General features: G+C 33.3%; 11 protein-coding genes and 2 long non-coding RNA genes across 19 annotated transcripts in view; 4 read left to right on the top strand and 9 right to left on the bottom strand.

Moving 5' to 3' along the window:
- LOC117127331 overlaps positions 1–456 on the bottom strand; it is an 8807-nt gene extending 8351 nt beyond the window's left edge. The window contains exon 1 of the long non-coding RNA XR_004450279.1: positions 446–456. This is a non-coding gene — a long non-coding RNA (uncharacterized LOC117127331). The remainder of the gene's footprint in view (positions 1–445) is intronic.
- A 1438-nt stretch (positions 457–1894) lies between these two features.
- LOC103834078 (CBL-interacting serine/threonine-protein kinase 12) lies at positions 1895–3951 on the top strand. The gene has a single exon (XM_009110132.3). It carries the CDS (start codon positions 2270–2272, stop codon positions 3734–3736), a length of 1467 nt encoding a protein of 488 aa, XP_009108380.1. The 5' UTR covers positions 1895–2269; the 3' UTR covers positions 3737–3951.
- Positions 3952–3978: 27 nt separating this feature from the next.
- LOC108869394 lies at positions 3979–8891 on the bottom strand. 3 transcript variants are annotated; one of them, XM_033277383.1, is made up of 4 exons: positions 8680–8891; positions 8457–8594; positions 8288–8376; positions 6285–6950 (listed from the first exon to the last, which is right to left on the bottom strand). In XM_033277383.1, exons 1-3 carry the CDS (start codon positions 8872–8874, stop codon positions 8296–8298), a joined length of 414 nt encoding a protein of 137 aa, XP_033133274.1. In that variant the 5' UTR covers positions 8875–8891; the 3' UTR covers positions 6285–6950; positions 8288–8295. The 3 variants fall into 3 exon arrangements, with proteins under 3 accessions (XP_033133272.1, XP_033133274.1, XP_018509241.1); XM_033277381.1 differs by having other exon boundaries at positions 3979–6950; positions 8457–8752; XM_018653725.2 differs by having other exon boundaries at positions 6285–8376.
- Positions 6285–15699, bottom strand: LOC103834076 (protein DOG1-like 3). Its single transcript, XM_033277391.1, has one exon. The coding sequence runs from the start codon at positions 13932–13934 to the stop codon at positions 13071–13073; it is 864 nt and encodes a 287-aa protein (XP_033133282.1). The 5' UTR covers positions 13935–15699; the 3' UTR covers positions 6285–13070.
- LOC103834321 (glutathione S-transferase T3-like) lies at positions 7074–7862 on the bottom strand. The gene has a single exon (XM_033278063.1). The coding sequence runs from the start codon at positions 7860–7862 to the stop codon at positions 7074–7076; it is 789 nt and encodes a 262-aa protein (XP_033133954.1).
- Positions 15700–17382: 1683 nt separating the features above from the next.
- LOC117127510 lies at positions 17383–17787 on the top strand. The gene is made up of 2 exons (XM_033278062.1): positions 17383–17545; positions 17600–17787. The coding sequence occupies exons 1-2, from the start codon at positions 17383–17385 to the stop codon at positions 17785–17787; spliced, it is 351 nt and encodes a 116-aa protein (XP_033133953.1).
- A 2208-nt stretch (positions 17788–19995) lies between these two features.
- Positions 19996–22889, bottom strand: LOC103834077 (receptor-like protein 31). Its single transcript, XM_033277399.1, has 2 exons — positions 21082–22889; positions 19996–20833 (listed from the first exon to the last, which is right to left on the bottom strand). The coding sequence occupies exons 1-2, from the start codon at positions 22832–22834 to the stop codon at positions 20223–20225; spliced, it is 2364 nt and encodes a 787-aa protein (XP_033133290.1). The 5' UTR covers positions 22835–22889; the 3' UTR covers positions 19996–20222.
- Positions 22890–25510: 2621 nt separating this feature from the next.
- LOC103834075 lies at positions 25511–35185 on the top strand. 2 transcript variants are annotated; one of them, XR_004450274.1, is made up of 3 exons: positions 25511–25589; positions 25678–26933; positions 27026–35185. It is a non-coding gene; the product is annotated as an uncharacterized LOC103834075 (long non-coding RNA). The 2 variants fall into 2 exon arrangements; XR_004450275.1 differs by lacking the exon at positions 25511–25589 and having other exon boundaries at positions 25719–25799; positions 26100–26933.
- An 814-nt stretch (positions 35186–35999) lies between these two features.
- On the bottom strand, positions 36000–43712 carry LOC103834072 (receptor-like protein 30). Its single transcript, XM_009110129.3, has 2 exons — positions 43594–43712; positions 36000–39662 (listed from the first exon to the last, which is right to left on the bottom strand). The coding sequence occupies exon 2, from the start codon at positions 38526–38528 to the stop codon at positions 36168–36170; it is 2361 nt and encodes a 786-aa protein (XP_009108377.1). The 5' UTR covers positions 38529–39662; positions 43594–43712; the 3' UTR covers positions 36000–36167.
- On the bottom strand, positions 42975–60008 carry LOC117125638 (protein LIGHT-DEPENDENT SHORT HYPOCOTYLS 9-like). Of its 2 annotated transcripts, none has more exons than XM_009110127.3 (2): positions 50688–60008; positions 42975–43726 (listed from the first exon to the last, which is right to left on the bottom strand). In XM_009110127.3, exon 1 carries the CDS (start codon positions 51298–51300, stop codon positions 50719–50721), a length of 582 nt encoding a protein of 193 aa, XP_009108375.1. In that variant the 5' UTR covers positions 51301–60008; the 3' UTR covers positions 42975–43726; positions 50688–50718. The 2 variants fall into 2 exon arrangements, 1 of the variants encoding a protein (XP_009108375.1); XR_004450260.1 differs by lacking the exon at positions 42975–43726 and adding an exon at positions 44563–45618 and having other exon boundaries at positions 49185–60008.
- Positions 60009–60251: 243 nt separating this feature from the next.
- On the bottom strand, positions 60252–61457 carry LOC103834071 (pollen-specific protein-like At4g18596). Its single transcript, XM_009110126.3, has 2 exons — positions 61200–61457; positions 60252–60737 (listed from the first exon to the last, which is right to left on the bottom strand). Exons 1-2 carry the CDS (start codon positions 61366–61368, stop codon positions 60391–60393), a joined length of 516 nt encoding a protein of 171 aa, XP_009108374.1. The 5' UTR covers positions 61369–61457; the 3' UTR covers positions 60252–60390.
- Positions 61458–61704: 247 nt separating this feature from the next.
- LOC103834070 lies at positions 61705–64291 on the top strand. Of its 3 annotated transcripts, none has more exons than XM_033277393.1 (5): positions 61705–62888; positions 63248–63324; positions 63422–63520; positions 63600–63683; positions 63772–64291. In XM_033277393.1, the coding sequence occupies exons 2-5, from the start codon at positions 63252–63254 to the stop codon at positions 63972–63974; spliced, it is 459 nt and encodes a 152-aa protein (XP_033133284.1). In that variant the 5' UTR covers positions 61705–62888; positions 63248–63251; the 3' UTR covers positions 63975–64291. The 3 variants fall into 3 exon arrangements, with proteins under 3 accessions (XP_033133284.1, XP_009108372.1, XP_033133283.1); XM_009110124.3 differs by having other exon boundaries at positions 61705–63324; positions 63772–63860; positions 63946–64291; XM_033277392.1 differs by having other exon boundaries at positions 61705–63324.
- LOC103834069 (protein CHUP1, chloroplastic) lies at positions 64234–67753 on the bottom strand. Its single transcript, XM_009110122.3, has 5 exons — positions 66206–67753; positions 65806–66119; positions 65611–65722; positions 64546–64683; positions 64234–64454 (listed from the first exon to the last, which is right to left on the bottom strand). The coding sequence occupies exons 1-5, from the start codon at positions 67394–67396 to the stop codon at positions 64323–64325; spliced, it is 1887 nt and encodes a 628-aa protein (XP_009108370.2). The 5' UTR covers positions 67397–67753; the 3' UTR covers positions 64234–64322.
- Between the last annotated feature and the right edge of the window lie 2465 nt (positions 67754–70218).

Genomic DNA, 70218 nt, shown 5'->3' with positions numbered 1-70218 from the left:
ATAACATGAAGATATTTTCGTTTTCAAATTGACTATTTTTTAAAAAATTTACTATTTAAAAAAAATAATAAACATATTAAGTTTATAATAATAATATTTTCTATTGAAATAAAAAAGTTAGTATTTCATAATATTATTAAATAACTAAATATTAACACACATATTTGTCAATAAAAAGTAAAATTTATCTTTTGTTTAGTTTCATAAAAATGAAAAATAAAATTTTACATAAAATATTAAATTACTAAAATAAAATGAAGATCATATGAATAAAATAAATTATGTATATATTATAAAATATATTTTTATAATTTACATGTAATAATACTACTATATTTTAATTGATCGGTTTATTCGTTTTGATCGGTTTATATACCAAACCATATTCAATACCGCGGTTTCTTAAAAATAACATATATTCGGTATATTCAGTATTACCAAATACAAACCATTTTCTCTATTCCGATTTAATTATGTTTTAAATAGTTCTATTTTTTACCGGATTAAACACCCTTAATTAGAAGTTTATATTTTGTAATTAGCTAAAATTAATTAAACAATACCATATTTTTATACATTATTTAGAGAAAAATGTAGGATAATCTGCGCGTAGCGCAGACACGGATCTAGTATATTTTAAAAAAGGTAAACTAAAATCAAAATTAGTGCTTTTGAACGAAAGACGCTTATAAATAGATGAATACCTATCAGCGAAAGTATAAGCTAAGACAATGAAATTTTGTTTGTTGGTTAAAAATTAATACTTTGGTAACAATGACAATGGTACATAGTTGTGTACTTGTAGCAAACAAGTGACAATGACTCATGTTTTTTTATTGAGTACTTGTAGCAAACAAGTGGGTATCAATTGGTGTAGAAGAAGCATGACACATAACATACGCGTAGTTCGTATAAAAACTATAATAATTGTAGTAGCTAACAACAGCAAAAATAACTAAGCAAAGAATTAAGGTAAAAATTTTTTAAAATACGAGTTAGTAAATACTCCCGTGATTATTAACATTGACATCGTTTTACGGTTTTCCTTCACAAGAACGATGCTCTCCAAGAAATTGCTCATGGCTTCTCTTAAAAACAACACATTCATCGAGTTTAATAGTTATCTTTTCTTGTTTTGGAATGACGATCTATTTCACCCTCAGAAGTACAATATCATATATCACTTTGTACATGCAGACTTTCAACCCTGTTCGATTTCCAAACAGATTGAATATTCGAATCTTATTTCCCTTCATATCAAAAAGTTTACTTTTCCCCAAATAATTGAAGTTATATACCAAAACACACATAGACTTGCTTCACAATCGGTTAATGTTTGTTATTAAACCATAACCCATTGTTTCTCAAACGAAAATTGTGATAAACCAAAATTATCTATTAAAGATCCGAAAAGACCCGATATATATCTCATTATAACCCAAATGTTAGTAGTTTAACCCGAGTACAAAATCTCAAATGCTTTCATTGGGTTAAATCAATAACATTTTGGGTTATAATCGGGTTTAAATCGAATTCTAATCTTATCTTAAATGGATATTTTCGGTTTGATCACGATTTATGTTGGGCAACAACATGTTATAGTTAAATTATAAACAATAAACCGATTTTAAACCAAGTTGATGTGTTTTTCAGTGTATAACTTCAATTATATGTGGAAATAAAGCACATTTTTTTTGATCTGGGGGAGAAATAAGATCCTAACTTTCAATCTGTGTGGAAATAAAGCGGAGTCGAAAGTCTATGTATATGTAGATCGTCAACCTTTTTTTAGAATCAAAGTTAACTATTTATCTTTAAACATAATAATTTAAAATGGCAAGTTGAGATTTTCAACTTGTTTTTTTTTTCTCTGAACAGAAACAAATGATATCGTCAGAGAATGATTGGTAATTTATAGTAACGCCTCAAAAATTTAGACAATACAATACTTAAAAATCATTACCATAGTGTATAATCATTAGGACACTCATAAGTGATAGTAAAGCATATACACACCTTCTAGTCTTCTATATATAACGATAGAAACAGAGTAAATGCTATTTCGAGTAAATCTCTAAAAACAGAGGAGAGAGAGAGAGAGAGACCATCTTCGTCTTCTTCAACAACAACATCTCGAAATTCACAAACCATAGAGAACAAACGAGAATCAACAGGTGAGAAAACTCGAAATCAAAGCGAGTCCAACTCGCCCAGATTCTCGATTTCTCCACCTTTCCATCAAAAAAGGTCCAAACTTTCTCCCTCCCCAATGTCGGATCTCAAAAGAGAAACATCCCTCCCGAAGGAGAGAACCAGCCCACCACAAGCCCTAATCCTCGGCCGCTACGAAATGGGAAAGCTTCTCGGCCACGGAACCTTCGCCAAGGTCTACCTCGCGCGCAACGTCAAAACAAACGAGAGCGTGGCCATCAAAGTCATCGACAAGGAGAAAGTCCTCAAAGGCGGCTTGATCGCGCACATCAAACGCGAGATCTCCATCCTCCGCCGCGTCCGCCACCCCAACATCGTCCAGCTCTTCGAGGTCATGGCCACGAAAGCCAAGATCTACTTCGTCATGGAGTACGTCAGAGGAGGCGAGCTCTTCAACAAAGTCGCCAAAGGACGTCTCAAGGAAGACGCCGCTCGCAGATACTTCCAGCAGCTGATCTCCGCCGTCACGTTCTGCCACGCGCGCGGCGTCTACCACCGCGACCTCAAACCGGAGAATCTGCTCTTAGACGAGAAGGGTAACCTTAAAGTCTCTGACTTTGGGCTCAGCGCGGTCTCTGATCAGATTCGGCAAGACGGGCTTTTCCACACGTTCTGTGGGACCCCTGCTTACGTGGCGCCCGAGGTTTTAGCGAGGAGAGGGTACGATGCTGCTAAGGTTGATATCTGGTCTTGTGGTGTTGTGTTGTTTGTTTTGATGGCGGGTTACCTCCCGTTTCATGATAGGAACGTTATGGCTATGTATAAGAAGATTTACAGAGGGGAGTTCAGATGTCCGAGATGGTTCTCGCCGGAGCTCACGAGGTTGATGTCTCGTCTTCTCGAGACCGATCCGGAGAAACGGTTTACTTTCGCTGAGGTTATGGAGAACTCTTGGTTCAAGAAAGGGTTTAAGCATGTTAAGTTCTATGTGGAGGATGATAAGCTTTGCAATGTTGATGACGATGACGATGAGTTGGAGACTGCTTCCGTGGAGTCAGGTCGGTCTTCTGCTGTGTCTGAATCCGAGATTGAGTGTTTGGAGCCTAGAAGGAAGGTTGTGGGGTTGCCTAGACCCGCGAGTTTGAATGCTTTCGATATTATATCGTTTTCGCAAGGTTTTGACTTGTCAGGGTTGTTTGATGATGATGGGGAAGGCTCTAGGTTTGTTTCAGGAGCTCCGGTTTCGAAGATTATATCGAAGTTGGAAGAGATTGCTAAAGTTGTGAGCTTTACCGTGAGGAAGAAGGATTGTAGGGTGAGTCTTGAAGGTTCGAGACAAGGAGTGAAAGGTCCTTTGACTATTGCAGCTGAGATATTTGAGTTGACACCGTCGTTGGTTGTTGTGGAGGTGAAGAAGAAAGGAGGAGATAGAGCAGAGTATGAAGAGTTTTGCAACAACGAGTTGAAACCCATGTTGCAGAATCTGAGAGCTGATGAGGTTGAAGAGCCTGTGGCGGTTTCAGTGGTTGATGATGAAACCGTGAATTCTCCACCGGTGTGTTTCTTGCCTTCTGATACTGAATAGATGATAAAAGGCCTTATGGGAGTTTTGGGTTTTGTTATCTGGTGGAGAGATTGTTAGAGAAATGGGATATGGTGTTATGTTTGTACTAACCTTTTTAGTAGTTTTGTTTCTTGTGTGTGTGGGAGAGTTGTAAACAGTTTCGCCATCGGATCTTTAATTGTATAAAACAATGAAATCAAATAAAGAAACTTGCATAACGCTTTATCAAACCTTTATAAGTTTGTCTTTATCCTTGCTTTATGTTGTTTTATCTGTTTGGGAATTAGCCTCTTGGTTCCCATATCATGGCTTGTAAGATGTTGCTATTAGTCTTGTAATTGTTTGAACTTTTTAATGAAGAACTTGGTGCACAAAAAAAGAAGAAGAAACTTGCTCTCTTCTGGTTGAGGATACTCTTTATGTTATCTGATAATGGGTTTCTCTGTAATCATTTCTTCTGCTTTTGGTTTGTGGTTTGCTTGCTTAAAATGGGAATGAGCCAAAGAAGAGAAGAATGTTCTTGTTCTTTTCTTTTTGGTTTATTCCTTGATGATTTTAATGGCAGAACGTTCAGATAAAGAAACTTTGCGTTAAGAATATATACTATTTGTGGGTAAAGAAATTGACAGAAAACATGTGAAGAAAGTTGGTTTTGTGTTGAAAGCAATTTGTATTGGCTTGGTTATTTCCAGAGAAATAATATATCTATATGATTTGAATTGACAATCAACAGATAATTGACAGGAAAGGGTGTTTTTTCCTTGATGTGGCCAAGCTTATTCAATTGTACATGTGAATGTAAAGCATATTTTGTCTGTGAAGTTGATTTGAATGAGGTTGATTGATAATATGATTAGCTTGCAACTTCGTTTGGATATTTTGTTTGAATATGCTTAATGATGCAAAAAAGAAAGAAAAATGCAATACTATCAACCTTGTTGCGTCCCAATAACAGAACGAAGAAAAAGAGTGAGGAACATAAGAGCATGAGCATTGGTGAACCCCCCATTGGGGTTCACCCAATTTTTTTAATATTTTTTGGTGGGGCCATAAATAGTTATGAACCTGTATTTGTTGTTTTTTGCATTAGTGAACCCGAAGAAGGAGTTCATAGGAATAAAATAATAATATAAATTAAAAAAAAAAGAAAATTTCAAATTATTGAGAATACATAAATAAAATATTAAAATATATTATAAATATTTTAAAACTTTTTATTCAATACATAAGAGTAGATTACATAAATTGAGAAATAGAAGAACATAAAAACATTATTAATCTTCATTACCAAACTTTTGCCATATATTTTTCATTAAATCAGCTTTCAAACGATCATGCTTCTCTTTATCTCGAACTTCTCTGCGAATGCCTAACATATCACCGACATGAATACTTTCTCTCCGTTGCACCCTCGAACTTCTGCTTGACTCTCCTGACTCGAACTCAGATGTATCAATTTGAGCGTATCCGTGTCGTTCGTTCTCTACTATCATATTGTGCAATATGACACAAGTTCTCATAATCTTTCCTATCTTTTCCTTGTCCCATAGTAGAGCTGGGTTTTTAACAATTGCAAACCTCGATTGCAATACTCCAAAAGCCCGTTCGACATCTTTTCTGGTGGATTCTTGACGTTCAGCAAATAGCTCAGCTTTAGGACCTTGAGGAAGTGGGATGGATTGGATAAATGTTGCCCATTTCGGATAAATTCCGTCCGTAAGGTAGTAGGCCATACGATAAGTGTGGTTGTTGACCTTGAACTTAACTTTAGGTGCTCGACCTTGTAAGATGTCATCAAAAACTGGTGACCGATCAAGAACATTGATATCGTTGAGGGTACCTGGTAATCCGAAAAATGCGTGCCATATCCAAAGATCCTGTGATGCCACGGCTTCTAAGACAATTGTCGGCTTTCCTGAACCACGTGTGTACTGACCTTTCCAAGCTGTTGGGCAGTTTTTCCACTCCCAATGCATACAATCGATGCTGCCTATCATCCCTGGAAACCCGCGTACCTCTCCGACATCGAGTAATCGTTGAAGATCTTCAGGTGTAGGGCTTCGTAGATACTCATCTCCAAACAAATAAATTATTGCATTAGTGAAATTTTCTAAACATAAACGTGATGTATTGTCACCAAGTCGGAGATATTCGTCATATGTATCTCCCGATTGACCATATGCCAGCATACGTATAGCAGCCGTACACTTTTGAAGTGCAGATAGCCCGTTCCTTCCGCAAGCATTTCGTCTTTGCTGAAAGTATGGAACTTCATTAGTTATACGTTCGACAATGCGAAGGAACAATGGCTTGTTCATTCGAAAACGCCTCCTAAACATTTCCGGTGGGTATGTAGGATTTTCCGTGAAATAATCGTTCCATAGTTGATTGTGTCCTTGTTCCCGATGTCTTTCGATATAAGCTCTTCTCGTCGGCTTGTTGGGATGAGCATGAATCACTGAGTCGATGAAATTATCAACTACTTGGTCAACCATTTCTTCTAAAGCTTCATCAACTTCATCACTTGATGAGGAAGACATTGGTGTTTTTTTTCCTAACATGACAAAAGTTTTTTTTAGTATTACTCTATCATCTTTTATGTGAATAATCTTACACTTTAGTCTATAAAAGTTGTCATAACATTAGTCTATAAAAGTTGTCATAACATTAAATTTTGTTTTATACATTACTCTATCATTATTACTCTATAATCTATTTTATACATTACTCTATCATTATTACTCTATAATCTTTTCTTTTCATAATCTTATAATTTTTTCATTACTAAGTTGTATATTATACCTTGTTGTGGATCTTTGCGTGTGTCTCCGTTTGTGAATCACCTTGCAGCGAAATGGGAATCACTTGAATGTGTCGGCTTCCTTCAGAACTGGTACTAAATGGGAATCACTTGAATGATCTCGACTTTTTAGCATTTACAAGAGAATGAACTTGCTAGAGAGTAATAAGTGAGAGAAGTGTTATTTCATATAATGATACAATGCAAACATATATAGAGAGTTTGAAACCATATTACATAATCCGTGAATCAAGTTGTGACTGACACAATACATACTAAGACAATCCGTGAATGAAATAAGTGTAGCAAGAAACAAAACACTACACTTTTCCGTGTCCAACTACCCCCAACATTAAAAAAAAAAACTAGGCTTCAACTTTACCGACTGATCAACTCCAACACCTTCACTCCAACCCGTGACCTGCACTCTCTGACCTGCAAAAGAAAATAAAACCCAATCAATAATTCATGTTAAGCATCGAATAAAGTTAAGCTAAGCAACGTAAACATTCCATCCGATCACGCTAAGCAAAGCAACAATACAAGGCACTAACCAACTCAAAGCATTTCACCAATTAGTTTATACTTAAGGGATTTTTCTTGATCAGAAAGAGTCTCCTCATTTTTGCCAATGAGACGATCAAGGATCTTTTGTTTAGAAATGTTATTTTTCAGAGCTAGCATGGTTTCTATTTGATCATAAGCTGCTTCATTCCCGTGTTTCTTGCGCTTGGCTGCTTTGCTCGCCTTTACACCAGGAGGCCTCACCTCTTCATCGTCACCCACCACCTCCGGACATGCTTCCTTCCTCTTCTCCTTTCCACCAACTTTCGACAACGCGTGTGACCTCCATTTCTGATCAAATCTCAGCTCCCTCCAGCAATGTTCAAGTGCGAACTTGACATTAAAGTCATTGAAGAAGATGTCATGTGCAGCTTTCATGACATCATTCTCATTTTGCCCGCTTGTCTGCTCCTTCAAAGCGGCTTCATGGCAACCAACGAACTTGCACACCTGCTCATTCACCCTTCCCCACCTCTGCTTACATTGACTCCATTCTCTAGGAACGGCGCCAATGAGCTGAGGGCTTGAGTTAAAATACTCCTCTATTCTCTTCCAAAACGCCCCTGCCTTCTGCTCATTAGCGACTATGGGATCCTTGCTCGTGTTCAACCAAGCGCTAATGAGCACAAGGTCTTCTTTGACAACCCACTTTCTTCTTTCTACAGGTTTAACTAACCCGGGTGAGTTACCAACTGCCTCCGCAGAGTCCACGTCGTGTGGGGGACTGCTCTGCGAAGCTAAAAGGTTAACAAACCCGGGAGAGTTGTAGGAGAAAGGATCCATTATCTTTTGGGTTTGGTTTGTTGTTTAAATGTTTGTGTGTTTTTAGTTGTGGATTTGCTATGTTTTATAAACTAGTTTTTGCTTTCATTTGAGATAATTAACTAAACCAGAAGAATTAAACAAACTCTACCTACCACAAGTACTTCACAAACGGCAGTGAATACACATCAACTCACTGGAAAATATTAACTACACCTAAGTACAATCTATTGAGAGTTCACAGCAACCAACAACCAACAAAAAATTAATTAAAGATTTTTAAAAGTTGTAGTTAGAGTTCTAGTTGGAGTTGTAGTTATTGTTGTAGTTATCTTTTAAGCTTTCATCACTTTTAGTTAACTTATTAAATAGTTAAACTGGTTATACCAATCAACAATTTGTAACAGCCATTTTCGAACTACATCTAAAGTGGGGTTCAGTCTTACCTTCGGTTTCATTCGAAGCAGACCTTCTCCAACGTAGCAACCTGCACGGTGAGGTCATCTACCTGCTCAGAGAGCATTTTAACCTGATCCTGGACATGTAAACATCAAACAAAAAGTGTTAGTCACGCAAAACATACCACACAAGTATTGAAAATGTGTTGTCACTAACCTCCAGTCTGTCGATCAGTTTACAGAGATTCGACGACCCCAACATCACTTCTTCAGCCTCCACCACCCGCTTAGTCAACCTTTCGATCTCCTCCTGCACACCTATCACCCAAGGCTGACGATAGTGGAATCCATCAGCCTTGGTTACACCATAAACAAATATCAGACACTCTACAATTTGCAAACCCATAAACGATAATCAAAGCGTTTAAAATCAAACTTACCTCGTAGTTCTTGCATGTGAAGAACCGCTTCCCCGGAAGAGTGTCGTAGTCGTCCTTCCGGCGAACCTCATCGATGATTCTCCCACCACATGGACACCTTTTGGGAATTCCGTACTCTGAATCGCTGACGAACCCTAGCATGTTTATGTGATCCTGTTGCCTCTTTGAATGTCTTCTCTCCTCTGCCGGATCCATCTGTGACAGAAATCAAATTATTAACACATAATTAAGGAAGAATATGAGTAACTGAACCCTCAATCGAACTCCCATAACCATTAAAAACCCTAAAAAATAAAATCCCCAAATCGATTTATAATCACCCCATCGCAAATCCCTATCGCACATAAAATCTACGCTACCACACCGTCAATCTACTCAATACTGACCTAAGAGTGTGGAGAAGAGAAAACGTAATCGATTTGATGGAGAAATAACGACGGAATCGCGACGGCGTGGACTATCGCCTCGGAGAGAAAAAACCCTAGCTTTTTTCACTGATGAGAGAAATGAACTGGTTCACGCGTATCCCCTCCTTTCTTCCTCATCGACGCGGAAAGGAGAAGCCACTCACCGCCCGACGCGTGGCTTGAACTCGCCTCTTACGGGTTCAAGCGTAAGGCCCGGTTCGTCGATTAAAACCCTTTTTTCATTTTTTTTTAAATCAATCGGGCCTAAGAACTCGAGCCCACGACCCCCTCATGATTCCTTGATGAGCATGGTCTAAAACTGTAACTTGTGTCGTTCAAAAAAAAAAAGACTGTAACTTGTTTGGGTGGGCCTCACGTGTGGGGGTTTGGAAAGAAACAAGGTTGATAGTATTGCATTTTTAAATCTTCGTTGTCTTTTTTGTTCACGGAAACGAAAGACTATTGCAAAGGGAAAATCTGGTGACCTAATAAGTATTTTCTCTGTTTAAAAAGCACACATATTTAAAAATCTAAATTTTTGATTATTAATATATTATTTTTTATAACTAATTATTCTTCATAATTTGTAACAAATAGAACTTCAATAAACACAATTATATTTTTAAATTTTTTTAATTTACAAATATATATTAAAAATGTGAAAAAATTCTTTATCTAAAGTATAAATCTTTTCAAAACAAAAAGAGTATATCATAACATATCACATGCCCCCAGGCTAACATGCCTCCTTTAAAACCCATCGGAAAATATTCTGTTTATGTAAAGATAACTTTTAAATTGCAAATTTTTTTGTTAATTCTTTACCGCAATTTTTATAAGTCCAATTGTTTTTTGAAAATTACTGGTTAGCTTGTACCGGATGATAATAAAACATAATAATATATCTTAATATATTTAGATGCAACTACTGCACTTCACAAGTTTTTTTAGATGCATCGCAAATATATGACACTAATAAGTGCAATACATAAATTAAACTAATATAACAAAAAATAATATAATATATAACTTTAATATTATAACAAAAAATAATATATTTATGCAAAATATAATTAATATAGGATATATAATTATTATTTTATATAATTTTCTAAGAACTTTCTTCTATTATTTTGATGAATTTTGTTAATTTTAAAATTAATTTGATATAAATTTAATATATATATATATATTAAGGATATGCAATAGCAAAACCAGTAACACACATAGAACCTCGTAAATGTCAGTTTTTTGCTTAAATGAAATTTAAATGGACAATTTTACAGAAAAAGTAAAATGTACAATATGATAAGAAATGTAGAAGATATCATACATTTTATCTACTGAAAAATCAAACCGCGTGATAGTGGATCTGAAGCATCAGTCCAGGCTATCCATCTGATTTTTACTTTGTAATTCGAGCTTGTATGGTAGCTTGGCTGAAGCTAATTTTGGACAAGTTTGATAAATGCAATGAAGAAGAAGACCTATCTAGATGATGAGAATGATTGTCATGCTTTCGCTAAAGGTATTAGAAGTCCGTCTGCTATTGTGGGAACGGGAACACCTAATCTATTTATTTGAAACAAGACCAGTTTGGTATAGGTATAGCTAATGTGGCATTTGTGATTGTCATTGCTAGCTTTTGGTGTGGAAATTCTCTGTCGTTTTGTCATTCTTCTATAGTGTAACATGTTATAAATCAGATCAATAAAATAAAGTGTTAAAAAGAAAAATCAAACCGCGTTACCGTATTAGTCCTTTTGCACTCTCGCTAACCACGTGTTGGGAACAAGTTTTGCAGTTTTTTTTTTTTTTTTTTTTTTTTTAAATTAAAATTAAAATAACGACCCGAAAACGGGAATAATAGTTTTGATTACAAGACCGGCTCGAACAAAATTACCCAAACCCGAAATTTCCTATCTAGTTTCGCTCAACCCATGTCCCCGGCGCGTTCCACTAAATAGAATCCTACATCGCTGAGCATCGATCACTGTTCTCAACCTTCAACAAGGACCGTGAGGAGGAGAGATTCGCCTCGTTTCCTCGGTTGCCGGGGTCTCCTCACGTTGCTTCCGGTGTAGCTAGTTTTCGATGAACTTACTAGTCTTGCAATCTACACTATCAATGAAGCGCAAACGAAAATAGCGGATACGAGACGACTAGAGCTTACCAGAAGATCAATCGCCGAAAAATTCCGCTACAACGCCAAGACCGCATACAACAAAGACAACCACACGATCACCCTTGCATAGTATGGTAAGCAGAAAGACGGGTACGGGAAAGCAACCTCTTCTGAATCAGGGAAAGCTCCAAACCTGCAAGTAGATAGCAAACAGCACTACCAAGAATTCAAGTGAACCCACGGTACTGGGATGTGCTGTAAAGCCGCGAGGAGTCACTGAAGAGAAGGTGGAAACAGTTGACAAACTAGAACCACCAAAGCCCCATCTCACGCCGACTTCGAGAACCGAAGTACAAGTATCAAGCTGCTGATAAAAGGCTGAGCCGGTGACTACGGAACAGCTGAACAAAGAACCAAGAGCTGATAAACACACCGAGAGGACAAGTCGACTCAACCTCGCCGGTGAACCTGAGCTGAAGACGCAGAAAGGAACAAAAGGAAGAGAGGATGCGACAATGCCTCGGTGAAGCCATAGACGACTCCAGCCGACACCGCATCGCTGCATCACTCCACGCACCACCACTGCTAACACCAACACACGCCGGCGTCGACAGCTAAGCACGGCCCCGAGCTAGATTAAGCCTCCAAAGCTTCCAAGGCGAGGACTGAAAGGCTTCGACGCTTCACGACGCCAGGAAGAAACGAAAACCCACAAACCACCGCCGCTTGAGTTACAAACCGGACAGGAGCAGCCACACGACTGCAGACCGGATCTGAAGCCCAAACCGCCCACTCGCCACCACTCGCTACAAACCCTACAAACGGCAAAAGGGGGCCGATTGCAAAATCCTAAAAAGCCGACTCCGCCACCAGAACCCACACCACTCACCGCCTCCGGGCTCCACGACCGAGCAGAACTGCGCCAGAACCGGAGCTCCTTGCGCACGGAGACGAGACCAACGAGACTCCCGACACACAACCGCGAAGAAAACGAAGAGGGAGACAAGACCATGGCGAAGCAAAAGACAAACGAAGAAGGCGGGAGAAGAGAGGCGCCTCCGGCGTTGGCACGCACTCGGACGCGCGGCCGGACGCCGGAGCTTCACTTATAATCGATCGGACTCGAGAGAGAGTTTAGGTAGGAGAGAGAAACTGGTCAAAAGTTTTGCAGTTGCCACGGTATCTTTCTTACTTCATTGCGGAATTGTACATGTCATCTTTTGAACCTTCGAGCCCTCTGATTTGTTTGATTCATAAATATCTCTTCTCCATCTTTTTGCCCCATTTGTATATATATCTAATGTTGATTCTGCTTTTTCTTGTTTACTTTGGATACATAATCTAGAAGAAAAGGAATATTCAAATGTTATTTAAAGATTCAACAACAGCCAGTCATACAAGAAACACGACAGTCAGTCACATAACTTTCCCAAATACCAGTTCCCAATTTTCCACTTGTGTGATTAAGGGATTTACTTGAGTGTACTGTCAAAATTGAATATACTGTCATTATTAGTTTTAGAGTTAAAATACTCCTTTCACCCAAACATGTCGTAGAGATTTACACACAAAAATCACTGTAGGCAAAAAAATCAAGTTTGCTAAGACAACCAAATTAATCTTAACGTTTAATTTGTATGCATAATTTCTTTAATTTGTATTCATAATGGAAGACCAGTAATCTCTTGACGTTTTACTGCTTTTGTTATTCCTTGTATAAGACAAAAGCAAAAGCGTAACTACGTCTCACACACACATAATGACACTTAACATTCTCTCTCTCACACACAAAAGACACTCATCTCTACTTAGGCCAAACTATTACACAAGATTATTTATTGACCTTACAAAACTCACACTCACATATCAATAAGTGTCCGATCTCTTTGACTTTCTGGCTCCGGCTCTCCCTGCTGCTGCATCCCCACGTGCACACAACCATAACGACGCTCTTCTCTAGCTCTTCCCCACTCGTGCAACGACATGTGTAATCTTTTCCCGGAGAGCAAAAACTCCGCCGCTTGAACCGGAGTCAAAACCTCCACAATCCTCCTAAGCGTCTCTACCCTCACCTTATCAGCGTCCGCCATTAAAACCCCCATGCACTCTTCATGCTTATCTAAAGCATCTTCAACCGCCACATCAGCTTCAACCGAGTCCCTCCAGAAAGCCGTGACGGCGATTGGCATATCCGCAACATCCTCCTGGAAATTCGCATATTTCTTGGTTAGCTTATCTTCTTCCCTTATCACCTTTACATGTAAGTCATTGATTTTCTCAAGCTGAGTCGCGGTGAGATCACTCATGGAACTATCACCATCATGGCCATCATCGATGTTTTCATCTATCTGGAGGAGATACCGAGAAAGATGAGCTTCAGCACAGGATCCACATAGAGCGTATATAACTCTAACGAAAGATGAAGGACGACATCCTCCCATCCATAGAAGACCATTCTCTAGAGAAGAGTTCCACGACGGTGCAAAGTAGCTAGAGCAGCTTTTGTCTGTCAGCTCCGATCGTCTTTTGGCATAGCTTTGGAAGTCGTTGACGATTTTACCAACGAGCTCTTCGAGTTTGTGATGATTGTAGGCGTTTGATCTTTGCCTTATGAGTGCTTCTTTGAGATCAACTATGTGTTTCGCTTGTAAACTCATCCACTCATAGTAACATTCTTTTTGAAGTTGCTCAATCCCATAACTCGACGAACTACTACTCGCCATCTCTCTTCGTTGGTTAGTTCGTGAATTTTATCAAACATTACTTTATTGTCTTATATACATTGGATTGGTGCATGTATGTATACCGTACAGTTAAATTATATAGTATATGTGGGTTACGTTAAAAACTGTAATTATAACAACATGCATATACGGCGGGTACGTGGAATCACAATACGATGGGTTTTTCTATGAAATCGTGGTTTAACCTTTTATTAAATTTGATGTTTGATTATTTTCTCTATTCGTTGGTTAGTTCGTGAATACTATTTAACGCTACGCTATATATAGGCTTATTATATGTGCATGTTTGTAAACCTTTTGTTTTATTATATAATATATGCGTTAAGTTTTTTTTTTTTTTTTTTGACGTCAAAAATATATGCGTTAAGTTAAAAACTGTAGTTATAACAACATGCATATACACGGGGTACGTGTCCGTGGAATCACAATACGTTCTTTTGTGAAATTGTGGTTTAATTCTTTTATTTTGGATGTTTTTATTTATTTATTTATTAAATTGGATGTTTTCTCTCTTCAATCACAATTCGATGGGCTTGTTTTGCATTTTAGACAGAAACGGACAAAGGGGCACGGATGATGCAGTACCTAGTACCTGACAAAATAATTTTGGCTTCACGTTAACAAAAGTTTAAGATACGTCGATAAAAATAATAAATAAAGCTTGAGGTACAAAAATATCATCTTTTTTTTCTGACTAACAAATATCATCTCTTTTTTTTCGTCAACAATTATCATCTTAATATTGGTTGACGAGTATGATTTCCTATTTCTTTCTTTTTTTGTAAAATGAGACTTTTAATATATTCATTCAGTTATGGTCATTTCGAATATTATCCACTATTTGGACCAATCATTTAATATATATATAAAGATAAGATTTGTTTTGATACCATGATAAAAATTATACTTTGAAACTAAAATAAATTCACAATGATCATGGAGAAAATAATATATTGATATAAATATATATATATATATATATATATATATATATATATATATACTAAAAACATTTATGTGCTTATGCACGGATATAAATATTTACAAAATAAGTAAATCATAATAATTAGTTATTATTTTCATTTTATTTGTTTATAAATTCTATTTTATTTTATAATATGTCTGATAATAAGTAACAATTTGATGTTTCTTACCTATGCATACAATTTATTTTATATAAATCTTAACCGATTCTCTTACTTATTTTGGTGTATATAATATTGTAATTATTCTTTTACTTGAATTACCACTGTTTTGACTTTTAAATATATAAAATCAAATTATTATTTTTTAATTGAGATTAATTCATAGAAAAATGAACTAAAGTAGTATATATATATATATATATATATATAGATATGTTAGCTAAGTTTAGCTTGGATCAATTTATACTTATAATTTAAAAATTGAATTGGTTATTTAGTTAAATTTAGCTGTGGCATACAAATTTATGATCTAATCAGATGATTGAGAAAAATATAATATATATAATCGGTTTTCTTATTAATATATTTCGATTTAATAAATAGGAATATGATAAAATATTTCAGGTTGTTTTAGTTTGATATTATATTATTTAAGGTAATTTTTAATTTTTATCTTTTAAATAAATATCTTAGTTATTTATTATTACTATTTTTGAAATTATGTTTATATTTTTATATATAATCCCATAATTTAATTTTATGGATATTTTCATATTAATTTTATGTGATTTTACTTTTATTTTAATATAATGTTCTCCTAATTAAATAACATTAAAATAAAAAGGAAAATCTCAATATTTTCTAAAATTGCTAAACTATTCATACATATTTTTGTAAAATTGCAATCTAATAAAATCTTACTAAATATTTATCATTTTACAATTAATATGTAAATAATTAAAAAATATTGTAATTATTATTTAAATAATTATTGTAGGTTAGTATTAATTTAGTTTTCACTTATATACACAATATAAAATTTATATATTTTAGTTATAAATATATAGCGTTATTAAACATTAAATATAGTTAAATAAAGTATCAATTAGTTAAACTATATAAGTATCTGTGAATAGTGAGCTAGAGGGTTTCTTCTCAAGTGCAAGGGGTATTCGTCAGGGGTGTGCTCTTTACCTATACATCTATGTGATCGTAAGTAATGTGCTCTCTATTATGTTGAATAAAGTAGTGGAGTGGAGAGAGATTGGTCTTCACCCAATATGTAGAGAAGTCAAGCTGTCTCACCTCAGCTTTGCAGACGATATTATGGTGTTTACAAATGGCTCTCCGCAGTCTCTAAGAGATACGCTTCAGGTATTTGACGAGTTTGCACGGATGTCAGGTCTCTCCATCAACATAGCAAAGTCGACTTTGTATGAGGGGAGCAGAGGCAGCAACATTATTGCGCAGGAAGCGGCTGCTCCGGGGCTCTTTATATCTTCACTGCCTGCAAAATATTTAGGCAACCGCTTCCTGCGCAATAATGTTGCTGCCTCTGCCCCCCGTATACAAAGTCGATGACTAGGAAGGACTATCAACCCTTGGTGGAAAAGATTAAGCAAAGGTTAGGAAGCTGGACAAGCAAGTACATGTCCTTCGCTGGCTGTTTACAACTCATCAAATCGGTAATTTATAGCACCTCAAATTTTTGGAGCTCAGCGTTTTGCTTACCTAAAGGCTGTCTTGATGAGATTGAAAGTCTTTGTTCTTCCTTTCTCTGGAGTGGCTCACAGGATTGCCATCGGAAGGCAAAGGTAGCTTGGGATGATGTTTGTCTGCCCCGTGAAGAAGGAGGGCTGGGGCTCAGATGTTTAGCAGATATCTCAAAGGTCTTTGCCTTAAAACTCATCTGGAAACTCTTCGTTACCTCGGGCTATCTCTGGGTAGGTTGGGTGCGACAAAATCTTTGGACCAATGGTACATTCTGGGACATCAGGGAGTCGACTAAAGGTTCCTGGGTCTGGAGAAAACTCTTGAGGTTACGATCGCTGGCATCTCAGTTCCTCCGAGTTCGAGTCAATGATGGTGAAAGCACTCTGTTCTGGTCGGATTACTGGCATCCAATGGGGCGTCTGATTGACATAGTTGGGGAAAATGGTCCACAGAGATTGGGAGTGGGGCGGTATGCTACGGTTGCGGCTGCTGCAAATGAAGCTGGCTGGCAGTTTAGAAGGTGTCGTGATCACAGTTTGCAGCAAGTTATAGCGAGTACCAGTACTGTGGTAGCTCCTGTGGCAGGCAGTGGGGAAGATGGGGCTGTATGGAGAGATCGACCTGGAGTGTATAGCAACATGTTCTCCTCGTCAAAAACATGGGAACAGATCAGATTGCATAAGGATAAGCAGAGTTGGAGTAAGGCCATTTGGTGTGCGCAGGGAGTGCCTCGGTTTGCGTTTATCACTTGGCTAGCAGTATGAGATAGGCTATCAACAGGAACGCATATGGCTCAATGGGGAGTGGTGCAAAGTTGCTTGTTCTGTGGTGAGCTAAGCGAGTCCAGAGACCATCTCTTCTTCGCATGCCCGTACACATTCACTGTATGGTTAGCAGTTGTGGGGGATCTCTTGGTAGTTGATGCTGACCCAGATTGGGAGACAACTCTTGGTCAGTTAGTGGAGCTCAGGTATGAGAAGCTGGACTAAATCCTGTTGAGATTAGTGTTTCAGACTGCAATCTATTACATATGGAAGGAGAGAAATGACATGAGGCACATGGGAAAGCCAAAGACAGTAGACCAGATCACCAAACTCATTGAGAAAACAGTCAAACACAGGATTATGTCCACTAGATACTTTGAGAATCCTAAATTGTTGGGACTGCTCCAAAGATGGTTTCGTGGGCGGTAGGATCCTTTGAAGCAGTTTTTGTAGGATAGCTTCATTTTTATGATTCTTTATGTACATAAACCTTAAAATTTTCTCATTTCCTTGATATAAATTTAACATTTCACCAAAAAAGGTTAGTTAAATTATATATACAAAAAAAAATAACAAAACTTCCTAGATTTTATAAGATAATTTAATTTATAAAGTACTATAGAACAAATATTAAATCAATGATAATTAATTATAATTTATATGACTTCTTAAAATGTAGATATAAATACTAGATAAATATATATTTATCTGATAAAAATAAAATATTAACAATTAATTAGTATTTATATTATTTTATAATAGTAAAACAGATTACCGTTGATAGTTTTACGATTGTTACGTGTTATTTCACCAATCATGTGATATATTTTTTAGATACAAAATTGTTTTAACAAAGACATTAACTTAATATTTTATTCTATTTTATAAAATTTGGATTCGGATATACATATCCGAAACTAAAAAAATCAAGATATCCAAATTCGGATTCCGCTTTGACGGTTCCAAGATTTATTAACCAAATCTGGATTCGGATATCCAGATGTTTTGGAGCGCTATCCTATTTAGTTAAAACCTTGGGGGGGGGAGGGGTGGATTCGTTTTTTTGGACCATGGGATTCGCCGGGGAGGTGCCTTTGTAAGTTCGTTCATATGACACTGTTTAGATCTTTTGATCCCCTCACCCCATTTATTTTTTTCTTAATTTTCTAGGTTATATGAATAACTAAGTTTGTGCGTTCAAATATCGGATCGGGTTCGGTATTTCAGATATCTGATAATTCGAACATGGAAAAATTGATACCGATCAGGTAATTTTGAATCTTAGATTAGGATACTTGTCGGATCCGGATATTTTTGATGTTATCCAAATGAGCTGATTTCTTTTTGGTTTCGGTTGGGATTGACTTATTATAATCCAAATGTATATGAAATAACCAATTTTCTCTGAAAAACCCGGTTTGAATACGGTTTTTATATCTAAAATGTCCAAAATATTCAAAATAACCAAAATAACTAAAATTTTTAAAATATAGAAAATAATATAAATATACAAAGTATCCAAATAAACTAGCTAATATATTCAAATTTATAATTATAGTTTTAACATTTGAATTATTATAAGTATTAGCATAACTAATATTTGTAGATATATTTATACTTCGGATATATTTGAATATCCTTAATTTTTGGGTTTGGTTCAAGTTCAGATATATATGTCAGATCGGGTTTGGTTCGATACCTTAAAATTTGGATCAGATTCGGTTCAGAACTTTGTATGCGGATAATTTGTCCATGCGTGTGAATAACCATTATTGCCTTTTCCAAACCCTCTACCGAATTTTTTATATTGTGCTTCTAACTTTTTAAATAGTCAAAATAACCCAATAAAATGACTAAATCCCACTGTTATATATGACATGTGAGAAGATGGGTTCGATCCGAAAATGGCACTAAGTGGCTGCCATTTGCTGAGAGAGACCAGTTGAAACTTGAAACCACATAAGACGGATTGGGACGTTCCTCATTGCTTCCCAGCCAAGCCATAAGAAAACTTATTACTTCTTTTAATAGTCATTGAGAAAAATAAAAAGAGAGATAAAGGTTTGAATGTAAGAACCAATATTGCATTCCCATTCAACCTAAAATCCAAAATTTCGTTTTGAGTAAAATAAGAATTGCATATGAGAAAATTCGGTAATTGTCTTTGTTTTGCCAAATTTAATTTGTTCTAGTTGATTCTTACTCCACCTTTATAGCTCTAGTTTTGGATGAGCTTCACGAATTATGTTTTTTTTTGGACAACACTTCACGAATTATGTCTAGTAATAGAAAAGGGATACTTTTGTCTCCAAGAGTGACGTGTGTGAGAAGTAAGCGTGCTAGAGACTTTTATCCTATGTGATTCTTTTTCCATCCTATGTGATTTTTTTTTTCTGACGCTATTGTATTAAAATTTCTGAAGAAGAGTACAGAGACCTCCAAAAAAAAAACACACACTTCAAAACAGAGGATTGGGAGGAGAAGTAGTAAAGTGAAAGTTCAAGTACAAGTAGAGAGCACGAAAACCACACAGAAATAAAAAAAAAAGATGAAAAATTTACATCTGACTTAAAAAGTTTTGGTAAGGAAGACTCAAAACGACGTGATTTATTTGTTTCCATGACAAAGACAAATTACTGAGAAATAAAAAATAGCATTACAGATAACCACACACACACCAGTTTTGAATGCATTTTAAGTTTAAGATCAATACTACCAAAAGACATTTATTACAAAATTATATATTGAAAAGTACGTTGGGAGAACTCACACACACATACATATGTTTCACAAGCACTTAAAGAGAGATTGAGTCCTAGGGGGCACTTCTAGTGACTATCTTGGAATTGCTTTCGGCAGAACTTTTACATGAACCAGTTGTATATGCCTTGAGAGAAGATATGTCCTATCACCAATCCGCAGAAAACACCAGGTCCATAAGCTATCGCTGCTGCTATCCAACTAATCACTTGTTCTTCTGGCTCAGATAAATCCTCAGATTCTTGTGGTGTAGGATTAGGGAAATGAGTTTTTCCACATATATCTTCGAGTCCGTAGAGCTTGGGGTTGTCCATGAATGAAGAACAATTTTGTCTTTGAAACTGTGTGCTTTGTGGTATTGGACCTTCGAGATTATTATGGGAGAAGTTCATGATTGACAAAAAAGAGAGTCTGACAAGATTTCGAGGAATTTGACCTGACAGCTGATTCCGAGATAGGTCTAATTCCTCAAGATTTGTCAGATTTGCCAATGATTGAGGAATATGGTTTGAGAATCTGTTACTTGACAAGTTGAGAAGACGCAATCCCTTCAATAATCCAATGGATTTTGGGATCTTTCCTGAAAAGTTGTTTCCTGAAAAGTCGATAGCTCCAAAGTCTGTCCGGATCAGCTCAAATAACGTATCGACTCCTTTATTTACTATTTCCATGGAATAACGGAAGGGATCATCAAAGAGGTCAGGGCCGTCTAACAGCACGCGCAAGTGGAGCGGTCGAACAGGGTCCCAAAATATAAAAATAAAAAATTTAAGAATTTTTCAAAATATATAGATAAATTATGGTTAGAAACTTTAAAATTTTAAATATAATGCTAAATTTAGAACTTATAATTAAAAAAAATCAGACAAAGTTATTAAATTTTAAAATTACTTGATAAAATGTACGATTAAATTTTTTTTTGAACAGGGCCTAAAATTAATTTGAGACGGCCCTGAAAGAGGTCATATCCCATGTACATGCTATGGCCTTGAAATTCTTCGGCTAACATGATCATTTCAAGCCAGTTGGAAAAGTAGAATGGTGGCAGAGTTCCATTGAAGTGATTATGTGATATATCGATGACTCTTAAACTTTGAAAAGCAGTGGACACATGAGGATGATACAAAGGCCCGTAGAATTCATTTGACCGTAGGATCAAGACATTTAATGACGAAAGAGAAAATGGAAACTTGTCCTTGATCTTGTTGTTTTGCACATTTAAAAACACCAACATAGTACAGTCGACCAATGATTCTGGAAGTTTTCCCTCCAACTGGTTGTAGCTGATGTCAAGCGACGCTAAGTTGGTAGCATTGACAAATATATTCGAAGGAAGAATTCCACTGAAATTGTTCTTCTTTAGATTCAGTGATGTGAGACCAGCAACGGTATTCCTAAAACATTGAGGGATGGAACGGCTGAAGCTATTGTTGGACAAATCTAATAGCGTTGACGGTCTAAGCTTGCATATCCAATGGGGTAATGGTCCTCGAAAAACATTCGAACTAAGATCCAATGTCACGGAATGTGATAAATCAGAAACTTCCAATGATTTTTCAAAACGGTTGAAGGAGTTGTGAGAAAGTATCAACGTCGGCACATGCCATAACCAACCTGATATTTTTCCTTCCAACTTATTGTAAGAAAGATCAAGAGTCCCGAGAGTTAATGAATTTAATCTGGGAATTGACCCAATAAAATTGTTGTGGCTAAGATTGAGAAGGATGAGGTTGACTAACTTTGATATAAATATAGGGATTGGCTCAATGAAATTGTTGTGGCTTAGATCTAGAGAATCAAGGTTGACCAGCTTAGATAAAGATCTGGGGATTGGTCCAATGAGATTGTTGTCACTAAGATCTAACCTATATATATAAGGAAAATTTGATATGGATTTGGGGATTGGTCCAGTGAAATTGTTGTGATCAAGGTATAGAATCTGAAGCTTAGATGACGAAGATATATTCTTAAATTCTACAGGTCCATTGAAATTGTTTCCCCACAAATCAACCCTTGTTAACGAAGGAATCATGAACAAGGATGTAGGAAAAGGCCCAAAAAATGAGTTTCCACCCACACTGAAATACTCTAAGCTGCGGAATCTATTTATGTCAGGCGAAAGCTTAGATTTAAAAAGATTAGAGCTAATGTCTAACGAGGACAAACTGGTGGTTAAATTTAGTAGTACAAGAGGGAATTCACCTTTGAATTGATTATTTGAGAGGTCTAAAAGGGAGAGTTTTGTAAAGTTGGCAAATGAAGCAGGAATATATCCCTTGAAGTTGTTAGAGTCAAGATATAGAAATTCTAGTTGAGTTAGGTTTCCTATTGAAGAGGGAATCTCTCCATAGAGAGAGCAAGCTATAAGAGTTAGGTTACGAAGATGTTGGAGTTTGAAAAGACTACTGTTTGGTTTCAAAGAGTTGTTGAGAGGGATGTCATAAAGGTAAAGTGAAATCACTTTGCCAGATTTAGCATCACATGTGACTCCCTCCCAAACACAGCAATCACGATAGTTATTCCATGAACTTAAATATGGACCTGAGCTGGATTCATTTACCGGAAACTCGTGTTTGAACTCAAGAAGGGCATCTCTCTGGTCATGACAGCAATAGTGGTGAATAGGAGAAGCAAGAGTGTGTAAAACGAGGAAAACCAAGAAGAAGAAATATAAGGTAACAACACTAGAAAACCAATAAGAGTGACTTGACATCATCTTTACCCTCTCTTTTTTTTTCTTGTGTTTGTGATGGGGTTTGTACGATTGTAGCTCTTTTTAAATAGGAAAACAAAAAAAAATCATTTGTCATGACTTTAGCAAGTCTTGCGGCAAGTCGTCGGATGGTTTTGGCCAAGTCTTCCAATCTCATTGATTTAGACCACTTGCCTCAAAATTTTCCACATAGATCGAATCCGTGATTGATTGACAAAAGTCGTCAGATTTAGTTGACTGATTGACTTTTACCAGAAAGATTTCAAAATTTCCACATACATTAATTTTTCTTTTTCTGTCGGCAGGTGCATACTTCGTATCTTGATGGTGAAGTTGATCAATCACTAAGCTATAAAGGTCATAATCTGTAACAAGATTTGATTCAGAATACCATAGTCTTATTTTCCTTTTCATTTTTTTTCGAATGAATGTTTATTTCATTTTTATTTCTCATTAATCTTCTTTTCATTTTCATTTCTTAGGCTTTTTTTTTTATTTCTTAAAACTTAAAACCACAAAGAGAAAACATTTATATAGATAAAGTTGGTTTTTTCCTTTATCTGTCAAGTGGCGGTTTTTCAACACATGTCATTTATGTATTTTTTTTTTTACATTTTAGGTATTTATTTTTTAAGATTATTGTAATTTAGCCAAATACTTTCTAATTGTGCACTATCTAATCATTTTCGCACTAACTATTATCATACGAAGTTTGATAATTTATTTTATTGTTCACTAAAATGCAAGATGAATAAAGAAATAAATAAAATAATAGAAATATATTTTATATATTTAATTTATTCACAACTAAAAATAACATAAATTTTTGTTATTTTATTATTTTTTACTATTTTCTATTATTTAATTTATAAATTATATATTTATTTAACTATTAAAAATATAAAATGACCAGACTAATTAAGAAATTCAAGTGCAATACCTAATTTAAACATAAAACTTCCACAATCACAGAGAAAAAGCAAAATATCATAGTAACACTAACTCAATAAAAGTTTAGAGCTGAAAAAAGATCAACAAAGAAGACTAACCTATGTCATCTTACCATATAATGTCTTCGCTAGAACAAACAGGTGTCAAAAAAGGTAAAAGGATAAAATATGAGACAAAACAATCTCCAAAACACAAAGGATCACGATCAAGCACCAGCGCAAAAAAACGGGTCAGAAAAAGAATAATCATCGAATGAACAAAGTCACCACGAAACAAAAAAAATACATGTCTAAAGCACCAGAAGCACAACCACCACCGAAGAGATAAAAAGTAGCTCACAAACTAAACAAGCACATACAAGGTGTCCATACCAGCGAAAAACCACAAAACTCTGAATAGAAGAAACCAAAGCTCCAAAATATTAACTCCGCACACCTACACCAAGGGATGCATGAGAAGAAGATAAACAATCTGAGTGGGGGAGAATAGAAGCCAACTACCGAGAAACCAAAGCTTAAGCTTGAGACCATAAACAACCTTCCAAACGCACAAAGCATACCCAGAGAAAAACACTATCCAAACCTGGAGTAGCAAATATGGCGAAAGAGAGAGCCACCAAAGACGTGATCAGTGATGAAAAGTGCAAAGACATGAAAGAACAAAGAGATAAAAAGAGACAAAATAAAATCAACAAACCGTGGAACAATCCTAGAGCTATGAAAGATAGCATAAAAGTCAGATCACCAAACCAGATCTTGAAAACCAAGACGATCAGAGACTATCGACGGCAAACCAGCGATGAGCAAAACAACATCTATGACAAATAAACTCTGACGTAACCCAACGAGATGTAGTTTCTAACCTTAGCCAAAATCTAAGGAAAAAAGGACCAATATTGACCAAAATAAAATACAACGCCGTAAGAAAGAACTACACAACATGGAACTAAGTCTGATCTATAACAAATACCAGATAATTTTACAGAAAAAGAAGGTGATGAAAAACAAGAGCACAGAGGTGAATCTTTTCCTAGTGATGGTGAAAAGCACTGCACACCGGAAAGATAAACGAAATACATAGATGGTTAAGACTCAAGATCAAAATATGGGGGAGAATGCAAAAAATATCTAAAAAGAGTAATGTTTTAAAATGAAAAAATTAAAATACAATTTTGATGCCGTTAATCTTATAATTAACAAAGGTTTAAAAACAAAGTTATTGAAATTCAATATGTTTTACATCAGAAACCCACTTCACCACTAAGAAGTAGTATTATACGTACAACAACACATTATTAAAAAGACAAACACATAATATATTAACTTATTACCTATTAATATTACATAATAAAACATCAAATAATGCTTTTCACAAATAAATACTGACCACATAATCACATCATCCAAAAATCATATTTAATAATAATAAAACAATATTCTTCCGCGCGACACCCCCAAATTATTTATAAACAAGGAAACAAAAATTATAAACAGGGACACTAAGAAACTAAAGCAACGCTTTATTTCAATACTAAAAATCACAAACTTAACGAATTATAACTATAACTATCATTAACTAATCATAAATAGATTGTTTAGCAAGTTATGCCAGATTAAAGCGAATAATGGTATCAATACCGTCTTCTCCGTCTCATCCTCTTCTGCGACGCAACCACCGTCATCTTTGATCTGAATTAATTAGCCTATTATTACCACCAATGATACTAAGTTACTAACTACCATCAGGTGAGACTCATCGTCTAACTTGTCGAGCCTTTCAGTCAGAAGTAGAACCGTGCCTAGCGAAGGTAATTTGAAACATTCGCTTATGTTAAATCATTTTTATAAATATTTATAGGGCATCTATCTATCTATCTCTTCTCTATAATAATGAAGGAGAGTTGTCTCTCTCCACAGTCCTTCACTTCATCATTATGCATAGGGCATCTTATGAAAGCTGGCAGCTACTCATTCTTCAATTCTCCTTTTATGATTACTCGGCTGAGAAAAGAGTTAAGGTATATAGGCTTTCTAATTATAAAATGTCAATGATGGGTTTTGTTTGTCCTGACTAAATCGACCCATACAAGTATGACTTCAGTTAGACCTAGAGCTTCAGTTGATGAAACGATCAGCCGTTATCACATTCAATCCTTCAAACCCGCTAATCCCACTATCTCATTTTCATTGCGCCTTTACTTCGTTGTTCTTAAGCTTCTAGCAGTATATATGCTAGACTTTTAGAGTTGCCTTTTCAATCTCTCTTCTTCTTCTGATTCATCTTTGCTTTCTCTTCTTTTATTCGTGGCCGCTCTCAGGGGTTATGGATGATAGAGAAAAATACATGTTCATATCACTTGAAGAGATGAATCTGGTTGCAGATTACATCAAACATCAAGAAAGACTTAGTATCTCGCATGTATCCAACAACTGCATGTAGACCATGACATCAGCTTTCTATCGCTACCAGTTGCAAATACGGAGGACCTACATATCTTACGAATGGTTGCTGGATCTATTGCTATTGGTATGGATTACATATTTCACTATATCTCACTAAAATTATGACATGTCCCTGCCATTTAAAGTCAATCTCAGTGAGTTTTTTCAGTGTCTGGACTTATAGAGGGTGATAGGGAGTTTAACTTGGGCTCACTTACACATTCATAACTATGGAATTAGAGAGCAATACTGCAGGTTGGTGCAACATCATCAAAACATTAAAGCATATTAGTGTTTTCACCGCATTAAGAAGTTGAATGGTTTTTTTTAATCGCTAAAGTTTTGTTCCAAATCTAAAAATTTCATAGAAACTCTACAATCATCAAGATAACTAACATAAAAACTCCTAAAATCGCAAAAACCAGAGGTTTTTCTTCAAAACAGACTGAGAGTGATCGGGGAACTACGGAGACTCCTCAGGCTGCTCCTCTTACTGAGCTGTAAATTAGTGTTGCAGATACAATAGGAATAACACAGATGATTCAGCTGAGTACAGAATTTTATTTAGAAAGAAGCGTTAATAAAGCCCACAGTCAGATTCTTTCCAGCCCAGAATTAGTTTCTCACGCTGAAAGACAACTTAAGGAAGCCATTCATGAAGTTCTCTACAAATTTGTAAGAAACGAGGAAATGATGGAAGTTTTCGCATTGTGAGTTTAGAAAGATAAGATATTTTGGGTTTTAGTTTTTCTTACGTCCAATGATACTAACGTTTCTTCTTCTTCTTCTTTTTTCATGATAGCTAAGCAATAGGCATATGTGTCCTGGAAGCATTAAAAGGAAAGACAAAGCTTAAAGTCTAATGGAACTACGGCAGACACGGAACAGAGTTGCTCTGTAATAACAGAGGCCTGCCTAACTAACCTTCATGGGGATATCTACTAACGAGTGGTAAACGGGACATGAGGCGCCTTTCACTGTCAGATTCACACCTGGATACTAAAAGCTGTCTGTGATATTCTTATGATGAAAAAATAATTGAATTTTTTTACCCATTTTCCATAACCATATTTATGATTCCACTGTAAAGTATAATAGAATAGATATATTATTGTGTTGGGTTTGATAAGAAAATACAATATGCATATATATAGTGGTAACATTAACATAATGTTAACACTAAATAATGCTAACTTTCCTAAACGCTTAATGTAAATATGCTAGAATATCTTGACAGTAACTTGTTCTTCAAGTCTTTCCTTTTAATCTTTGGAGTCTTCATGGGTTTCACGGGCTTCACAATCTAGGTCCGTAAGATACATATCTTCCGGCCCAACATATCTCTAATACTCCCCCGCACGACAAACGTGGGATGTAACACGCAAATCTGCAGTCACAAAGCAGACCACGTATGTCGTGGACACTATGTCGAGAAAAACAAATCAGTAGATTCCTTCGGGAATAAACTTCAACTTTAGACAAGGAGGGATGAAATCTTCAGCTCTTCTTCGGTCTTGACAATGAGAATACATCTCGTGGGCGCAACTGCAGCTCCATAAACAATTATCCTTGACTTGGACAGTCCATAACACGGACTAAAAAACTGACCTAAGAATTTGAGCATTCAACTAGAACTCCCCCGTAATGGTTAAACTATGATCAATAAATCCCAAACTATGGAAAAACAACACGACATAAACTCTGAGAAATTCTAAACTATAGAAAATCTCTAACAAAAATAACCAATGTGAAATCACAAACCCTTAGCATTACTAAACCCTCAAATCCTTTTGCACTGATCACCCGACCAAAACCCAAGAAAAAAAAAATAAAACCCTAATAAAAAAAAAAACAAAACCCTAATAAAAAAAACAAAACCCAACTTCACGTGAATCAACGTCGTCATCCGGATCATCTTCGCCGTCTTCATCGTCAACACCACCGATGAACGCCATCAAAGCTCTAAACTTATAATGCGGAAGTTTTAATTTTGATCCCTAAAAATCGAATGCTCTGATACCATGTAAAGTATAATAGAATAGATATATTATTGTGTTGTGTTTGATAAGAAAATACAATATGCATATATATAGTGATAACATTAACATAATGTTAACACTAAATAATGCTAACTTTCCTAAACACTTAATGTAAATATGCTGGAATATCTTGACAGTAACTTGTTCTTCAAGTCTTTCCTTTTAATCTTTGGAGTCTTCATGGGTTTCACGGGCTTCACAATCTAGGTCCGTAAGATACATATCTTCCGGTCCAACATATCTCTAATATCCACTTTTTTAGTTTTGACATACAAGTGATTTTTGAATGATAGAACATGGGTGAGTCACATTTTGAAAATTCTACTCTGTTCGGTAAATTGGATGTTACATATATAATAAAACGGATGATAAATATTTTGGTTTATATCTCGGTTACATTTTAGGCAAAAAAAAAAAGAAAAAAGTCTTATGATATCTGGTTTTCTAAAGCCAGAACAAAACATCTCATTTATTTATCCAGCGAAGAAGAAAATTAAAACATAAATGGATTTGTGAGAAATTATTGCTAACAGATAAACTATGAGAATGAGCATATGATGATGATTTCATTTATTTGTGACTATGTGCTTATACACGTAAAAAAAAAACTCCTCACAAACAATCAAATTATAAGGATTGATTAATTTTATTTATTTTATTTAGTGGTAAATTTTAATTTTTTTGCAATTTAGATATATGAAAATAGAAAACTATGTTAAATTGCAATATGTTTTTTGTTTTGATCAACTTAAATATATCTTTTATATATTTTAGTTGATGAACGCTAAATTTTCTTTCAAGTTGTATGCATGATATAATACAAACAACAACAACTGAAGCCGTGATTAAGACCCACCTGCTGGTGGCAGTCTCTATCTTTTTTTTGGTCGAATCAGTCTCTATCTTTTAAATTGCTCTTTTGTAAGCTGCAATGAGTCTGCAAACTCATATATGGTGTTCAAAAAAAAAATAAACCCTGCAAACCCATATATGGTGTGAACTGTGAAGCATGGAAGTGATACTGATGCCTGACTAAGAGAACTAGCTAGCTTCTCTTCAATTCTTTGTTTCTACGAAGCTGGTTTGGTTTTGTGTATTGGTGCTTCACCTTTCTTCTCTTAAACTCTATTTTGTTTCTATTTAAAGGTTTTTGTTTTGTTTATTACATAAGCGCTTCACCTTTCTTTTCTTAAACTCTGCTCTGTGTTTAATGATTCGCTTCTGAGAAATTTCAACCGCTCTATTCTTCCTAATGTACGCATAACAGAACACCCTCTTCCAAAAGTTCGATGTTATTGATGTTTCTAGAGAAGATGTTACACGTCATATTCCTTAAAAAATTATTGTTATCTTCACCTCTTTAAATATATTACAATAATAATTATGTGGATAAACTTAAAAATAGTAAATACTAATAATGTAAATCTACAATAAAGATTTATTAGTTTCCCTACAATTTTTTTTCTTTCTAAAATAGCATTATAAACACATTAGTCCCATTTCTACTGCCGTATATAAAAATGGTCATATACGCGACAAAAAAAAGCATAATAAAAATTAAAAATTACAATTTCACAAAATATATTACACACTAAATAACAATCAAAACACATTAAAATATGCAATTATTAAGTAAAATAAATATAACTCTTCAGCACGAGTATTTATATATTTTACTTTATGCATACATAAACAAACTTCCGATTGCTTCTTAGCTTGATTACATATATGAGTGAATCACCGGAAATGTTCTCCATTGTATTGGCTTGGCTTGTCTAGGGACTTATTATATCTCTATGATTTTATTTAACAATCAACAGATACAAAAAGTGTATTCACTTGATTTGGCCAAGCTCATGTGAGTGTAAAGCATATTTTTGTCTGTGAACTTGATTTGAATGATGAGATAACTATCTAATCTGCAACCTCTTTTGGAGGTTTTGTTTGATTGTGCTTAATGATAATTAGTCTTGCCATTCTAATATGTTTTTCTTTTCGTCTATTGTCAGAAAAATGAAATAAGTCAACACTTTCAAAGCCCCAAAAAGAAGAAGAAAGGATAGTAAATGATGAACATAAGAATGTAACTTGTTGGGAGACGGGGGAACAAAAATTGTTAACCTAAATTAAGGCAAAAAATTTAAAGCTTAATTGTCTTTTTCTTCACGTAAATAAAGGCCATTGCAAGTGGCGAGTCTGGTGACCTATTTTATGAGAACTAGAAGTGGACACGGGACAAGTACTTACTATTTTAGCTATACGTATTACCCGATTTACCCCGTATAAATATTGTAAATTATGATTTATTACTCGACTTGTTTGAAGCAAGTACTTAATCTTTCAAGTATTCGTCCCGAAAAGTAATGCTTTCAAATATTAAGTAATTGGTAAGAAATTAGGGCACATTGTAGGGTGATTCACGAAGACATCAATAGAAAATCATGTGGTTTGTCAAGCACTGGCTAAGGTTTGAGGATGTTTAGATTGTGATGCTAGTGATTTCACAGCGAGAGATTGAGGATGAAGTAGGTTTTTAATGTTGGGGATACTTAATCTTGAAAGTCATTTTTACGTTTAGGGCATGACACCGATTTTTTCCTCAGGCTTTACAGATTTCTGGTTTTGTGTTCGTGTTTTCCTTCTATCTCCAAGTAAAAAAACACTTCTACCAAAAAAACTTTCCATATTTGAGAAATAGAAGAATCTAACCTAGATTCCAACTACAAAAACCTATAAAAAGACTCTAAATCCTAGAAGAGAGGGATCGACTAATACATACTTTGACTATAGCAACTGGTAGCTAGAACTAGAGTTTCCGGACCAATACGTTGTACTCATGCTCTATTGATCAATAAAACATTACTTTTCATTATTCTTCTTCTTCTTTTATTTCACTACTTCATGTTTTTATAGTATCACGATAACCATATTTTATTCTATCGTAACAGTTTAGCGCTAGAAGGAAGAGAATAACCATGACTACGTGAAGATGACTGAAAGTGAGAATAATTTTTCTATTGATGTCCAGCTTGAAACCTTGCAAAAACAAATCACTGAGGTTAATTTTGGCCCAAAAAAGGAATAGCATACCTTGTGATTAATCCCAAAATCATCTCAGAGATACAGATCTTTAAAGAAAAGATGGAAGAATACTCTAAGCAGTTGGAGCAGAGCATACATAAGTTATTACAGCTTGAAGCAGAGAACTTAGTTCTCTGAGAAGAAAAATTAAGCCATCAACACTATGGGAAAGAAATGACGAAAGTTTCAAACCCGCATTCGACCTATGCAACCCTTGGATACTTTTGCTGAAGGAGACAACACGAGTCAATGGATACTATTATAGAATGAAGAACAGACTGAAGGAACCAGTATCACAAATATAAATGATGTTAACTCGACCGGAGATGGCGATAACTCTGACACGGATATGGATATCAAGATGCACAGCTGCGGCCAAGAAATCGACAAAATGGCTTATCTGAAAGAATTATTCTCTAGGAAATTCAAAGCGGTCTGATAACTTATAGAAAAACTTCATGGTGTCGCTCCTCCAATCAAGAGAAGTGCTCCAGCTTCCTACGCAGACACTTTTCACAGTCGAGATCGCCCTGATCGAGATTGCCAAGAAAGTTCTTTTTTTTTTGAATATGAGAATGTTTGAAGAAACTGGTGACCCAGACAATCATGTGGCCTAGTACAAATATCAAATGATAAATACATCTAATTTATATGAGGCTCAAAGTTCTTGTTTATGATTCTATAATAATCAAGTCATCAAAAAAAGGTGTTAGACATTAAACTCTGCAATCTTCATATGACATTTCCCCGTACATTAGCCTCACTCGATCGATATCACAAATCACTTTCCGACAGATTACCCATCTTTCTACAATTCCAGTTCAAACACACTTAACTTTAGAACTTTTTTCTGTACAAGTCACCAAAAAATAAATGCACGTTGATGACATAGATAGCAAAATTAATTCTTTTAGACCTTTCAACATATAACATAAACCATGATTTACAAAGTTATCAACTAAGAGAGAGAATCCAAAGAGTACACTATGAGACCAATGTTTTTCTTATAGTGCCAATGCTCAAAAGGGTTCCATTTAAAGCACACTCGAAGACCATCATCCTATTAAAAGGGTCAACTTCTTCATAGTATCCAATCAGATTCAAAAAGTTCTTATGGTTGATCCGCGAGAGTATCTCAATCTAGAAGAAGACTTACACTAACTCCATTTCAAAAAGTATAGTTATATAATGGTAAGACATTTAAGTTGATGAGTGATTATCCTTTCTAAGATAATGCCATTTCCATGGCTCTGGTCCATTCTTTAAATTCAGAAATCATAGTTGAAGCCACAACTATCTCAACACCACTTGACAAAGTTCCTTCATACAAAGTGTGAACATCAAAGGCCTCGATGATATTGCTGAAAATCCTCACACACTGTTTCTAGCTCAGTCCGGTTCAGATTTGGTACCCCTATGACATTTTCATAATGTTCTCAGTTTCAAATGATAACATCCTTATATAAAACATAAATGAAGATGCAATCCAGAATTTGTAGATGTCAATAGTCTGCCTTGACCAAGCCGGGATGAAGTCATTGATGCTTGACTGCATTAGTCGTTAATACATAAGGCATGTAAAGTGGGAGTAACACGTGGATGCAAGATGCTGATCTGGAGAAAGATAAACTTGAGGTTTTTGCCTTGACGAAGTTGTTGACGCATGCTATGTTAGACAATGTTCCAGGAGGCATGCAAGGTGGTGGAGACCATGTGGATACAAGTTGGTGAGCTGGATTAGGGTAAATTTGAGGAATGAATTTATGCCTAGGAGAAAAGGCAAAAAGATAAATCTGGGTTAAGTTTATGCCTTGAAAAAGAATAAGTACAATTCCAAGAAAAAATAATTTGTACTTATTAATATGAAAGCTGTTCATATTCATGGTTTCTTTGTGTGATCTTTGGACTATGATTTTGGAAACGTGGAGATCACTATAAAATAGCAAGAGGTTGATGAAGAATCAACTAGACACTCGAGGCTGAATTAATAGAGCAAGAGTGAAAATCTCTTGGAAGTGTTCTTGGTATCGTTTTGAGTTAGAGACTAATGTATCATGCGACGAGATATGTAAGCTAGGTAGCTTGGGTGTCATTTCAGTAGCAATTGTTAGGGAAATAACTAGTTGTGTAAAGTTGATTAAGTAAGTTTTGTAATGATTGTCTAAGGTGTTATCTAATATAGAAAAACATATTTAAAAGTTCCCTTTATATACTGATTTGTCTTTTGCATTACTTTACCATGTTGCATCCTACACTTACATAAAACAGAGTAATAACAGGGTAGAAACAGAGTAATGATTGTAAAACAGAGTCAAAGAGAAATAAGTTTTGTATCAGTAACAAAAACTTTATGCAACTTCCCACCAAGACCAGTTGTCCAAGGCCTATGCTCTCTACAGCACTTTTCCGGCAGAAGAATATTATGGCTATTATAATTAGCAAACCAGAGAAAAAAGCTACCACAATAAATGTTTTGACTGTTTATTATCTTGCGGCTGATTCTTGGAGAATAAGTGTTCTCATCAGGAGAAGGTAGAGGAGAGTCTAAAAATACATTCTCTTGTTTGCATTGGGTACTGCAGGGAAAGACCCACTGCTACTGAGATTATGACTATTATAATCTGAGGAGAAGGACTAGGAGATTGAGGAGCAGGTTCATCCGCCAAGTTACTTGTTTTTTTCTAATAACTCACGTCGTTTGAAGATATCAGCTTCCTTAAAAAAAAAACCTGCAAGAGTCACACTGAAATCTTTAAGTACTAATCCTGAGTCTCTAAGCTAAGAAATGTGAATCTGAACTTACTTGGGAATGCAGTTAAGAAATTCCTTGAGGTCGTTTTGATCCAGAATACAAAAGTTTCAACCTTTTTACTCGAATGATATGGCTTCTTGAAAAAAAAATGCCAAGAGAGATAACAGTGAAGATGAATGACCAAACAACAGTCTTAGGTAAACAGAATAAGAATATTATAGACTGAAGTCTCACCTCTTATCACTCACAAATTGGTTCACTCACAAGAGTGTTAGATATTTTATTCTTTTGTCTGTTACAGGAAGAAAAGTTTCCATTGAACTTTTCGCCTTTGGAATACTAGGGACTAAGGTCCCACATCAGAAGTTGGAAGAGAATTTAAGAGCATCTCCAATAGTGTATCAAAATGAGGGAAAACATCAAAAAATAAGGAAAATTCATCTCCAATAGTACATCATTTTGAGGAAAAAAATGAGGATATGAACCGTATTTCCTCAAATTTGAGAGAACACTATTCACAGCCTCATTTTGATGTCAAGTTTTTTTTTATTTACATAATGGTCTTTTACTTTTTAACAATTTTTATTTTATGCATAAACAAAATATTAACAATAAACATAACTTCTATAACTTTATATCCAAAATGTATATACTGATTAAACTTCTTAAAATATAATTACCCATAATTAGTTATGAAAATATAATTTATAAATTATAATATATAATTAAAAGAAAATAAAATAGAAAACAATATCATTAACCAATACAAAGTTAAGTAATAATATTGTTTAAGTAAAATTCTACTATTACTTTGTATGTTGTTATGTACCTTTATTAATGTAATAAATATTTGCTTTTTATAAGTTAAAATTTGGTTAAATTATAAAATTTAAAAATAAGTGAGTATAATCTAAAATCTTATGAAATAAAAGGTGTTATTTGCAATAACTAAAAAGTTGAAGAATGAATATAATAATAATTGAGGGAGAAAATAAGGGGAACCATTGGAGCAAATCACAATCTCATTTTTAGTTTACTTCATTTTGAGGGAAAAAATGAGGAAAACCATTGGAGATGGTCTAAGTAATATATGAAATAGATGAGTTAATTAACTTATCACCAATTGGTTTTAGGTTGAAAGCTATCTGGTTTGGAACCCGATCCAAACAATCCAACTCGATCCATTATCGATCCAGCCCAAAATCGGCCCATCAATCCTAGCCCAAACATTATGAGATTGACGCTCAAAGATCCATGATCTCGAGGGGACGTAATAGGGACAAATGTCCCACATCGGAAGTTATAAGGGATCCTAAGTAATATATAAGATATATGAACCACTCCACTTATCACCAACATTATTTCGAGGACACGTATTAGAGATTAAATCTCCCACATAAATAGTTGGAAATAATCTTAACTAATATATAAAATAGAGAGATCAATCCATTTATCACCAATTAGTTTTAGGTTAGAAGCCTATCTAACTTAATACGAAAGTCTTGGTGCGGAAGACTTAAAACGACGTGACAAGTGATAAAAAATCAACGTAAGCATCCAGATGACCATACTGATACGTACACACTACTATATTGATCAAGGACAACGATTACAATCTCTCCCAGATACATCACCACAAGATGCATAAAGATTTTGTTACAATCTATCATCTATTTATACTTATGACACACTCTCTCTCTTTACAAGTCTAACCGAAATCTTTCTTTTCTTCTGCAGGTGCCAGGTCACTCTTCTTATTCTTCTGCTGTTGCCAGGTCAGCACCTCATCACCTATCACATACGCACATCTGCTGTTGCCAGGTCAGCACCTCATCACCTATCACATACACACACTCACCATTTCTAAGAGTTTAAACACTTGTAGCCTCACAAGTTTTGATTTATGTAGAAAGAAGCTTTTGAATACATTTTTAACTTAAAGATCACATACCACCAAACACCACGATTATTAAAACAAATAATAATATAAAAAATTACATTTGAAGAGCACAAGTATACATATGTTTCACAAACATTTAAAGAGAGATGGTGTTGAACATATGACGGTACTTTTACATGAACCAATTGTGTATGCGTGGAGAGAATCTATGTCCAATCACCAACCCACAAAACACACCAGGTCCATAGGCTATCGCAGCTGAAATCCAACTAATCACTTGTTCTTTTGGCTTGGAAAAATCTTCGGACTCTTGTGGTGTAGGATTAGGGACATGCGTCTTTCCACATATATCTTCGAGACCGTAGAGGTTGGAGTTGTACATGAATGCTGAACAGTTTTGTCTTTGAAACTGCGTGCTTCGCGGTATAGGACCTTCGAGATTGTTATGGGAGAAGTTCATAATTGACAAAAAAGATAGACTGCCAAGCTCACTAGGAATCTGACCTGACAGTTGATTTCGAGACAAGTCTAGTTCCTCGAGATTTGTCAGATTTGCCAATGATTGAGGTATGATGCCTGTGAATGTGTTACCAGACAAGTTGAGAAGACGCAGTTCTTTCAAAAATCCAATGGAACTCGGTATCTTTCCACCAAATTCGTTTTCTGAAAAGTCAATAGCCTTGAAGTCTTTTCGGATCCGCTGAAACTTTGTATCAACTCCTTTGTTCACCATTTCCATCGAACTACGGTAAAAACCTCCATAGGCAGGATATCCCATGTAGACGGTGTAACTTTGATGTTCTTCCCTTAACGTGGTCATCCCATGCCATTTGGAAAAATAGAAAGGCGGCAAAGTTCCGTTGAAGTGGTTATGTGATATATCAATGATTTTTAAACTTTGAAACCCAATGGACACATGTGGATGATACAAAGGCCCGTAGAATTCATTTGATCGGAGGATTAAGACATTTAATGACGGCAGAGAACTCAACCAAGATGGAAACTTGTCTTTGATCTTGTTGCTTCTTACATTTAAAAACTTCAAAGAAATGCAGTTGATCAATGATTCCGGAAGTTTTCCCTCCAACTTGTTGCCGCTAACGTCAACTAACTCTAAGTTGGTAGCATTGACAAATAAATCTTGAAGAAGAATTCCAGTGAGATTGTTGTTCTGTAGATTTAGCGCTCTGAGAGGAACAATCGTGTTCCTTAAACATTGAGGGATGGAACCGTTGAAGAGATTGTTAGACAAATCCAAGAACATTGACGGTCTAAGCTTGCATATCCAATGAGGTAATGGTCCTTGGAAAGAATTTGAACTCAGATCCAACGTTTGGATATGTGTTACATCTGAAACTTCTAATAACTTTCCAAAACGGCTGAAAGAGTTGTGAGAAAGCATCAACTCCAACACACCCCCTAACCAACCTGGTATTTCACCTTCCAACTTATTGTAAGAAAGATCAAGATACTGGAGTTTGACTAAATTTGATCTGGGGATTGGTCCAGTGAAATTGTTTTGGCTAATATCAAAAGTAACAAGGTTAACCAAGTTTGATATAGATATGGGAATTGTTCCTGTGAAATTGTTGTCACTAAGAAATAAAGTCTCAAGATTGGGAAATTTTGATATGGATTTTGGAATAGGACCTTCGAATTTGTTTTGACTAAGGAATAGACTCTGAAGCTTAGATGACGAAGATATATTCCTAAACTCTATAGGTCCCTCAAACTGGTTTTCTCTTAAATTAACCCATGTTAACGAAGGAATCATGAACAAATGTGTAGGAAAAGGACCGAAAAATGAGTTACCTCCCACATCAATATGCTCTAACTTGTCGAATCGACTCATATCAGATGGAAATATGGATTTAAACAGATTATTGCTAATGGCTAAAATGGACAAACTAGTGGCTAGATTTAGTAGTACAAGAGGGAATTCACCTGTGAATTGGTTGTTTGAGATATCTAAGTGGGTCAGCTTTGTAAAGTTGGGAAATGGAACATGAATATTTCCAGTGAACTTGTTATTATTAAGGTTTAAATATTTTAGTTGGGTTAGGTTTCCGAGTGAAGCTGGAATTTCCCCTACTAAATAATTACCCAAAAGGTCAAGATGTTCGAGATGAGAAAGGTTTCCTAATGAAGAAGGAATCTCTCCATGGAGATGGCAATCTCTAAGACTTAGGTAACGAAGATGCTGAATTTTAAAAAGACCACTATTAAGTTTTAAAAAGTTGTTGAGAGGGATGTATTGGAAATCAAGTGAAATCACTTTGCCAGATTTAGTATCGCATGTGACACCTTCCCAAAGACTACAATCGCTATTCGTCTTCCATGAACTTAAAGATGAGTTTGAGTTGAATTCATTTACCAGAAACTCGTGTTTGAACTCAAGAAGAGCATCCATCTGGTCATGATGACAATGTTGGAGCACAGGAGAAGCAAACGTGTGCAGAAGGAGGAAACCCAAAAAGAAGAAATACAAAGTAACAATATCAAAAAGACAATAAAATTGGTTTGGAATCATCATAACCTCAATTTTCTTTTGTGTTGGTATGAAAATGTTTGTTTTTATATGATTATGGCTCTCTTTATTAAGGAAAACAAAAACTCAAATTGTCTTGACTTTGCCAAGTCTTCCTATCAATCAGTTGGGCGATTTGTCTCAAAATTGTCCACATACTTATGTTGATTGACTCAAGTCGTCGGACAGGCTATATTTTGCCAAGTCTTCTAATCAATGATTTGGGCCACTTGTTTTCAAATTTCCACATACTTCATTGATTTGGACCAATGACTTACGGCTAGCTTCGTACGTTGACGGTCAAGTTGATTAATCGCTAAGATAGAAGTGTAGAATCTGTAACAATATTTGTTCAACTGATAATTATTCAGAAACATAATAATCTCTCTTCTTTGCGCTGTTTGTTTCTTCTTCTTCAACGGATTTGACGATTGAATGGAGCTTGCTATAAAATTGACGAAAAAGCTTTACAAAAAGCATGCGCCACGGCAACGGTTAAAAATACATTAACATATGAGTCTACTAATTATTGTTTAGAATCTAGCATATAGGAAGTGAGTTGAGTTTATAAACTTCTATAGATATTGTATAAATTATTTTAGATATTTATAAATGATTTTAAAAAAGTTAATTTAACTTTTACCACAAATTTAAGATTAATTGCTTGAAATATAATAAGTTGGTTATAATTTTTCAATAATACATTCATTCAAAAATACCTTAATATTTAGATTTAGGATTTAGTGTTTATTATTGATGGTTTAGTATTTAAGGGGTAGGGTTAAAATTATAAACTTTTATAAATATTTTATAAATTATTTCCGAGAGTTAGTTTAGTCTTTTCATCATAAATTTAAGATACTTATGTAAATAGTTATCCTTTAGAAGAAATTTTTAAAATTATATCAAATTTGTGGTACAATTGAAATTATTCTAAATTAAAGTATTTTTTAAGGCTGATTGATTAGAATATTACAATTATGAGAAAGATTACATAGACGATTCCACAACCGACAATACTACATGCCTTACGAGGATCTATGTCTAACTGCATCACCAGAGCCGTCCTATGAAGATCTAATCCTGACCGGGTTTACTTACACCATGTTAAAGATCTCTTGGAAGTCTTTCCTCCGTAGCCTGCATAATTTTTTAATAAATCGTTTTCTCCAGGAATTGAAACCTAGACATACTGGTGTAGAAGCATTAGTGAACCCTTAGTCAAACTAGTGGACTAAAGGACTTCCACTAAATTAAAGTATTTATGAAGATGATTTCATCTAATGGTAAATTTGGAAAGTAAAAGAAAATTTGTGGAAAATTGAAATTCTCCTAAAAAATATATTTAAACAATATTCGTTAAACAATGAATAAATAAACAATCGTAACCTAGCCTTAATCCTAAGGGGAACTTTTATGTTTACCATATTGTCTGTACCATTATTCAACTTTACCACCACTAAAAAGATATTTTCAAAAGAAAAATTGTCAAAAATATCACATTCATAATACCATATTTTATGTTTACACTAACCACATTTTTCTCACTTTTAAAGAAAAAAAAAGATATTTATAACTCTAGGGTTAACTAATGGGAAAATTACATGTTTACCACATTCATGGTATCACTTTTCATTTTTACCACCACTAAGGAGACATTTTCAAAAATGCATTATTCATTAAGTTTAAAAGACTCTTATGCCCTTGTAATATATATATAATAAATCATTATTTAAATAAAAAAATATAAAAAAAGTAAAATTTTTTTATGTTTTCGAATTATACTTTTTCAAATTTGAACTTTTTTATTATTTTTTTTTATAAATTTTTTTTTTCAAATTTTGTTTTGAAAAACGAAAATTATGTTTGAAACTATTTTTTTTTTAAAAATTATGTATTTTTTAAGTATTTATTTATATATTTATTAGAATCCTAAATTTCACATTCAAAAAACCCTACCCCACTCCTTAACTCTAAACCCTAAGTCTAGATTAGTTAACCCTAAGGGTATAATTGTCTTTTATCCTTCATTAAAAGTGAGTGTAAAAGTGGTTAGTGTAAACATGAAAAGTGGTACTATGAATGTGCTATTTGTGGCAATTTCCCTTAACTAATCTAGACTTAGAATTTAGAGTTGAGGGGTGAGATATGATTTTTGGAATGCAAAATTTAGGATTCTAATAAATATATAAATAAATATTTAAAATATTTAAAAATTTGGAAAATAGTTTCAAAAATAATTTTCGATTTTAAAATGAAATTTTTGAAAAAAACATCGAAAATAATTAAAAAAACTATAAAAAGTTTGAATTTGAAAAAATATAATTATAAATCATAAAAAAATATTTTTTATTTGTATTTATTTAAATAATTATTTATTATCTATATATAGAACAAAGGTATAAGAGTCTTTTGCCTCTTAATGAATAATATTGTTTTTTAAATGTGTCTTTAGTGGTGGTAAACATGAATATGGGTACCAAAAAAAGGGAAACATGAAAATTATTTTTTTCAAAAATACTTTCTTCATTAAGAGAAAAAATATTCTTATATCCTTGCTCCTTATATATATAATAAAAACATTAAAAATGAAAATAAAAAGTAATTTGAATTTTTTTCAATATTTTTTCAAATTCGAACTTTTTTATCATTTTTTAAATTCAAAAACAAATTTTGAAACTATTTTTAAAATTTTTTGAAGTATTTATTTTTATATTTAGTAGAATCCTAAAATTCACATTTCAAAAACTTTATTCCTCCTCTCAACTCTAAATTATAAGTTTAGATTAGTTAACATAGGGTTATAAATGTCTCTCTTTAAAAGTAAGAGTAAAAGTAGTAATGGTAAACATGAAAAATTGTATTATGAATGTGGTATTTTGGCAATTTCCCTAATCCTAATTTACACCATAAATGATAAGCCAAAAATTCTGATAACTAAATTATAGTTAATTTATTAAATATTAAATATATATTATTTAAATATATAATTTAATTATTTTTGTAAATAAAATTAGTAAATTTTATAGTAAATTTAATTAATCATTTAATTATAAATAAGAGTATAATAGTCATTTTATTCTTGGAGAATTTTCATGTTTACCATATTTTTGATAATATTATTCATATTTACAACCACTAAAGAGACATTTTCAAAAATATATTTTTCATTAAGAGGCAAAAGACTCTTATATTCTTGTTCTATATATATATATATATAAATGATTATTTCAATAAATAAAAAATAAATAATAATTTTTTATTTTTCTAATTATACTTTTTCATATTCAAACTTTTTATTAAAAATTTTGAATATTTTTATTTTTTTCCAAAATTTCTTTTTGAAAGTTGAAAATTATTATTATTATTTTTTTTTTAGATTTTTATTTATATATTTATTATAATCCTAAATTTCACATTTTAAAACTCTACCCCACTTCTCAACTCTAAACTCTAGTTAGTAAGATTAGTTAGTCCTAAAGTTGTAAATATCATTTTGCTTCTTTAAAAGTGATGGTAAAAATAGTTAGTGTAAACATAAAAAGTAGTATTACGAATATGGTATTTTTTGGCAATTTCCCTTTATTCATTAACAAATATTATTTTAGAAAAGAAAATACTATTTTGTCACAAACAATTATTTTAGTGCTATGAACTGCACTATTTCAAACTAAATGATAATATTATCTCATCCGTATATTAGGGGACGACTGGTTTTCCCGCTACCACCCGCAAACGCAGTTTTTGCGATTGGTAGCGGTTGTCAGCGGTTTGCAACAATCATTCAAATCGCTCTAAACTGCTTTAAACCGCTCTGAATCTCATAAATTCAAAAGTTGGTTCCAGCTAGCGTTTGCGGTTGCGGGTGGTTGCGGGAGGGTAAATTTTTTTCTTTTTCTAAAACAATATATATACAAAAGTAAAAATATTTAATAAAAATTTTAAAATTGAAATTATGAAAATATTAAAGTATATCTATTATATTTTAATTAATATTATAAAATTTTATAATAAAAACAATTTCAATAAATTTTCAAAAATTAAAATTATAACTTTCTAAATATAAATTTTATAATTTTATAATTTTTGATATTTTTATAATTATATTAAATGTAAATATTGTTAATTTATTATTTGATTGTTACCGCATTTGGTAGTTAACCAGTCATAAGTCACCCGCAAACACACCAATTTTTAACCGCAGTACCAGTCGTACAAATCTCTTAAAACCGCTAGAAACCGCAACGGTCCGCATCCACAAACTCTCGCAACCGCAACCGCTGCGTTTGAACCAATCAGGCCCTTAATATACGCTCACTACAGAAGCCACATATTACTCAATTCAATATATCCCAAATACAATAAACAAATAAAATATATTGTTATTTATTTTAAATTATGTGATTTTTTGTATTCATGCACGTGTGTAAATATTTATAAATAATTAATCATAATAATTAATTAATATTTTATCTATTTATATGTTTACACATTTTTAATTTATATTGCATAAAAAATAAAAAAATCGTTTAAATAATATATGTTCTTGTCATAACTAATATTCTGGGTTTAAATATAAGAAGTTAGATCCATTCTTTATTTTTAGATTTATCAGGTTTTATCTATTTCTTTGAATTAAACTATAATTTTTATTATAATAAGATAAATCAGATTCAATTTTTCTATTTTATTTATTTATGTGCTTAATATCTCATGATTTTGGCATTTTATTTTAGTTCATTTGGTCATTTATATTGAGCTTAAGTTTGTATATTGTGTTTTAGTATTCATTTGCACATAACATGGAATAAAATGCATATCTGAAAAGTTAGAGCCAATTAAGGAAAATATATCTATAAATCAGAAAGTTTGAGGGAAGAACTTTCACATGAAGAGTGATGAGGACATCTAGTCAACATAACCCATAGAGCAAATAATCATATGAGGCATGGAGTGGAGAGCATGAAGCTCAAATGAGCTAAAGAAGCCGAGTAGGACATATGTGCATCCCTATCCCCACAACCATAAAGACATTTGACATGAAATCACTTGCCAAAGACAGTTAACTCACCAGTGCATCAATAGGAAGTGGAATATTCCTCATATCTCAGTCCATAAAAGTCCAACCATGAGTTGCCTTCAACCAAAGTCACTTGTCCCCTCAAAGATAGTCTCTTAGGATTCCATAGAAGGAATAAAATATCCTAGAACCAGATCCAACAAAAAGATCCATCCAATTTACTAAATGAGTCAAAACGACATTATTTAATCGAAGTCTTTAACTCTTTCAAAAAGTTTCGACCCGGACCTATTTATAGAAACCAGGAGAGATACTAGACCATCTAGAAGTCATCCAAGATGTCCCACAATAAACCAGGATCGGGCGGATCGACTCTTGCTTACACTTAACATATTTGGAGCTATTTGCATTCAAACTCCATTAATTCTTTTCAAATTCCAACAATCTTTCCAACAGCTAGTTTTTGATTTTTATGCTTTGGTTGACTTGTTTCCTTATTTTTTCTGAGAAATGAGCCATGGCCTATATAATCTTTTAGACAGTTCAAAATTCACCTTTCAATCTACAAGTTTTGTACATTAAGAATTTTTTTTTATTTTCAAAGAGTGTCTTTGAATATCTTGCCTTTAGTTTTATTTGAGTGGTTCATTTGTCGATACTGATCTACAGATTAGGATTGCTTGTGTGATTCGAGAAAGTCTATTTCACCACCGATTGAGAGAGTTAGTCAGTCACACTCACAGATTGAGAGAGTTTATCAAAAATACTCTTCAATCGAGGTTTCTTAACGACTCAAAGCTTGTCTGCCACTAAACCACAATCACATGGTTACACATAATATTTCAAAAGCTCGTAGTAGGTTAAGGGTTCATAACTAATTAAGAGCATATTTTAAAACCACATTATTTAGAAAGTGAAATTAGTTGTCAAATAAGCTCTTAATTTTAATTTATCAATAGTTTATATTATTAGACTCGTGATGATTGGCATCTATCTTTCGCATCTGTATATTTTTTTTTGTGACAGCAAACATTTACAGACTCATGTAGACTCTGTAAACCAATGTGGTAACTCTGCGTCCATGTGCACGACGAAAGACGGTTGTTGCCGAGCACTACGTGCCAAGCTATCTGCCCGTTTATTTTCCGTCCTAGGAACATGAACAATATCTGAGTTGATGAAGCTTCGTCGCAAAAGCTTGATATCTTCCAGGTAGCTTTCAAATGCTGGCAATTCCTCTGGTTCCGAAACCATCTTCACCAATTAAACACGTAAAACATACTTTTAATATAATAATATGTTTTTTATTTTTATAAAATCTTCTACTTCTGTTTATCAAAACAATAACATAGAATAAAATGAATCATTAAAAAGTAAACTGAAAAATATTAATTAGAGGTGAGCGTTCGGGTACCCATTCAGGCTTTGTTCGGATCTATTCGGGTTTTGGTTTTCGGGTTCAAAGATTTTAGTCCCATTCGGATATTTCTAAATTTCGGTTCGGGTTCGGATCTTTGCGGGTTCGGTTCGGATTCGAATAACTCATTCAAATTATTTTAAAATTTTTAAAATTCATTATATACTTTAAATTTCTCAAAATTTCATAAACAAAATAATATATTATATATAAATTTGAATAGCATATGTCAAAGTACCTAAAATTAACATATAAATTTGTTTGGTTTAAATATTTGGATTGAGAATCAATAGATATTTTAAGTATTGTTGGTGTTTTAAGTATACTTTAGCTATTTTAGACATGTACTTTTGACTATTTGTATATATTTATAAGTATTTTGGACAATTTAAAAGTATCATATATATTTTGATGTTCTTAATATATATTAAATCTAAAAATAATTAATATATATAGGTATATAAATCAATTTTGGATATAATCGGATATCCGAAATACTTCGGTTCGTATCTTATATATTTTGATGTTCTTACCCATTCAGATATTTAATCAATTTCAGTTTGGGTTCGGTTCGGTGTTTCGGATCCGGATTTTTTGTCCAGCCCTAATATTAATAATGAAAATGATTCATTATTATTTTAGTTTACTAATGATATATCCTACTATATAAAAGGGACTAAATCCCTCCTTTCTAAGCCATGCCACATGGGCAAAATATTGTGAACCAACCAAGATGCCATGTCATCCAGACTGGGCTTGAGTTAAAAAAAAGAGCTATTTTCGGAGCCCATTCGACCCATCTCGAAGCCCATTCCCGAGTCACTCTCTCATAAGCATAATCTCGTGTTCTAAACATCCCGTGTTAAATTTTTTAAAACACTCATATCTTAGAAATAGTTTAGAAAATATCTTTATATAAATATTTTTTTTCTTGAATAATATTTAATTATAATTTTTGTATCTTTTTAACTTTTATAATAAAATATTGTTTTCAGATAGCAACAAAATATATATAAGAATTATCTTATTTTTAAAATTTTTGATAATTTTATTATATTATTTTAGAATCAATTATTTAATATTAATATAACATATAAATTTTATATGATTAAAATAAAATTCAATTTTAATTATATATAAAATTCTTTAAGGGTATTGTTTTAATTAACACATGAGCGAATCAGTTAGAAACTAATAATAAATCAATAACCTATCTAAAAGTCTAAAACCTAATAAAATATGACAAATAAGAAAAACTAACTAAATTTTAATATAAAATAGAAATTTAATATTACTAAAATAAAATTCATTTTTTAATATATATAATATTAATTAAGAGTATTTTTTAAATTAATAAATTAGTGACTTAGCTAAAAATAAATAATAAATCAATGATTTAGCTAAAATCTAATAAAAACATGACAAATAAGCAAATTTACCAAAATTATGGATAATATAAAATATGATTGATTCTTTAATACAAAATTAAAATAAGACTTTTGTTAAATAAAACATAAGTTTACCGTATCGGTGTTACAAAAAAACAATCATTAATAGTGTCGTAGGAATTATGTCTTTCCCATTAGCGAATAAAATTGAAGCAAAGTGTTGGAGGATAGCTCAACGTATAGACGAGATTATGGAGATTGATATGGGAGTTGAGGTAACGGACACAACTGTTCCTCCGCAAAGAAACGCTACTGCTAGACATCCTGGATAAATGAAAGAGACATATCTGGACTTGGCTTTGTGTAAATGGATGGTGACTTTCCAATGCTGTTTGGAGCAAGGGCCGATATACACGCACCAAATCACCACTGCAAGCGGAAGATGAAGGTTTGCTATGGACAATGCAAGTGATACTGAAGTTTGGACACAGAGAGATGGTCTTTCAATCGACTGTGAACAACTGGTTATACTCATTCAAAAGGAGGAAGATTGGCCTGCGTTGGACTCGGAGCTCGACGAAATACAAGCTATATCCAAAGAATTTTTTTTTTTTTTTTTTTGAATTTTCTGAATTTTCTGAATTTTCTGAACTTTCTATTGCTTATATTCCTAGATCTTTAAAATTCCGTACGAATAGCCTAGCAAAAGGTGTCCGATCACGCGCATCTCGATCAGCTTTTGTAAACCCTTTTGCACCAAGTTGGCTAGCCCCACAAGCTAGCATGAGGGTGCCAAAAAAGAGAATAAAGTTGAAAGTGAAACTAAATATCCCAATAAACAAATTTATCATAAGTTCATATTTATGTGGATGTCTATATGAGACAAACAATTTGTTTTTAGACAATTATAGTATATAGTCACGAAAATCAATCCTAAAATATATAATTTAAAAAAACCATTTAAACAAACATCAAAATTATCAATATTACACCAAATAAGAATATAAAGACAAACTATATTCTTTTCATGTATAATGTGTTGTGGTAAGATTCAAAAAAAATTAACTTATTTTACAGTAAGGGAAAATTAGATTTTTAATTCCAAATTTACACTAAAAACATAATATTTTATAAAATTAAACATCCCGTGTTAAATTTTTTAAAACACTCATATCTTAGAAATAGTTTAGAAAATATCTTTATATAAATATTTTTTTTCTTGAATAATATTTAATTATAATTTTTGTATCTTTTTAACTTTTATAATAAAAATATTGTTTTCAGATAGCAACAAAATATATATAAGAATTATCTTATTTTTAAAATTTTTGATAATTTTATTATATTATTTTAGAATCAATTATTTAATATTAATATAACATATAAATTTATATGATTAAAATAAAATTCGATTTTAATTATATATAAAATTCTTTAAGGGTATTGTTTTAATTAACACATGAGTGAATCAGTTAGAAACTAATAATAAATCAATAACCTATCTAAAAGTCTAAAACCTAATAAAATATGACAAATAAGAAAAACTAACTAAATTTTAATATAAAATAGAAATTTAATATTACTAAAATAAAATTCATTTTTTAATATATATAATATTAATTAAAAGTATTTTTTAAATTAATAAATTAGTGACTTAGCTAAAAATAAATAATAAATCAATGATTTAGCTAAAATTTAATAAAAACATGACAAATAAGCAAATTTACCAAAATTATGGATAATATAAAATATGATTGATTCTTTAATATAAAATTAAAATAAGAGTTTTGTTAAATAAAACATAAGTCTACCGTATCGGTGTTACAAAAAAACAATCATTAATAGTGTCGTAGGAATTATGTCTTTCCCATTAGCGAATAAAATTGAAGCAAAGTGTTGGAGGATAGCTCAACGTATAGACGAGATTATGGAGATTGATATGGGAGTTGAGGTAACAGACACAACTGTTCCTCTGCAAAGAAACGTTCCTGCTAGACATCCTGGATAAATGAAAGAGACATATCTGGACTTGGCTTTGTGTAAATGGATGGTGACTTTCCAATGCTGTTTGGAGCAAGGGCCGATATACACGCACCAAATCACCACTGCAAGCGGAAGATGAAGGTTTGCTATGGACAATGCAAGTGATACTGAAGTTTGGACACAGAGTGGTCTTTCAATCGACTGTGAACAACTGGTTATACTCATTCAAAAGGAGGAAGATTGGCCTGCGTTGGACTCGGAGCTCGACGAAATACAAGCTATATCCAAAGAATTTTCTATTGCTTATATTCCTAGATCTTTAAAATTCCGTACGAATAACCTAGCAAAAGGTGTCCGATCACGCGCATCTCGATCAGCTTTTGTAAACTTTTTTGCACCAAGTTGGCTAGCCCCACAAGCTAGCATGTGGGTGCCAAAAAAGAGAATAAAGTTGAAATTGAAACTAAATATCCCAATAAACAAATTTATCAGAAGTTCATATTTATGTGGATGTCTATATGAGACAAACAATTTTTTTTTAGACAATTATAGTATATAGTCACGAAAATCAATCCTAAAATATATAATTAAAAAAAACCATTTAAACAAACATCAAAATTTTCAATATTACACCAAATAAGAATATAAAGACAAACTATATTCTTTTCATGTATAATGTGTTGTGGTAAGATTTAAAAAAAAATTAACTTATTTTACAGTAAAGAAAAATTAGATTTTTAATTCCAAATTTACACTAAAAACATAATATTTTATAAAATTAAACAATTGATATAATAGTACAAAAATATGAAAAAAAATCAAAATACTATTTGCGCGTAGCGCGGACAAGAAACTAGTATATGTAATTGACCATCACGAAAACTTACGTGAACACCGCACGTTAAAACTAAATTGTCAAATATTATAGAGGTCATTAGGCATTCAAATTTTGTAATACTATTTTAGTTGGAGTACACTATAATTGAGTGACTAACTTTTCAAAAAAATTATAATACAGTGAGTTATAAAATATAAGTTTCAATAGCACAAGATATTCACCATAAGATGAATCAACTTAACACATAACTTAGAATGGACCGGTAGATTAATGTCTGAATGTTTTAACAAAATCCATAATTGTATATGTCCATTTAAAAGTCTTTTTTTATTAACTTGAGGGTATTCCAGACGTTAGGCCCAAACTATTTTCCAAAAGAAGATATAATCCATCATATAAATCTTTTTCCAGATTTTCAAATAAGCCAAAGTTCATTTTCTGTGTAACCATGATATAATATGAAGCGTAGTGGAGTGCATTCGAATCCGGATTGCTTACGTTAGTTGCTCAGGTTCCAAGATCATTTAAAAGCTATATTCTTCTTTTCTTAGAATCCTAATTTTCATGCATATCGTTTAATTGCTTTTTTTATATCGTTTAGTTACATGATTCGAGAAACCAGGCATTTTGTAAACCGGCCGATTTGCCACTAATCGATTCTTCAAAGTCAGTAACATATAAAGAAACCAGGCATTTTGGAATATATTAAAAACAAGCTTATTCTAAATTTCTAATCATCCTAGCTAGTATCCTTAGCTAGCAGACTCCAAACCAACATTTATTAAATACTATGGTCTAATATATAGCTACATATATACACATAATACTTTTTGTCACTAGATATATTAAAAGCTTCAAAGGGTAAGCAATTATAACCGGAGCTAAGCTCAACGGTAAAATGATAACAACTAGAGGTAAGCTCAACGGTAAGATGATAATAACCCAATTTAATGTCGAGGTAAACTGATCAATAAAAAGAAATACAATTAGACATAATGTAGAAATGTTAAAAGGAGACACTAGCTCAACGGTAAGACGATAGCAACCGAGCTAACCTCGACACATAATACTAAACTTCATATTTTGTGACAACTTGTATATGTGTACATATACAAGTAAATTCTAAATGTATGTAATGTAAGAAATATTATTGACCCACACATGCCTACCAGTGTACGAGTATACATCATTATGCATGCAATGCAACGTACAGAAAATTTATGTCATTAAAATACCATTCACAATTGGACACTTGAAGAGTTGATAAGAAAAAAAAAATTCTTTTTCGGTATTTTATCCCTTAAACATATGTGATCTACAATACCTATTACTATTCGTATATATATATATAATGACAACATAAATTATCAAGAAATTTCATGGAATCAATCACTATTATTGATATGATATTTTGAGTATTTGTGGTGTCCTTATTCAGAGGATTTAATTCCAATTTAAAAAGAGCATATGAGAGTTTAAATTAAGAGTGAAAAAAAAAAGAATTTCAAAATAGATTTACCTATATCGGAATTTTTTTATGTGATAAATTATCAAGTGGACGACTGATTATGAGTTGAAGAGTTTGCAACATCCTTCCTGGCAACAACCCCGTCGTTTTTAATCTTCCTCCTGTTCTTTTTCCTGTACGGAATCCCACGAGCCTTGGCTTGAGATTCTCTCACTTCCCTCAAGTGAACCCGGATTGACCCGTTTGCAAACGGGTTAGTATCCGGTGACCCACCGCCATGTTCCTCATAAGCAGCTCTCAACCGTCCTATCAAAGCATCTAAGCTTCCCCAAGCTTGTTTGAGAGGACATGTGCACGGTCCTGGTGGATCTGGTTGTCCGAAGAAGACACAAGCTTGGTGATGTACTTTGGTCTTACCGAACTGATCTAAGTACCTGAGGAAACTTAGCACGTGTGTGTAATCGAACTGAGACATCATCAGCGGTGGATTCTGCGATTTTAGGTATTGGATGAACGTGTTCCAGTCTCGGCGTTTCTGAGACTCGTAGCGGCTGAGCGGTTGCTGCGCCTGCGGTTGAGAAGGAAGCAGTTGCTTGTGGTTGATGGAGGAAGAAGATGGACGATCCGGTGGATCTTTCGTTGGTGTGTGATGATCCGAAGACATTCTTAGGGGTAACTCTGATTTCTTTTTGGTGTTGTTTTGGTATTATATTCTGATTTATGAGAAAATTCAAGGTCTAAAAGCGACAATAAAGTGAAGGAAAGCAAGAGAGATACGTACTGAGTGGAACGAGGAGAAAATATATTTAAGTATTTTATATAAATTGATACATGTATAAAGTGTCAATAAATTTTGATTATTTCATGCGAATATTAAAGTCCTAGTTTTATTTTATTTGAAAACATGCATGCTAACTCTAACTTATTGAATCAGAAAAAAAAAAAAAAAAAACTTATTGAATCAGAATTTATCTATTTTAAAGTAATGATGAAAAATAAATCCAATCTTCTATTCATGCAAATTGCAATTTGTAACTAATGAGAGCTATGTTATATATTGAAACATCTTGTGAACTTTATTCCAAAAAAAAAGAACATCTTGTGAATTTATATATATTTGGAATCATTGTAAAGCAGACAACTGTAATTTTGAGATTTAGACCTACATATATTATATCTAAGATAATGTGAAAGCTTTATTGTTTTCAGACTATGGCCTTTGATTGGTAACCTGTAGGAGCCTATACATTTATAAATTATTATGACCAATATATCTATGACAATCGAAGAAGATCTAATTAATGAGATTTTTTTTTCCTTTTTCAAATTTCAGCTTTACACTTTACAGGGACTGTATTTTGTTATTGTTATGTTGACAAGTTACTTTCTCTGACTTTTTTTGTCATCATTCTAGAAAAAAATAGTTTAGCAACGTACACAAAACAATTCAAATATCGACCTTGTAATAATATATATACAATTAGTACACATTTTTATATTAGTTAAAAAATAGAGAATATACTTTAATTGACGGGACCGTGAGAAGGTGCTCTCGTTCCTTTTAAAACAAAAATTAATCTGAGAATTTGTAAATTAATTCGTTTTTGGTTACTAATGTGGCTATTTACGCACTAGTATGATATACTCTTCTTTTAAATTTCCTAAAGAATTATTTGTTTAAGCTATCCAGTGTACGACTTAGCAAACCAAATCAACCATTATTGGTTTAAATAATGAATTATTAGTTAATTTCTCCAACTTGCTTAGTTTAGTGGCTATTGTTGAATCATGTAGCCTATTATATCTATAAGTCTATAACCTTTATGCATAAGAAATAGATATAAAAAATATAATAATAATGTTGATGGATGATGACGATTAGGTGTGGGCATATTAACAAAACTCGAACCCGAACCGACCCTAAAAACCCGAACCAAAAATCGAGCCGAAGTTAAAAAACCCGAACGGGTTTAAGATTCAACTAGTCTGGATATCCGTACTCGATTGGTTATATCTGATATCCGAAATTATCCGAAGTACCCGAATATATATATATATATACTAACCCTAAACTTACATTTGCCATTCCCATTCATTTTTCCGTCTTCTCTTTCTTCGACGTATATGTTCAGTACATACTCAAACTCATTTTATGACCGATTACATGTATGAATCACTATACTTTGCGATTTTGATTTATGTTTGATTACAAGTAGGATGTGCGATTTGTTTTCTCTTTACTCTTAACATAGGCATGAACTCAAACATTCATTATTATCCCGGTTTGATTTCTGATTGATTTTGATGTCTCTTTGATTTTGATTTATAAATAGATGGATTCGTTACCATTTTCTATTCAAGATAATACAAATAAAAATTACACGAAGAAAAATAATACATGCTCGTGTTCCTCGACATTGTAACAAATCAGAAAGATCATAAATCTTATATTAAGTTGTTTAATCTTTTAACTTCAACAGTATTGTTTCTTGTCTCACGGGGTCAAATCAATGATACATAGAACTTTTTTTTGTTCACAGTTTGATTATATCTGAAATAACTCGAACCCAAACCTTAAAAACCTGAACCCGAACCCGATCCAAAGTATAAAATAATCCGAACGGATTATGTACCTTTTCATCCGAAAACTTAAAAATCCGAAGCATCCGATCCGAATCCGAACGGGTACCCGAACGCTGATGCCCAAATGATGATGATGACCGCCAATCCATCAACATCGTACTCGTAGCAACAAGCAATAACAATATATCAGTGACTATTAAACAAATTAACTTTTTCAATACAGAAATTTCAAAAATATTGCAAATTATGATGATTAACACAAAAGTACTTTTCATATACGTGAAGCTGTGATTTTCTTTGAATTAAAAACCAAACAAATATGATGTAAATAGTGACTCCATATTCATACATAGTATCGTCAGAAACTAAGAAAACACAACTTTCACGATGCAAATAGTAATTAACTAAACAGAGTGGATGAAAGTGGACTACAATTTAACTTTATACCAAAAAAAATGAAAGTGGACTAACGTATAAATAATTGGTTTCCATTATCTTCCCAATATACATATGATATATCAATGTAAACAGAAAAAACCAGAAAAACTATTTTGTTTCCTTTTGATATACTTTTAAGGTAGAATTCAGGTTACTGTTGCATGTATATATACATGCTCATGAAATGAACATTTAAATTTAGTAGTAGACAAATTAAAAAAAAAACTATTAACACTTATCGGCTGAAATGATCGTTCTATATAACAAAGAGTTAATTGACGTCTATACTCGGAGACATCCTATATTTGCACTCTACCCTACATAAACAAAAAATAATTTCAATTCTAATTTTACCCCTACCGATTTAATCCAATAGCTTTATGTAGGTGTATAAGGTGTGTAAGCTTTTTGTCAGAAAAAAAATTCTTTTTTTAGCCCTATTTTATTATCTATTTTACTTTTTAATCATCTTGTTCTATTCTTCTTTCCCTTCCTCCCACAAACATGATTCTCATATATATTTTATTTTTCTATATTTTACTTTCTAATTATTATTTCAATTTCTTCCATTCCAAATTTAACTCACTTTGTATTTTAACTATCTCCAACACAAACACCAACCGTTGTGGTAAAACACTATTTTATGTTGGAACCAAGTCTCCTAAAATTCTATTTTAAAAGTGTTGTATTGGGAGCTATGGAGACTAGATCCTATTTCAAAAGAATAGAAATTCATGTGCAAAAAAAAAAAAGCCTCCAAACAAATTTATCCAGACCGCAAAAAAATTGAGGTAAATAAAATGTTCAAAAATATTTATTATTAATATTTATATAATATATTAGTTGATAAATATTTTGATAATTGGTTTTTCAGTTTATACATTTGTTTCACATATGTTTTTAGCTGATAAGTTAGTTGATACGTGATTTTGACTTGATACATTTTTCTCACGAAATGATTTGTTATATGATAAAAGATTTGTTGCATGGTACATGTTATGTTAGCGGATACATAGTTTCATAACAAATAAATCATAAATGGTTCGTATGATCTTACAAAAGACTTGTCGCTAATTGATATATGGGTTGTGTATCTTATAAATGGTTTGATAAGTGAGTTAATATTTTAATTGAGAAATAGTTTATTATCTTGTAAATAATTTGTTACTTGGTACATATTTTGTTAGCTGATACATAGTTTGATATCGAAAGTTGATAAACTGTTGTATGATGTTACCAAAAACTTGTTGTTAATTGATGCATTGTTTGTATAGCTCATTAATGATTTTATAAATTGTTTGTCGGTTTGTACATTATTTTTTAAACTTGATTTGGTAGCTGGAAAATAGGCTGATAATAATTTTTTATCTGGAAGATGATTCATTATCTGTGTAGTATTTGATTCTTTTTTATTTGCTATCTTTGTAGGTAAAAGATTGTCCTAGGTCTTCGTCTGGTCTATGTTGATATTTTCGGTGCCGAAGAAATCCGTGTTCATCTTTGGACTCCCATCCGGTTCATAAGTTTGTTAGAAAATAATTGTAAGTAACGGCATGTTTTGTTAGATGATATATTGTTTGTCACCTAATACATATTTTGATAACATTTATGTTTGCTGTTATTTATTTAGTTACACGATAATATTTATGTTCAAATTTTACATTTTTTCGTTTTACACATTCTGTTGGAAGAAAGAAAAATAAAATAAGAAAAATAAGTGTAAATAAAAAAATCGTGAGAAAAAATATGAAAAATGAAAGAAAATATGAGTGTAAAAGAAAAGAGAGTGTGAAAGTTAATGAGGGAAAATAGTGTAAAAAAAAAAAGTGTAAGAATATGTAAGAGGAAAAAAATGTAAAAAAGTTATTTTTGGAAATTCAAAGTAAAAAAGTAGAGCAATGTACACATACATCAAATCATGTGCAAATTGCCAATTTGGATGCTAATTAGGTATAATAAACGCTTTAATTGAAAAACACTACGATAGTGTGTTAGCAACTTAGCATTAAACAATGGAGTAAGGTCATTGAATAATTTGGAAAACAGAAATACATAAAAAGCATGAAAATAATCAAATAAAAGAGTAGACATAATAATTAAAGGCAAGCATATTATTTGATACACACATTTAGTACCCATTGTCGGGGACTAAGAACTGGCAGCCGGTGAAAATCAGATTCCGGTGAACGGCGAACAAGAATCCGACGAGAAAACCCTAAAAAGCATTGTTGGACAAGATTTTGTAAGAGGAGATCTTGTGTGGGGGCAATATATATTCGATATACTTTAATTTTGCACGCAACATCAACAGAAATCCACTCGATAAAAAAAAAGAAAATAAAAGACAAAAATAAAAATATTCACGTGGGACTTGGGTCCATATGTTTTTAACCTGGTATCATTTTTATCATATTATTATGCAATTATAATTTTTGTTTATTTGTTGTTAGACGGTATATTAAATTGAAAAACATGAGAACAAATTTGATCAAGAATTCCCCCGGCCAGATCAGGTTTCAATGTTTTAAGTAGTCAATACACATCTCAGGAGTGATACGGCGGGATCGAAAAAGCGATTTGGAAAATTCAGATCAGCATGTAATATTAATTTGTAATATTGAATTAGTTTGTAATATTAATTTATCTTTATTAATTAAAAAAACCGAAGACTTCTAACACCGAAGACTAACGCAATGGAATGTTTTGCAGTTGAGCTAATGACAAAAAAATTCGAAAATGATGCTGCAAGTAGTGTCTAACTACTCATCTTTAAGTTAATTAAAGGAACTTTTAGTTGATGGAACCATTTGAAATGAATATATGCGATTCTACTATAAGGATTATTATTATTTTTATTATTATTATTTTGTTCATAAATAATAAGAAGTTTTGATCTTTTAAAAGAAAAAAACTGGAGTAGGAAGTCCGGGTGTGTTTTGGAAGTATTGAACTCGAGATGATGATTATGATGATGATGTATGTTACCTTGGCCAATATGTTATGGTTGAAACGATTGTTTGCTTAATTTTTTTTCTAAGATCGTGTGATAATGCCTCGAACATTAGTGTTATCGACGGCAGTTCAACATTCAAATTTAAAAGAACACAGTAAAGTTTTGGAAATACGTAATTTGATTTTCAGTGTAGGAAATAACTTTTTCACTCCGGCTAACCTAATATAAATATAAAGTTCACAGGAATAGGGTTACGATGAAATTTGCAGTAAGCGTAAAAATTGGTGAACTGCCGTAAACGCAGAAGATTAACAAATTGCAGTCAGGGTAGAAGATCAGTGAAGAATGCAGAAGACAATACAGTTATTTTAAAAAGGAAATATACGCATATGAATTAGGAAACTATAGCGACCCCTCTAATTCTATAAATAAAGAAAGCACAAAACCCTAGATAGGAGAAAGAAGAAGAAGAGAAATAACGGGAAAATAGAGAATATATTGCGATTTCCGAGAGCTTTCAAGTAACAGCTGATGTTCATATGTATAATATCATCATTATTATAGAAACCCATAATCTATATCACATAATGAAAGACGAAATCTACAGTAATCTACAAAGGACGGATTTATCTAAATATAATCCCCGTTCGGGAAAGCGCTAGCTAGTTGGGCGGTCGGGTTTGACCTAGCGCCTCATAAAAAAAACGGAAATTATGAAGGGCATAATTTTTAGATTGTTTACTATGTTATAAAATATGTTAATCTTTAATTGTGTATAATATTCATGTTTAAGACTGTATAAAACATATAAATAGAATATATAAACTTAATATAGTTTAATTTTCATCAAAATTATGAATATAAATGATATTTACAAAATTTTAGATCAAATAAATAAATAAAAATATTATTAAAAATAAAACAAAAATAAAAAAATAAAAAAATAGATTAGGTGGTCATTTAGGCGGTCTAGGCGGAGAAAATTGGATATCCGATTTTTTAAACCGATTTGGCACAAATCGGGGCGGAAGAGTGACGCGTAGTGTCCAGGCAGCCGATTTTTAGAACATGGAATATAATCAATCCAGGACGGACGAAATCAATAATAATCCTATGAATGGTAGAACCTATAGAAGCTCTGATATATGATATTTTTGACATCATAGTAAATACGTTTTCAATGGTTTTTAAATATTTTATCGAGTCTGTTCAGTCCTTTTTGAGTCTTTTCAGGTCTGGAATAGGTTGCAGAGTCGAAGAAGGGTGCATGAAGAAAAGATGCCATATTTGTAAGATTTCCCGCGGAGCAGTTTGGCGATTGTTCCCCTTAAGGAACAGTCTGAGCGATTGTTTCCGACATTTAAGGAAACATCCAAGTTATTTCGAGAGTTTCGCTAGTCGTCCCTCTTCTCTAACTTAATGGCGCCTCCATATAAAAGTGCCTATATCCTTATTTCTTTTATTTTTACGCTAGTTTTTGTAAGACAAGTTACTTTTGGAATTGCTTTGTAAGGGAGACAGCTCCATCTTTCTCACCTTGGAGAAGATTATTCTAAACCCTATTTTATTTCTATTCATGATCGCATCATGTATTATTCAGAATTATCATATGTGTTTACTTGTGTTATGACTGAGTAGTCGATCTTGTTAGCCTAGGGTGTTAGGGTTGCTAGATCGCGAGCTGAACACAAATAAGTATCATCAATTGTCTTCATTCATTATCGGTCGTATTGATTGCATTAAATTGATCATTTGATGCATGAACTTAAGTAGATCTAATCATTAACCGTGCATTAGATTACTTGACACGTTTTGCATGAGCATGACATCCCTAATCAGCAAAAGTAGATATTAGGCTGCTTTATAAACCCATCGGGTCAGCTCCTAAGGTTTATCATTGCATCTCAGCTCAAACGAGAGTTTAGGAGCTGAGATCGATCGATAAAAGGAACAATACCACGAGAGTGGGCTGATCTACCTAGTTACCTGAGTTTTGGGCTCGATCTTAAGGAACTTGAATATACTGTTCGGCTCGCTCCCTCGTTAATCTGTCTCTAGGCTAGCTCGCTTATCATTTTGTTAAACCCTCTCTTTGCTTGTTACTTGCATTCTATGCTTTCAATCAACCTTTAAACCTCATTATTGTTTTAGCTTATTATTGAACTAATAGGATAAAGTATAAATTGTTCCTCTCAAATTGAATCTAAACATACTACAACAATACTATTAACTTGACAGTAACAAATATTCATTTTTAGTGTATCAGAAGCTCTAACAGCAATTCCATTCAAAGACTGCAAGCATAAATATCTAACAACTAAAAATATTATTTAATAAAATGGATTTCTTAACAATTGAAATACTCATTCTAATAGTTTTTTTTTTTTTGAATTTGGAACATTTATGTTGAAAAATCTCAAATGGAATTGCTCTAAGAGACATCTAATCTCGTATCAACTCAAGGAGAGAAACAATCTACTACAAAAGAGGAATCTGCAAAAGCTCTTAGAGCATCTCCAAGGGCACTCTATTTTTTCCTCTATAATTTACACTAAAATAAAGTAACTCTATTATAGAGTTAAATTTGCTTCAATGGTTCACTCTATAATAGAGTTACTCTATAATAGAGTGAAATATAAAGTAATCTTATTTTTTTACTCCAAATATAGAGTGAAAAAATAAGAATACTCTATATTTCACTATATTATAGAGTAACTCTAACCATTGAAGCAAATCCAACTCTATAATAAAGTTACTCTATTTTAGAGTGAAATATAGAAAAAATTATAGAGTACCATTGGAGATGGTCTTAGAGAGGCATAATCTATACAAACTCAAAGTCAAGGAGGGATGAAATCTACAACAACTCTACAAAGGACAAATCTACATGAGCTCTAAGACAAATATAATCTAATCATTCCTAGTAAAAGGATAAAATTTATAACAACTAACGAAAGAGGCATGGCCGATCCAGAAAACAAGTCATCAAAACCGATGATTAGGAAGAGCATTTTTAGTTTATTTTCTTATTAGCGTATGATAAGTAAAACGGATAGTTTTATAGTTAAAATAATATTTTTAGACATTTTAGTTATAATACCTTGAGAACATCAAGTTTGAAATCTTGAAATATCTTTAACCAAGGGTATGCATTTATACAGAACTAGTGATAATTTATTTATGGTTACTAAAACTTTTTTGATAATCAATACCATAATAAGTAAGAAAGCCTATTGAAATACTTCATTTTAAAAAAATTAAAATTTTCTGAGGTTTTATGAAACTGAAACTGTTGAAAAAATATTGGCAGTCTAACATACCATATGGAGATTATATGGACTGGTTTTGTTATCAACTGACACAAATATGAATGGTATTTGACTATACAAATTTATTTAATAGTTTTGTAGGAAAAATGTTAAACAAAACTGTATTTCAGTGTTTTGAATTTATTGTAACAGTTGATTGCCTCCATTATCTTGTGAAAATTGAATTTATTATGAAAATTGAATTTATTTTGTACTTTTATTAGCTTAACGTAATGTATAACATTCTTCCGGCCCTGGAATGAGCAAATCTACATGAATTCTAAAAGAGACAAGATCTGCATCATTTCTGTATATAATGACATTGATTTAATCTGCTCGAAAAAATTATAATAAATTATTTGAATTACCCCGTTTTTTGTATTTTATCAAATTACACTTTTATATATAAGAAAACAAACAATAGATGATGACAGTTAAATAACCGTTTATGAGATAGAGGTTGTCATCATATTTAGAAGGTGACGTCAGGAACGATCCCGAGCTCCTTAAAAGCGGCGGGACATTCAGCTGACGGCGTCTTAACCATGAAACCGAGAGGGTTAACGATACGTGTCTCATGAGAGACGATACCGTCATTTGCCGTCAGGCTAACCTTAGCGGCGTTACGTAAGTAAGCATCTTGGCTGACGTCACTGCAAGCACTGTCAGGTGATTGGAGGAGAACGAGCTCGCAGACTTCCTCCTCGTGGTCACCGGTCACTTCCATCGTGTAGCTGCCTGATTTGTCAGTCACGGCTTCCTTTGTCAACGCCACGGTTCCGTTTGTTCTGCTCCTGCACTCTAGCTTCACTTTTGCTCCTTCACCCACCAAATCAAAAACGAAAGAAAAATTACAATTGGAATAGGAAGAAAAGGACACATATTCTTGTTACTAATTATTAATAGTTTTATTATTAACAAAGAGTATCTACACTGAAGTCCAGCTAATCTTCAAGAAGACATTATCAACACTTTTTTGAGCCTCAAATTTGTAATGAAATCTTCGGCTTAGAAACATCAATTTTTTCAGCAGAAAATTATATCCATGACTAACGAGTTTATACATTGCCCCAAAGCAACCTTTAAACTAAATCTAATATATTTTACTAGTTTTTCCTTAAAATAAAAATAAAATTTACTCATGCATCTACGATGACATTCATCTATTTTTTACTATAAATATAGAATAAGCATGTGTAATGCATACCTTCAAGGAATTTGGCTATTGTTATTACTTTTTAGATTTTCGACTAATACTATAAGCATGTGTAATGTGCATACCTTCAAGGAATTTGCTGAGACGGGTAACGAACTGGACACGGCATGTGTCACAGTAAACCGATCCCTGAATTTTGAAACTGTCAAAATCATCGGCGTCGGCCATAGCCTTGCCGGCTAGAGACGACAGGCACAAGGCGGAGACAAAGAAGAAGATGGCCTTGGTCGCCATTTGATTGAATATGTTACAAGATTTGTCTTTCTTCTCCTTTTGAAACGTTTTCTTTGTTGAGATTAGAGAAGAGGACAACTTATTCACAAGCGCCACAAAGTTTGGTTTTATACAATTAAAAACTCATTTGTTATTTTTAGCTAAATTTGTAAAAAACCATTTATTTGGTAAATTAACTATTTTTTTTCTTTAATAAAAGTGAGTTTGTTAATTCTTTTTAATTATAGCCTTTAATTCTTTTTAATTATAGTCTTTCTTTGGACTGGACTTCCGGTCTTTTCTCCCCTTGGTTCTTCTCCTAAAATTAGAAATAAACAAAAATGATAATATGTTCACTATGTTAGGATTTAAAATACTTTAAATTATTAAGCTATAATGAACTTTTATTAAATTTATAACTAAAAAACTAACAAATGAGAGAATGTCATGTTCAGTATAGTGTAATCGGCTTTTTATGGAGCTGGAAAGTCGGATTAACCCACGCTCCACAGCTGCATTGTTGGATAAGCTTCAAGTGGTTACTTAGTAGACAAGTTATTCATAAAGGAAACTTAGATAACTAATACTAAAAATTTTAGGATAAAGATAAGGTTCTTAGATTAATATGTAATAGGATAAGTTAGGATTTCTATTGCTTATATAAAGAGATCATATATAATGTAAGAGGATATATTAAGAAAGTTAAAAAAGCAAAGAAAGATAATAAAACAAAAAAAACCGTTTTATAAAGTTCTTGTGTTCTTGATTACTCAGTTAAGATGATCATGGAACCTGTGATGACATTCTCAAAGGACTGAGATGTTGTGGGAGACATATTCTCAAAGGAAAGAAACAAACGAGATGAGTGTGGTCCTTAGTTTGAAGGAGAGAATATGAAATATCAAACAAAGTCTCACATTGGAAATTAGACAAAATAAAATGTAATATATAAAAAGATGTTCAACTCTAATTAATATGATATTATCCACTTTGGACTTTAGGCGATAACCTAACCGAGCGTTACATCCCATCCAGTTGAAATAACCTAACCGGGCGTTACATCCCAAACAAAGAAGCTTCTCTTCAACAAACCCATCATGAACTGCAAAAATTCAAACAGCATGTTAAGATCAATTATAAAGATTCTTGTTGAGATAAAAAAAACATGTTTTTAAAGATTATCTCTCACTAGTTTGCATCCATTTCATAGGCTGGACAAAGATGGAAGAGCACTGAACTCGTTCAGCAGAGTTTCCGCTTCTCTTCTTCCAAGCAAAGCATTCTTCAGCTTTCCCTGGTTCATGAGGGACTATGTTATCCTCAATAACTATTCTTCTGCATTTCCTGTGAAGAAGAATTGGTCTCTGCCTCCTCCACATGCAACTCAATCACAGCCTTGCTGCTCTCTACCTCCATGCGAATCTCAGTTTTGTCCTTTGATTCGGCTTAATACACCCGGTTCAACCGACCCTGGCCCAGTTCTCAAACGACGTCGTTCGAACACTTGGATTGGGCCGTGGGCTTCGTTGTGTTGTGCTTTTGTATGGATTTTTTCTTGTTCTTTTTTGAAAATTATGATGTAAGATATAGGCTACCGTAGTTTTCGTCGGTGCTAATCTTTCACTGGACTTCCCTAATCTTTGTGGTAATCATATGATTATTTTGGGGATTTATCTTTTCGGTTATACTATTCTCTTTACTTGCTGTTAGGGTATAATAACGGAAGCTAGGGTTTCCATTGTTTGCTTGCGGAGAAAGTTTCCTGCAAAGTTCTCCAACAATCTCTTGTTAGTGTTGATTGAACTTTTTCTTAGGGTTTCTTAGTTATAAGGGATGATAAACGTTCTTGCAATTGCTTGTGAAGAATCTAACAACTGTGCCTTTCTCGATTGCTCCTCAGGTACATGGCAACATTCGAACCAGTTTCTTCTTCGACTTCATTCCACTCCATAGAATCTCGGACGAGTAAAGTCAATAGTAAGCTCACTTGTCGCCACTTCTACAATTATGTAATCGTGTTTTGGTTCTTCCGAGTTTTTGATCCAGATTGTGCGTCTTGATTGATCCCTTGCAGGGATTCCTTTACCATATTTGATCCGACCTCGTAGGAAAATACCCGTTTACGACAGCTATTCACTTTATGACGATTACATTGGATATTTATCTAACAAGGGTACTACCTACTAACGCAACTCTTATGATTATGACCTTAAAACATGTTCATACGCTCTTATCATATAGCTTTCTTACAGTTGGATTAAAGTCTGATGAGGGGGATGTTGAAACCTCCTCTTTGGAGAAAGGCAATGAGAGCAATGCAATGTTATGTGGAACTGGTAGCTGTTTTTTTTCTTCTTTCTATCTCGTTCTTCGTCATCTTTAGTTTATGGATTTGTAATGTCTTTGATGATATCTGAACACCAGGTTCGCTGAGTGATGAAGAATACGTGGTTGTGGATAATGTTGAAGTTTCGCCCAATTCTAAAACAGAGAGAGCAGGAGCAATTCAGATAGTGTGTAGTCTAATTTCTCATAACTTTTGGCATGTCTTTGATTATATAGTTTCTCTTCTCACAATACGTGTCTTCTTTTTATCAGATGGAACTCTCAAAAGATGCATTTCATGAGTCTGAATCCGGAGGATCAGATAGTGATGCTTGGGTGGTGGTGTAAATTAAACCTTGTAATTAGGAGGTTGCAATTGAAATAGGGGGAGGCAGGGAGGGAGGGGGGAATGTTAGGACAATGGACTTAGTTTATTCCTGTCTCTTGACATGTTTGTGAAGCTTTCTTTTATCATTAGCACCTATTGATAAGATGGTTTTGGATTAAACAATGATCCTTTGTTTTTAGCAAGAAGAGTTTCATATATTCACATGATTTATCTGTCTTAGAACAAAACAAAAAAAAAACGAATTTAATAGAAAAATTAACAGACAAATAAGCTTATGTTGATATATGAAGCTAAGATTGCTTCAACAATGGGTAGATCGAAAAATAAGCTTATGTTGATGTGTTTGGCTTTGACATTGAATATGACACGATCTCGCTTTATCTCTTAGCTCTTGAAAGGCCCTCATTGTCTCTGCATCAAAACCCCCTGCGAACTGAACAAAAACAATAACAGAGTTGTAAAGAGTTTAGACAAACAAATGTCTTAAGTTTGTAACAGAAGATGATCGAAGTCTTTTGCTTTACCTGATGAACACGGAATGCGAATCTAACACCTTGAACGATAAGCTCTTCCTCTTCAGGGCCACCGCCTCCAATGGCTTCAAGCTCTGCCGACACTCTCTTCATATATTTCATTGCTAGTTTCACAGATGCCAATTTAATCTGAAAATCACACACACAGCTATATAGTTAATACTTAAATACAAACTTCCATATCTTACCATTATGTAAGTTCCTATTTGCATAACTAAGATAGTATTCAATTTGAATACACTACACGTAACATTAAGACTCAAAAAAGAATCTGATACCATTACAATGATATTCATAGTGTTTTTTCTTGTGTGCATTTATTATTTGTATATCAAAACTGATGAATCCCAAGGAACAAACAAAGGAAGCAGACAAGAAGAAAATATTGAAACTCACAGGCGTGCACATAGGAAAACTCCAGATACATTAAAGTAACCACTAAATTCAAGTTTACTTTGTTCAAGATTTGTATCTATCTGCATTTGTCATCTAGCACATAATGGTTTTACAATGTAAAACACACAATAATAGAGTCAAGACAGTTTCAAACCAATCTTAGATTATTTTGTGCCAGTGCCAGTGCCAGCAACAATTGACTTTTAAATGGGGACCATAAGAATTGTTGTTCTTCTTTATTCATCACTACTCCAGTCAAATTGCAATAAATAACTAGAGACGGCAAGTAAAATAATGACCAGAGTTCGGTTCAGTTCGGCAAAGCTTTAAAGAAATTGGTTATCAGTTTGATTAAAAAAAAAAAAGTAAACAAATTTCAAACCAAAAAACAAACAAAAACCGAATTAACCAAATCTAACCAAAACCAAAAACTGTTAAATTCGGTAGAATTTTTCAAAACCAAAATAACCTAGAACCAAACTGATATTTTTTTTTTATAATTTGGTGAGATTTTTGGACGTATAAACCCAAGTATGGAACCGAATAAACCGAAACTGCAGGCCTAATGATATACTATCGATTTGTGTAACCAAGATTTTGTTTTGTTAATTTAAATAATCCAACAGGAAATGTAGAAGAAGTATCTTAATATTTGCTGACCTGACTAGTAATGCCGGTTTCGAGCATCCAATCAACCGGAATCTGGAAAGTCTTGAACTTTGTGGCAGCTGATTCCTTCATCCTCGACAGAGTATAAACACCATGCTCTAACCTTCAAACCCCCACAAAGATATCTGATTACTTCTCCTGCATTTGAATACATAAAATAAAAAAAAGATTGGATTTTTATCTTACTTTTCGAACAAAGCTTGCATTTTCTTGAGAGCAGAGCCTGAAGGTTGACGAGGGTCTTCCCGGAAACGAGAAGCTTCCGATATGAGTTTCTTCAGATCGAAGTAACAAAACGCTGCTTCACGCAACGCGTCTGCTTTTTGCTCCGGCCACTCGAAGTGCTTCAACACTGCCCTCTCGTCGACCAGGTAAGAGAGTTCGTCGTCGAGCCATTTCACGAAAGGCACCACGTCTTCTATATCTGAAAACGCTGCGTTTTCGACTTCCTTGATCAGGAACCTTATGAACTCTCCTTGCGTTTCCACGTCGGTTTTTATCTGCGATGTTCGGTTCAAAGTTAATTAAAAACCGGTTATTTAATTAAACCGAAGCTATTGAGCTGACCGGGTGAAGAGAATCGTACCGCTAATAGATAAACCGAACGGTTTTCGATTTCTCCGATCATGTCTCTAGCGTTGGAGCTAGCGAGTACTGCCTCTGCGGCGGCGTTGCCTCCTCCGCCGGTGGAATCTCTTCTCGAGCTTATGGAGTCTCTTCGCATCAACGAGTGGTAGAACTCGACAACTTCCGGTACTCTTCTTACTTTCGCCGACGCTATGTTTAAACTCTTCGGCGGGGGCGGTGGTGGAGGCGGAGGTGGGGCTTTGGAAACGGACGGAGGAGGAGGTGGTGGTGGTCGAAAAAGTGGTGGGGGAGGCGGAGGAGGAGGTGGTGGACTCGTTCTCTGCGGGGGCGGATCTGGGATCTCCTCCGTGGCATCGTGTGAGCCGTTGGATGAAAAAGACCGTTTAGGCGGTGGTTTAGGGACTCTAGGAACTCTAGATCTAACGGTTGACTCGGTGAGTTCATCCGAGTTAGTTATAGAATGACTCTCTACCTCTTCTTTCCGGTAAATCTCACCGGACGAACCGGTTTTGTTGCTGTCTAGGTTCGGAACCGGGTCGGGTAAGTTCCTCATGGACTCGACCCGTTTCAAACTCCGGATCAGGCTGGATCTCGCCGACGCATCCGTTAAACCCTGAAACCTCTGAGAGACGGAGAGCGCGTGGTCGTCACTCGACGAAACAAGTTTCCGAAGCTCCGCCTCCATCTCCTTCTCTCTCCTCTCGCTCTCTCTCCGCAGCTCCTCGCTCCTTTCGACTTCACGCCGTAACCCATCGTTCTCCTCCGTTAACCTCGCCGTCTCTTTCCTCGAACGCTCGATTTCGCCGTTCCTCTCCGCGATCCGCGACTCGAGGGAGGGGATGACGGAGACGGATTCTCTGAGTAGCGTGAGCTCGAGAACCTCCGTCTTTAACTTAGCTTCTCTCTCGCGAAGCTCCTCCACCTGGCGACGAAGCTCCGAGATGACGGCGGTTTGGTCGGAACGAGAAGAAGCATTGTGGACTTGAGCGGAAGCGCGTGGGAAGTAGCGAGCGAAACCGGGTTTCTGATTAGAGACGGGAGACGGTTTACCGGCAGAACCGGAAGACGGTTTAAGAAGGTGAGGAGGCGGAGGGGGAAGAGGAAGGGGGAGAGGAGTAGCCATGTCTTTTGGTTTGGTTGAAGGAGATTTGTGAAACCCCATGGTCACACGGACTTTACCAGCCACCATTGATGATGATGATGAGATGAGAAAAGACAAGTGAGTTTCAAAATGTTCTTGAGAAGAATGGAGGGATTTGCATGGACATTAAAAGCATGTCGTTGTCCGTGCAGTTCTAGAGAGAGACACTGATAGTGACGATGACTGATGATTCAAAGTTTGGGCCTTTGGATTAAGAAGATGAGTTGAACTAAAAACAAATTTTTATCTTGGTTTTGTAATGTTTTTAATAGATAAATAAATTGGTTTTTAACCTTTATTTCGACCGTTGGAAGAAAGATGTAAGCAGATGAAATTGAAATTTATGCTTTATTTTTTGAAGCACTGTTACACGTATAACGAGGAACGTTCTTCTGTTCATCTTTGATTCAAAAATTTAAAATAAGTAAAGGAGAACTCTCTTTAATGTCTTTTTGTCTTATGACATTTTTCAATTTTCATCGGCATTACTGAGAAAGGGAGCATATATATAGATCAGAATGATGAAATCACGAAACAATTTAAGAAAGATTTCATCTATCTAATATATTAAAACAGAAGTCATGACTTCTTTTGATGTGTGATTTTTTTAGTTTGGACCATTCCTAAAAAATATCATATTTTACATAAGTTCATTATTATATCTTTTAATATCTTTATCTTTTTATTTGAAATATAAATGAATATATTTAAAATGTTCTAACAAAATCTTTTTAAAATCTTCTTAGAATCTTTTTAAATTTACCTTTGAAAATTAGTTAGTTTTAATTTAAATTATCATAAAATAAAATTAGAAATTAAAATTGAATATAGTTTTGTTTATAAACGAAAATTTAAATAAAATGAAATTAATTAATTTCAAAAATAAATTTACTAATAATTTTTAAAGATTTTGTTAGAAATAAATATTTATTTCTATTTTAATTTTTTCAAATTTGTTTTTTAATAAAATAAAAATCATGATTTTTTTATGAATGATATTTTTATTTGGACCATCATTTAAATTTTCTATTAAATGTATATCACTAATGCTAATATATATAATATTGTTAACTACTTTAATCATAATATCTTTTATATCTTTTATTTTTTTAAAAAAAATTTAAAATTCTAACAAATCTCTTGAAAAAGATTATAATAAGATCTTAATTGTCATAAATTGAATATAATTTTTTCAACTAATTTTGTAATTAGTAATGAAATGTTACTAAAAGAATAAAATTATATCGTATTTTATCAATTTTATAATAATCTCTATCATTTTAAAATAAAAACGTTATATTGAACAAAATATGATAAAATTATTTTAAATTGATAAGTTAACATATTTTATTTTCATAAATATAAAATATTTATGTTAAAAATTTAATATGTTGGTTGAACGGGTTAATATTAGTAAACTATATAATACATGTATAAAAATTTATCTTATCTTAAACTTTTTAATATACAGTAATTTATTATATAAAATTAATAAATATTAAAAAATTACTAAGAAAATCTAGCGATTTATATTACGGATCATGAATATAATAAATTAAATACAAAATTATTTTCATATATGTTGTTTCATGCATTAAAAATTTAGTTTAGTAATCAAACGCAAATTCAATAGGACAAATATATAATAAGCAACATATATATGTGATGATTTTAATTTACAGCATGAAAACTATAAAATTACTATATTTGGCATAATTATACAAATATTTAAATATGTGAGTATAACATTAAAAATATATAGTAATTATGTAAAACAAATATCTATATATATAAATGTGAAAATATATTCCCACACGGTTGTGCGGGTGGAAATCTAGTTACATTTAAAATCACTTGCGTGATTTGATTTTCCATAATTCTACGTGGTAGCACACCAAAAGAAAAACGGTGATAAGAGTCAATGACTGTATAAACATGTCATAAGTGACTCAGTTGTTCTATTTAGATGACGTTATAATTGTCATTTTAACAATCTTTTTATATAGTTAAAATGTAAATGCTTATTAATTTTGACCCAAAAAATGTAAATTTATTAATTTTTATTAAAACATTACATAAGTTTTTATCTCTTATTAATAAATTAAAGTTAGTAAAATGAAATTATTCTAAGATTTTGGATTTGAACTACAAAATAAAAATTTATGGAACATGAACTCTCTTTTTTGGACAAATGGAACATAAACTCTAAGGATTTATTTCAAAACATAATGCAATTGATTTGTTCGTGTCATCCTTCGATATAGGATTGTAAGTTTGGATTTAACTAGGGAGGCTTGTAAAATTCCTATCAAAACTCCTCTTATTGAAAAATATGTATTTCATCAATAACTTATATCTAAGATTATTGTGGGTTATTAGAAAAATGAATTTACACTTTAAATTCAATAGTAAAGAATATCACCTGAAGAGGTGGAATTTAAAACATAAAAAACAATGATCCCATTTCATTTCTCCAATCCCTACCTAACGCCACGTCTCTCCCGACGCTACATTCCTCTTACTACCTCCTAGTCACTAACCTTCTTCCTCCAAAGAATCCATATATCTCCATAGTGGCAACCTTCTCCACTCTCGTTTGTTCTACAGCAACATCTCTTGATGTACACAGTCTCGCCAAAACAATCTCGCCAAAACAAGACCTTCCTCTTTATATTTGCACAACACTTTATAAGAAGAGGTAACAGTCATATGCTGTTGTCTTTCACACTAGTCTCGTGATGGAGCTTAGCAACATGGTTTTTAACTCAGCTAAGCTCTCTTAACAAATTTGATTGCATGAGACTATTGGAGAGGAAGAGGAGAAGTAAGTAGTGATGGCGGCAATGCAATGAGGTTAATATAATGTTCTA

Source organism: Brassica rapa, chromosome A08 (genome assembly GCF_000309985.2).
Source record: "Brassica rapa cultivar Chiifu-401-42 chromosome A08, CAAS_Brap_v3.01, whole genome shotgun sequence".
NCBI lineage: Eukaryota > Viridiplantae > Streptophyta > Magnoliopsida > Brassicales > Brassicaceae > Brassica > Brassica rapa.
This window is presented reverse-complemented; position numbering and strand designations above follow the sequence as displayed.

Coding starts and splice junctions, on each gene's coding strand:
- LOC103834078 (XM_009110132.3), top strand. CDS start 2,270: ATGTCGGATCTCAAAAGAGAAACATCCCTCCCGAAGGAGAGAACCAGC.
- LOC108869394 (XM_033277381.1), bottom strand. CDS start 6,276: ATGTTAGGAAAAAAAACACCAATGTCTTCCTCATCAAGTGATGAAGTT.
- LOC103834321 (XM_033278063.1), bottom strand. CDS start 7,862: ATGGATCCTTTCTCCTACAACTCTCCCGGGTTTGTTAACCTTTTAGCT.
- LOC103834076 (XM_033277391.1), bottom strand. CDS start 13,934: ATGGCGAGTAGTAGTTCGTCGAGTTATGGGATTGAGCAACTTCAAAAA.
- LOC117127510 (XM_033278062.1), top strand. CDS start 17,383: ATGGCTCAATGGGGAGTGGTGCAAAGTTGCTTGTTCTGTGGTGAGCTA. Junction 17,546..17,599: donor AGATTGGGAGACAACTCTTG/GTCAGTTAGTGG, acceptor TGTTGAGATTAG/TGTTTCAGACTGCAATCTAT.
- LOC103834077 (XM_033277399.1), bottom strand. CDS start 22,834: ATGATGTCAAGTCACTCTTATTGGTTTTCTAGTGTTGTTACCTTATAT. Junction 20,834..21,081: donor TAGCATGTACATGGGATATG/ACCTCTTTCAGG, acceptor ACTTGCGCGTGC/TGTTAGACGGCCCTGACCTC.
- LOC103834072 (XM_009110129.3), bottom strand. CDS start 38,528: ATGATGATTCCAAACCAATTTTATTGTCTTTTTGATATTGTTACTTTG.
- LOC117125638 (XM_009110127.3), bottom strand. CDS start 51,300: ATGTCTTCGGATCATCACACACCAACGAAAGATCCACCGGATCGTCCA.
- LOC103834071 (XM_009110126.3), bottom strand. CDS start 61,368: ATGGCGACCAAGGCCATCTTCTTCTTTGTCTCCGCCTTGTGCCTGTCG. Junction 60,738..61,199: donor TCTCAGCAAATTCCTTGAAG/GTATGCACATTA, acceptor TGGTGGGTGAAG/GAGCAAAAGTGAAGCTAGAG.
- LOC103834070 (XM_033277393.1), top strand. CDS start 63,252: ATGGCAACATTCGAACCAGTTTCTTCTTCGACTTCATTCCACTCCATA. Junction 63,521..63,599: donor TGGATATTTATCTAACAAGG/GTACTACCTACT, acceptor GCTTTCTTACAG/TTGGATTAAAGTCTGATGAG. Junction 63,684..63,771: donor TGCAATGTTATGTGGAACTG/GTAGCTGTTTTT, acceptor TCTGAACACCAG/GTTCGCTGAGTGATGAAGAA.
- LOC103834069 (XM_009110122.3), bottom strand. CDS start 67,396: ATGGTGGCTGGTAAAGTCCGTGTGACCATGGGGTTTCACAAATCTCCT. Junction 65,723..65,805: donor ATGCAAGCTTTGTTCGAAAA/GTAAGATAAAAA, acceptor GGGGGTTTGAAG/GTTAGAGCATGGTGTTTATA. Junction 64,684..65,610: donor AAACCGGCATTACTAGTCAG/GTCAGCAAATAT, acceptor TGTGATTTTCAG/ATTAAATTGGCATCTGTGAA.